Genomic DNA, 72,089 nt, shown 5'->3' on the forward strand with positions numbered 1-72,089 from the left:
AGCCAAATAAGGCAAGAGCATTATAAGCCATAAATTCAGCCGTTAAAAGGGACAACATTAAGACGCTGGAGCGTGAGCATAGAAGATCTCCCATGATTTAAGCGTGAAGTTAATGTAATAATTAGTGAATTTATTTTTGTATTCGTTGGGGAAAAAGCCAAGGAAAAAAGAAGGCATATAAAAGGGAGAGAGAGGTCATTGACATGTTTTTTACGCAATATTGTGAGAAGGACATTAGAGTGAACTAAGCATTCTTGTAAACGACGGTCAGTCACGAAGAAAGATAGTGAACTATATTAGTTTGGTGGATCTCCAACCACCCGCGGTTTTTTCCCATTTCATTGGGGTTTTCCGCGTCACCACTTTTGTGTGTTCATCCCCTTTGATCCCCTTTGCATTCTTTTGTCGCATCGTCTTTAACATCATCTGGTTGACACGTCCCACAAACTTTAATTTCATCATAAGTGATAAATTTTAGCATAAACAATTTGGCGCCCACCGTGGGGCATAACCAGACCATCTACTATTCAAAATCCTTCAAATGGGAGAAACACCTAACCTCGAGGAAATGCGAAGGCAGTATGAACAAATGAGAGCAGAAATGCTCGAAATAAAAGCTAACGAGCGTCTAACTACCGACTTTACGACATCGCAGGAGAGGATCCAGAAATTGCAAGAGGAGTTAGCATCGTCCAAGGCTTCGAAAGTCCGGCGTCGAGAAAATCTGAATGACATCCCTTTGATGGGGAATCTTTCTGAGTCAGATAATGAAGAGCCCGAAGACGACGAAGAGCCCGAGGATGAAGAGCCCTTGAACAATGAAGAGAACGACCAAGGCGAAGGAGAAGCGAATCTTATGACAAAGTGCATGGCTCAAATCGAAAAGCAAAACAAGCGCTTGATGAAGCTCATGTCCCAGCTCCCTGGAGCCCCAACACCAGGCATCGTGGAGCATCCCGACGGCTATGCAGAATCACCTTCGTCGATAGGATCTCAAGGGCCGTGCTCCCCAAGAAGCTCAACCTGCCTACCCTAGCTGCTAGTTACGATGGTTCAACCGATCCAGGCGAGCACGTCGCGCAATACAAGCAACGGATGTGGCAAGCGTCAATCCCTTGTCATTTGGTAGAGGCCTGCATGTGCAAGTCTTTTGGAGCCACGCTCACCGGTCCCGCTCTCAAGCCAGGAACCATTGGCAATTTCTCCACCCTAGTCAATAAGTTCTATGAGAAGTTCGAAGGCAGTCGCAGCCTGGAAAAGCAGACGAGCGACCTATATGGCGTCGTGCAAGGACCCAAAGAATCCGTTCGCAATTATTAAATCGCTTTAACAAAGAAATGATTAGCAATAAAGATCTTGATACGAAGATTGTTATTGAGTGTTTCAGGAAAGGATTAATCTCGCGATCGATGGTATACAACCGTTTGACGAAGTACCCGTGCCAGACGTTTGAGGAAGTTAAGTCGCGAGCGTTAGCACAGATGAGGTTGGAGGAAGACGATGCCATCCTCAACACCATATCCAACCCGACGCGCACCAGATACTCCTGCTGATCGGAAGGCTTTCATCCCTAAGAAGAACAACTGGCGAAGCCACCCTTATAGCCGTTCAAACAAGGTAAATAATGTTACTGACGTTGTCGAAAGTGCAGGTAACAACGCGAGGACGGAGCCGCCAACCTTCCCTGCTCTAGACTCCTAGGGATTTTTCGTCGATGTCGGAGGTGTCGTGAATGCTTTATCCATAATTGGAGCGCCAGTTCGTTGGCCAAAAAAGAGCGACCGACCGGAAGCGCAAAAAGATCATACAAAGTGGTGTTAGTTCCATCATGACCATGGCCATAAGCCGGAGGAGTGCATTGCGTTGCTACGAGAGGTCGCGTTCATGCTCAATAAGGGGCATCTTAAGGACCTCTTGAGCAACAAAGGTAAAGCGTCCTTCGGTAGAAATACCGCGCAGTCTGACCCTCCTGCGTCGCCCACACAAGTAAAGGTAATCAACGTCATTTCTGGTGGATCTGATGTATGTGGACTAACGTATTCCGCAGGCAAAAGGCTAAGAAGAGAGGGTACCCCCTCGTTCGCCGTTTATAAATCTTGCAGGTCAGCTGAGGAACGCAAGCTCGAAGCAATGGCGATAACCTTTGACGACGACGACGTCTGCGACGAGGAGCATCACGATGGATTAGTCATATCCCTGATTGTCAGCAACTGCTTGTTAAAGCGAGTGTTAGTCGATGGGGGCAGCTCAGCCAACATCATATTCAAAAGCGCCCTCGAAGGTATGGGTCTGTGCGATAAAGATATTACTAAAAAATCTACTGTTTTGGTAGGTTTCAGTGGAGAGGCTCAACATACTATCGGAGAGATCACACTGCCAACGCTAGCCAAAGGCGTCAACCTGCCAACCAGATTCAATGTTGTGGACTGCCCGTCAGCATACAATATCATTCTCGGCACCCCATGGATACATAAGATGAAGGTCGTCCCTTCAACCTATCATCAATCGCTGAAGATTCCTACCAAATGGGGCGTCCAAGAAATAAAGGGCGAGCAGAAGTCTGCAAGGGCATGCTATAGTTCGTCGCTCAAACCCCCAAAAGCGACTATCTAGCAATTAAAGGATGGGTCAGCGCCCGACGCGCCCAGCGAGCAGGACGTGGATGAAGTGATGCTCGATCCATCCATCCCCGATCGTGTTGTCCGAATCAGAGCAACATTGTCGCAAGAAATACGAGGTCAGTTAGTCGATTTTTTGAAAACTAACCAAGATTGTTTTGCTTGGTCCCATGAAGATATGACAGGAATCAGTCCTGACGTCATTACGCATAAGCTCAACGTCGACCCCACTCATAAGCCTGTAAAGCAGAATAGACGCAAGTTCTCTCCTGAAAGATCCGCGAGGTAAAGTATCCAGATTGGCTCGCCAACGTCGTGGTGGTTAGCAAAAAGAACCAGGAAGTGGAGAGTCTGCATCGACTTCACAGATTTAAACAAAGCATGTCCCAAGGATTCGTTCCCCCTCCCTCATATAGATACAATGGTCGACGCGACGGCAGGTCACGAGTTTTTAACGTTCATGGACGCGTATTCCGGGTACAACCAAATATTGATGCATCCGGACGACCAAGAAAAGACCGCGTTTGTTACTGATGAAGGTATATATTGTTACAAAGTTATGCCTTTTGGTTTGAAAAATGCAGGTGCCACATATCAGCGACTGGTTAATCAAATGTTTAAAGATCAACTGGGTGACACTATGGAATTGAACATAGACGATATGCTCGTCAAATCCAAGCGAGCAGACGATCACATTCAGCATCTGTCGGAGGCTTTCGACGTATTACGAAGGTATGGCATGAAATCAAATCCTACTAAGTGCACCTTCAGAGTGTCCGCAAGACTCTGGAGGGTACGTCATGATGCAACGAGGAATTGAAGCCAGCCAAGATCAAATAAAAGCCATCATCAACATTCAGTCCCCACGAACCGTCAAGGAAGTGCAAAAGTTGACTGGTCGCGTAGCTGCGTTAAATCGTTTCATATCCCGGTCATCTGAGAAATGTCACCTATTTTATGACGTCCTGAGAAAGACAAGGGCTTCGATTGACGCAACAACACGAAAGCGCTGCAAAAACTTAAAAGCTACTTAGCGTCGCCGCCATTATTGTCAAAACCAAATATCGGGGAAACATTGCAGCTCTATCTGCGGTAAGTAACTGTCCGTCAGCGTGTCCTGACGCGGGAAGCGGAGAGCCAGCAGCTACCAATCATATGTCAGTAAGTCTCGCTAGACGCGGAGACCAGGTATTCTTCATTAGAAAAGCTCATTTTAGCCATAGTCGTAGCTGTTAAAAACTTAGGCACTTTTCGAAACACATATGTTGTCGTTATGACTAATTATCCTATCAAGTCTGTCTTGCGACACCCGGAATTGACAGGTCGCATGAGCAAGTGGGCAATAGCACTCAGCGCGTACGATATCCAGTTTCATCCAAGAACCGCTGTCAAGTCACAAGCTTTGGCAGATTTTGTGGCAGACTTTAGCCCAAAGCTAGAAAATCGCAGACGACGAAGTCGCAAGGATTAATCAAGTGAACGACGACTCCTGGATATTGTTTGTTGATGGATCTTCTAATTTTCGTGGTGCGGGTCTAGGCATTGTGCTAAAGTCACATAAGGGAGCAAGATAGTACGAGCCATAAGCTGTGAATTTAGAGCGACGAATAACGAAGCCGAGTACGAGGCGCTCATAGCTGGAATGACATTAGCAGAGGACATGGGAGCAAAAGCATTGAAAGTCTTCAGCGATTCACTGTTGATAGTCAGCCAAGTCAAAGGCGAATTCGTAGGAAAAGACTCTAAGATGGCCATGTATTTAGAAATAGCTCAGAGTAAAAGTAAAGTGTTTAATTCATTTGACATTTTGCAGATACCTAGGGACCAAAAAACGCAAGCAGATGCATTGGCCAATCTCGGATCTTCTTTAAGGGACGTTTCGTTTACGTCCATCCCTATTGTTCATTTGACAAGCCCTGCTATCGCTAGGAGCATCGGGGACGCTGTCACAACGACGATCGATCAGCTTCGAGACAATCATGGGGTCGTCAGTAATGTCAATAATCTCGCACCTGAAAGCGACCCTGATGCCGAGGAAGTAAGTGTCAGTTGGACAAAACCATTTTATGATTTCCTTGCTAACGATGTACTCCCAACAGATAAGGCGGAAGCACGCAGAATTCGATTCAAGGCGTCGCGATACGTACTCATTCAAGGAGTACTGTTCAAAAAATCTGCCGCGGGCCCCTACCTACGCTGTTTGGAGAAGGAGCAGTGCGTGGGGGCAAGTCCTGAAGGACATGCATGACGGCACTTGTGGAAATCATTCAGGAGGACGCAGCTTGTCCAACAGAGTATTGCGCATGGGCTATTATTGGCCAACAATGAGGAAGGATGCAATAAGGTATGTCGCCAAATGCGATAGTTGTCAACGACATGCAGGTATGACGCACAAACCCTGTGAACTTTTGCATCCTACTCTAACACCTTGGCCTTTCATGAAGTGGGGCATGGACATAGTTGGTAAATTACCTCCAACACCAGGTCAGAAGGTCATTATGTTGGCACTAACTGACTACTTTTCTAAGTGGATTGAAGCAGGTTCTTTTCAACAGGTACGCAATAAGGAAGTGATTTCCTTTATATACACTAACATCATTTGCAGATTTGGCGTCCCGTCCGAGATAGTATGCGACAACGGGTCGCAGTTCATCAGCAACGAGATAAGACGCTTTTGCGATGAATGGGGCATAGCGTTGCTAACGTCAACACCAAGGTACCCGCAAGCCATTGGACAGGCTTAGTCTAGTAACAAGACGATCATTGACTCTTTGAAGAAGCGACTCGCAGCCAAGAAAGGTAAATTAATGGGGTGAGGCGTTGCCTTCCATCTTATGGGCTAACCGCATGACATCGCGCACCGCGACTGGACAAACTCCGTTCTCATTAGTCTATGGTTGTGAAGTTGTCCTGCCTTCGGAGGTGAGCGTCCCAACTGCGAGATGCAGCCTAGCGACGGAACGACAGATGAGCGATGAATTGATAAGCGACCTAGATACCATTGTGGAGTTGCGCGACGCAGCGTTGGTACGCATGGCGGCCCAGCAACAAATAGTAGCGAGGAGCTTTAACAAAAACGTCCAAGCCAAATCCTTCGTCGAAGGAGATTGGGTCCTAAGGAAAGTATTCCAGAACACACAAGAGGCTAACGCTGGTAAGCTAGGTCATAAGTGGGAAGGACCATATCAAATTAGTAAAGTGGTAGGCCATGGAGCCTACCAATTGGTCCGACGTGACGGAAGCTCCGTGCCATGTAGCTGGAATGCCATACACCTCAAACGATACTACTTTTAAAGCTAAGTGATAAGCTTTGTTTTCCCAGTTTTTTCTTTTTTTTTTAAAAAAAAAAAAAAAAAAAAAAAAAAAAAGCGGAAAATACGCATATATACACATAGAGATATAGAATAGATGGTAATGATATTATATCTGTGTCGCTAGTTGTTAGCGACCATAGTGTTCTCTCACTGGGTATTTGTTAAGTTGCAGGCAAATTGTTCCCGTCCAACTTATTAACGTCCCAACGATTTTCACAAGGCATCAGGTAGACTTGCATCTTGCCACCATGTAAAGTGTTTTGGTCCACTATTGTCTCAGCCGACGTTACGACAGGGGCATAGTCATTTTAAAGTCATAACTACTGACGACATTTCAGCCATCTCCCTGACGAACACATGTAAGTTTTATGTATTTCCTATGTGTATTCTAAAAGTCGTTTAGTCCAAACGATACGTCTGAACGACCAATGATGACTTTTATTAAGTCCAAACAATACGTCTGAACGACCAAAGATGGCTTACTGAACGCTTGACCATCCTTTAGGAACGTCAGAATAACGACCAAAACACATACATGCGATGTAAAACAAAGACATAAGGACAATTTTGCCAAAGATCAAAGCATCAACGTAATGGTCACCCCCGTAGGTGACCCAAAAAAGTTTAAACGATAAATAGTTATGGCCACCCCCATGGGTGACCCAAAAGTACAGTACAAACGGTCACTCTTTGAAGTGACCTTTACCAAAAGATTGATTAATGTTTAGATAAGAGGGGGATGGTATAAAGGGCCTAAAAATTAAACGGCAGGGACCTCTTCAACTTCCTTCTCCTCAAACGCTTCAGCTGGTAGGACAGTAGTTGGAGCCTCCTTCTCGGTTTCGGGGTCGGGGGCACATCAGACGCTATGAACCCAGCGCAAGACGGGGCGTTTTCATCAACTTTTGATGAAGAATCCGCCGTCGCAGCCAAATCCTCTTCGTCCATCAGATCCTTCATGGATCCCATAAACTGGAGGTATAGGTCAATGTCCTTTTGTGGCGTCCACGACGCCGTCTTCTTCATTAAAAACTGGTACATCGGCTTAGCCCTGACCCTAGTTGTCACCTCAGTCTGGAGCGTCGTGATTTCATGACGAGAAGACTCCTCCAACTTAGTCGCCCTCTGCCTTATCTCTTCTAGCTCCTCCCCAATCTTCTGTAAAGTCTTTTTCATGTCCTCCATGGCCTTCTTGCAAGACTCCACCTCATCGCTTTTGGACTTCGCGTCCAATTCAGCCTTCTCCATTCTCTGCTTCATGGTCAGATGACCCTTCAGCAGAGAGGAGATCTCCCTCTTAGCCATCAGGAGATGTTGAGAAGACTGCACAAAAAGATATGATACGCGTCACTTAGAGAGTCACAAGTTATTGTCATAATAGGCATAATGTCTGAAAAAGGAAACCGGAAGTCTATGCCTGAAATAGGAGTTCCAGCCCATCTGACATCATGCGAGGAAGAGTATGTTCCTTGATCCTCTCCATTGCGCTAGGAAAAAGGAACCTGTCTGCTTCAGGCCATATGGACCGTTCCAACGACATGAAGTCATTTGGGACGGTCACAGAATAGGAAGGACCGCTTTTGTCTGGGGGAGCTAGGAAGTCAGTCTTGCGCGTCTTAGACGCGACGTCCAGCTCGTCGTCCAAGTGAACGGTAACAGCTTTATCCTTCTTAGACGACGCTGACGCAGCGTCAGTAGAGGACTTCCTCTTGCGCTTGCGCAGCATCTCAGCCAGCGCCTGCCCGTCCAGACTCCCCCTAGGACGCGATTGAGATGAACCTGTCTGGAAGTGATTAAGTCGCTTGTGTAAAACCTTCCCTGGTAGAGTCCTACCCAAAGAATAAAAAGAAGAAGCGGAATTTAAATTAGATAGACTAAACAGAAGCCATAGATGAACAACTGTCTTGAGAAGCAAAAAGAACCCTTCTAAACTGCATGTCCTCCTCTGACACCTTCAGAAACTTGTCACAGAGACTCTGAGACTCGTCACGATGCGACGGCAGTTTTGGGTTAAGACCTGCAGTAGAAACGATGTAAGAGTGGCGTTAACGACACATCACGAATTTAGAAAGACTGAAAATAAACACACCTTCGGTATTCCAGCCGCCAACAAGAGACGCCCCGGCTTCCCCTAGCGACGATCTCTTCACAAACACAAACCTGTTTTTCCAACCTCTGTCATTTGACTGTATCCCCCCGATCAGAGGCTCTAACCTCGCCTTTGCATGCAAGGCTATCCTTTTTTTCGCTTTAACCCTAATTTCATAATGTAACAACAAGTCGTGAAGGGTGAAGGCTTCGTCCCACGACGCCGTCACCCTGTCGATGACGCTCAGGATCCTCCAGACTTGGGGCATAATCTGCCATGGGCTGATTTTGGTAAATCTGCATCAAATCCCTTGCCAGGGGGGTGAAGGGAAGTCTAAGACCTATTTTGAAAGGGTATTCATAGAGCACTACCCATTTTTCGAGACACGACTCTGGGGGTTCGTCAGGATCAGCATTTCTAATGATAGTACTCTCAGGCAAATTTCCTAAGTCTAAAAACCTTAAAAGATCCTCTTCTGACATCGTTGACAGTTCATCCTCATTTTCTACCCTTAGTTCTACAGCTTTCTCTTTACCTTTCGATTTCTCTTGGTTTTTTACAAAAGTCCTAATGTTGCGTCTACTAGGCGCCATGAGAACAGTAGAGGAAGAGAAAGTAGAGCGAATCAAAGGAAAAAAACGAGCGAAAAAGTGCGAAATTACCTGGTGTCAGCGATCGGTTTTCCGATGAAGAGAGTAAGGGATGTTATGGAAGTTGCCTTACTTAAAAAGAGAGAAAGATTTGATAAAGTTAGAGTAAAAGTGGTGATTCCTTAACCGCTTAAGTTATTTATGCCAACAATGAGTAATCATGACAATCGTGCCAACGGTTATAATTAAAACGGCTATTTAAAAACAAAACTACCTTTTGTATTTTGAGACTCTTGGACTACCAAAAATAACCGCTCAAAGCAGATCTCCTTTCCTTCCATGCGTCTCTTTGGAAATCTTCTTTTTTTCCATAAATTGACAAGGGCGAGATTTCTTGCGATTTGTGATATCTTAATGACTTGAGTAGAATTTCATTTGATTCACTGATTTATTAACAATTGTCTCATGGGCTTTGTGCAACCCCAACTCAACAATTGGGGGCAAACTGTTATGGCTGAATTTTTTGACAGGATGACATTGACGCGATGACGCGATGACGTGATACCATCTGACACGATGACAAAGTAGATGCAACCCAAAGACACAGCGAAGGATGCAAGATTAAGAGCCGCGCATTGAATGGTAACGGTCCAGCCAAATAAGGCAAGAGCATTATAAGCCATAAATTCAGCCGTTAAAAGCGACAACATTAAGACGCTGGAGTATGAGCATAGAAGATCTCCCATGATTTAAGCGTGAAGTTAATGTAATAATTAGTGAATTTATTTTTGTATTCGTTGGGGAAAAAGCCAAGTAAAAAAGAAGGTATGTAAAAGGGAGAGAAAGGTCATTGACATGTTTTTTACGCAATATTGTGAGAAGGACATTAGACTGAACTAAGCATTCTTGTAAACGACGGTCAGTCACGAAGAAAGATAGTGAACTATATTAGTTTGGTGGATCTCCAACCACCCGCGGTTTTTTACCCATCTTCATTGGGGTTTTCCGCGTCACCACTTTTGTGTGTTCATCCCCTTTGATCCCCCTTTGCATTCTTTTGTCGCATTGTCTTTAACATCATCTGGTTGACACGTCCCACAAACTTTAATTTCATCATAAGTGATAAATTTTAGCATAAACATTTATTAGCTAGTCTCGACACTATTTGTCTTGAAAATATTTCCTTTATCGTCTACTACTTAATAAATCTTTCTATTTTGTTTATTAATTCTTGTAATTGGACGGAGTGTTACAGTTGGTATCAAAGCAAAACACTCCTAAACTCTAGAAAAGAGTTACTAATGATTCTTTATAATTATTAGTTAGTCATAGGAGATAAAATTTATTTAGAATTAAGTTTAGTAGTTTCACTATAACGAGAGTGTGATGGGAATGTGGTGTGCTCTTATGCTTACGAAGCATATGTTATATGTATAATTACTCGTATTATTGGTGAAATTAGTCTACCAAGTTTGCTAATCTTATTTGTAGGGCCTCTTACATGTAATTTATATTCTTTTTTATCAGAGTGCGTAGCGAAAGAGTAGTAATTTAGAGCCTTCCCGATTTAATTATGTGTTTTGCAATTTAAAATAAACTTTAATTTTATTTTAATATAGTCATGTGTGTTGTGTTGCATTATTTTATTTGTTGTTTGCTTAATAGTACATGTTATTGTGTAAGATGGTATATATTTTTTGTTCTTTTTCAATTAAGTGTTGTTTTTATGTGAGTATACTACCTATCTGTTTCATTATTTACAAAACTTTCTGCTTTGAGTTTAAATTCCAAATTACATTTTAGATCAAAGGTCAATAAATGCACATCCAGGGCCAACAATTGTCCTCAATAACTCCCACAAGTTCTTCCGGCGCATTTTGTCCTCACTCATGCATTTCCCGAGAAACATCCCAGGAGGTCACCATCCCTGGACTACTCCTACCCAAGCAGGCTTAATTGTGGAGTAACTAAGGAAATAAGCTCCCTAAAAGAAAGATGCATCTTGTTGGAATATGTAGTCGGCTAACTCCCTTAAAAGCAATCATGAGAGGTATTACATGCACCCCCACTTGAGAACAATAACACCCTCGTTGCGCCTCATGACTCCACCTATTCGGCATACGAAATGTGGGTCACCCCAGCCTGGAAACTAATCACATATTCGATATGCAGCTGGTGATATAATCCCAGAATCCTCCCCTACTAGGCGACCAACCTTGAATTAATTATCCACACGATCAGCACGCGGTCGTAGGATTGCTATGACAGCATTTGTAACACCCGACCCATTCAGAGTCGAGTCTATCATCATCAATGTGTATCTAGGGCCAACAATTATCCTCAATAACTAGAGGTGATCATTTGCGGCCTTGGACGGGTTGTGGGATGGGCCTAACCTTAAATTTTTATCCAACGGGCCTAATATGCCTAGTCAAAGCTATTTTATGCGGGCTTAACTACTTGTTCATGACCCACCCTAATAAACGGGCGGGCTTGCTCGCGGGCCTATTAATACCTTTATTGTTTTCCAAAATAAGTGTAGCTAATTTTCCTCAATATATATAGATTAAAACATAATTATTTGTTAAAATAGAAAAAAATTAATAATCACAATGTAAGATAAAGGTGAAAATAAAGATAAGGAAAAATTATTTTAAATAAGTCAATCTTTGCGCGATCTTCCCATTTTAAGTCTACATTATGATTATCCCTGATTGAGTTAGGCTTATATGTATGTTTTTTTCTATTGAGTTTTAACATGTTTGTGACTTGTCTAGTAGGTTACTTATGATATGTGTTACAATGTCCCTTCTTCTAAAACAGGCGAGGGTGGGGGTGGGACATTCAATAGTAGAATAATTGTTTATTGTTGTGGTGATATTACTGCAGTTTTACCCATACGCATCAATATATCATGCAAAAAGAGAAAGAAAAATATAAAATAACCATATTGCTGCCGTTTCCGCCGAAAATCGCAGCAATATGGTTTCAGATGAGTTTTTTTACCATTTGACCAAACATATTGCTGCGGTTTCTGGAAAAAACTGCAACAATATATTAAAAAATATTATTTGGACCTATTGTTGCAGTTCCTACCAAAAACTGCAGCAATAGGCTTTTAAATTAATATAAAAAGGGTCCAGCTAGGGTTCCCTCTCATCAGTTCAATGCTCATTTCACTCCTCTCCCTCTCATCTCTTTCACGCCACTCTCCATTTCCCTCTCCCTCTCATCAATTTCACACCACTCATCTGTCGGTCTTCCTCTCCCTCTAAACCCTCTCAATCATCCTCTCCCCTCATCAGCCGTTCGTCTTCCTCTAAAAAAACGGTGTTCCTCTCAATCATCTTCGTCTTCCTCTAAGAACTCGTTGTTCGACAAAATCCTCTCTTCCTCTCACTTGCCGACAACATAGAAACTCTTGGTTGGTTGCCGGCGACAATGATAATTTTGTGCAGATCTAGACGCGCGACGATGTTGTTCGTTGCGACGAACTAACTCTCGGTTGGTTGCCGGCGACAACGTTGATTTTGTGCAGATCTGGACACGCGACGATTTTGTTCGGTGCGACGGTGCCGGCAACAACGACGAGGACGCACGACGATTTTGTTCGCTGCGACGGTGCCAACGACAACGACGACGCGCGACGATTTTGTTCGCCGTGACGGCGTCGACGACAACGACGACGACGCACGACGATTTATTTTGTTTTCTTTATTTTTTGCTTTTTTAGTTAAATTTTATAGTTAGATTTTGTTTTTTTGTTTTCTTCATTCGACGACAAACTCTCGATGGTTGATATTTTAGTTTTTTTTATTTTTTTATTTTTATTGGTTAAGAATTAATATATTGTTAGATTTTCTGATTTTTTGTTATTTTTTAATTTGTGTATTTTATTTTCAGCTTACATTTCAGTTCCTTAATTTTTTGGTTTTAATTTGTTTCTTAGTCTTTTAATTTCAGTTTTTTTATTTTTTAGTATGTTTTTCTCAGATATGTAATAGTGGATTGTTGTCACCATGTTTATATTATAAATGTATTATAACTATAAAAAATATAGGATGAGAATTTTTTGTTATTTTTTAATTAGTGTATTTTATTTTTAGCTTACATTTCAGTTTCTTAATTTTTTGATTTTAATTTGTTTCTTAGTCTTTTCATTTCATTTTTTTAATGTTGTACTATGTTTTTCTCAGATTTGTAATAGTGGATTGTTTTCACTATGTTTATATTGTAATTGTATTATAACTATAAAAAATATAGGTTGAGAGAAATCAATTTTTTTTTTACCTACCCTGCATCTATTATTGCGGTTTTGGGAAGAAACCGCAGCAATAAATCTATATTTTTAATATTAAAAAAATACCTATTGCTGCGGTTTTGGGTAGAAACCGCATCAATAGGTTAATTAGATATTGTTATGCCCTTAATTACTGCATGGCTAAAACCGCTGCAATAGTCCACTTATTGACTGCAACAATAAGCACTTATTCTACTAGTGATTGTAACACATAACATAAGTAACCTATTAAACAAGTCACAAATAGGTTAACACTCAATAGAAGAAAATGGATATACAAACCTAATCAATCAGGGATAATCAAAAGCTAGACTTAAAATGGGAAGATTGCGCAAAAATTGACTTACATAAAACAATTTTTTGGATAGATAATTATGTGTCACAAAAGGATATTAGTGCAAATAAACTATATATTCTAAAAGATAAATCAACACTAAATTAGTAAGATTAAAAAATAAAATTACATAGAAAATAGATATTTTCATAAATAGGTCGGGCGGGCTAGCCCGCAATATATTTGAGGTTGTCCATATTCGCCCATTAATATTAGCGGGTCGGGCTTGACCCGTCCATTTAGAAACTCTTTCAAAATTGTTGTCCAGGCTCGCAACTTTAACGGGCCGATCTGGGCGGGCTTAGAGAGTTGTCCCGTCCATGAACAGTTTTATCAATAATCAATACAAGTTCTTTTGCCGCATTTTTTTCTCACTTATGTGCATCCCGAGAAACTTCCCAGGAGGTCACCATCCCTGGACTACTCCCAGCCAAGCATGCGTAACTATTGAGTATATACGGAAATAATCTCCCTAAAAAAAGATGCATCTTGTTGGAATAAGTAGCATGCTAACTCCCTTCAAAGCAATAATCATAAGGGTTATTACAGGTGAGAAACCTAGAATGACTATGATTCTACGTGAATGCAGATGGACCAAACATGGGATCGACCACCAAGATGACTAAATCGACGAAAACGATGTGAAGCACAGAGTGCGTGCCACCGTAACATTGTTGCGTGCAGCGCACAGTTGTGCGTCTGGCGCGGGAGCTGTGCAACAAGCATAACTAAATGTGCTGGGCGTACTTCTCCCTCGACATATCTTGATTGAAGCGAAGTTTTGGCTAATTGACTATCTTTAATATGTTAGTTTTTAGACGCGATTTTAAGTATGACGCATAACAATGACAATTTGACAAGTTAATGATAGGAAAAATTGCAATCACAAGCAAATGTCATGTAACATCGATGCAAAAGTTCCAACCTAAAGTCCAGTTCTATGATTGAGACTATGGTCAGGTTTAAGTTAAGTCTAATAGGCCACGTGTAAGACGCACTCCAGTTCTCAAGTTAGGAACAAGAGAATAGTGCCATGATTGGCTAGGTTTGCTTATGACTAAGATCCAACATTATCGCTCTGGAAGCTTTCGGAAGGACAAAGCGTGAACCCCCCCTGGGGTGACCTCACGTATAGAACATTTTTTAATGAGGCATGGAAAAGTTTCCTTGTGGTAGCTTAAATAATAATTATGCATATGCAAAACTGTAATGGTATTCTAAGGCATAAAAAGAGTATGTATCGTATTTTTTGAGTAGGCGTGTTTTTATTTCACCTACGTGGGATGAGCGCGTATTTGACTACCTCATTGTAAAGGTTTTATTGAAAATGTTTTTGAGTCGCCAACAAGTCTTTAAAGGAAGACACATAAACCTAATTGAATATTGAAAAATCGTATGGACAAATTAGGGACTTATCCAATGTAGATTTTCCCGTCTGACTCCGTAGACGGTCATGAACCATAGATTGAGTTCGGGGTGAGAGTACGAACACAATCAGGAATCAGGTCGTCCAATGCTAGGCTCTACATAATATCGATTCGTGTCGATTTTTATGCAAAAGAATATCTAGAAAATATTTTCATGCACCCTAAACATAATTTAGCCTATGTTGGTTCAGGTTACACATAAAATGACTGTTTTTTAGTAACATGTTATTAAGCAATCAAATTACACGGAACCTAGCAGGTTATTCAAATTATCTAATTAATATTAGAACAGTTCTTTTGGTATTACACATAATATCGATTCGTGAGGCGATGAAAGCATTAAATCATACAACATGCGTATGAATAATAAATAAAAAGAAAGAAAAATATTAGAATTTACAAAAGAATAATTTTTATATTTAAGATCTACATCATAAATTAGATAGTTATATTAGTAACTTCAATATAAAAATAATAAATCTATTCAAGGACCCTTAGGATTATACTGTGGCTTGGTTTTTGAGAGATTGACAACCTTCGGGACGAGCAATCGTGAAACCTCAAGATATGAACGCGTGTATGAATGAATGTGTGTATTTGTGTTTTTGCCAGAAAAATATATGATTTACAGAGAGGTTTTATAGATATTTGTAAAGTGTATAAAAGTCGAAGTATTAAGTGTATGGAAAATCGCGTGGAAAAACCGCATGAAAAATCCATCTTTAATTCGGGAAATTAAGACATATTTATAGGAAAACAAAATATGCGCGTCACACAGAGAGTGCGCTAGGCACATGTCTCTGTGTGACGCACAATTACACGTGCCACGCACTCTGGGTATCTGACACATCATAACCAATGAGCTGCGCAGACGTGGCACACGCTTTTAAAAAAGATAGAAAAGAACATTGCGCATCACGTAGAGAAGTGCGCCAGGCGCACGCCTCTGTGTAACGCTCAATACAATGTATCAGCCGCAATTTGGTGCACGTGACACAATTGGACATATGCGCTTGACTCACATTGTTGTGCCAGGCGCACCGCCATGCTTTTGACACTCTTTGACAGCTCTTTGTAAAACGCGTTTTAATGATTTTCTTTTATCTTTTAAGTTCGAAAATCCAATTTTAATTATAAAAAATTATTTATATACAATTACTTATCATGAATAATTACTTCGTTTATGGGATCAAATCGCAATTACTTATCATAAGTAATTAATTGGGCTTTGAAATATGATTTTAACACTTTTAAAATTGTTTTGGGTTGGATTTTCAGACTGTTCTCCCCTTGGGTCGAACCAATTTAGATCGCGGTATGTTACATCATTGAACCCTTAAATTGGGAGACACGATTATGTGTCCACAATATCCCGTTCCATGGGTACACTTAGCTGAATACTACCCCTGGATTTGACCGATGTCGATATCCTTTGAATTAATGACCTTAGAACTAGCACTGGATTTGTCGTTGTCGATCTTCTTCGCAAATAACGCTGGATTTGCCGATGTCGGTATCCTTGAACTAACGTTGGATTTGTTGCTGTCGATATCCTTAAACTAAAGTTGGATTTACTGCTATCGATATCTTTGAACTAACGTTGGATTTGTCAATGTCGATGTTCTTTGGAAATAATGTTGGATTTGTCGTTGTTTATGTCCTCGAGATGCGAAAATGATCTCTCTGACGATCTTCTCACATAAGGTCTACATGCCTCGGTGGATTATAACTCGTATAGAGTTGTTCAACGCTGGATACCTGTAAATGCAAAGAACACAAAAATTTGCATATAAACAATAAGGGGACATACATACGGCCCCTGATGTGGGTGCTAGTGCATGGATAGGAAATGACTTGACCTATAAAGAGTGACCTATAATACCCTAGACATAAAGGTGTACGTGTGTGTGCGTGTTCGACTCCATGACTAATGCTATAATCCTATGACGAAGGACAAAGGATTCAATGCTTGATGCAATGTTTGTGTGATGCATGATGCAAATATGTAATGCAAATGCCAAGATATGATAGTAATGCAAAGGTAGAGATATGATAGGATGCCTTGTTGTTCCTCTAGAAGTTCAATTTTTAGTTTAGAAAATTGATTTTGAATAAGGAGAAATGAGAAGCCCCCAAGGATGATCAAGTAGGTTATATTGATTTGAGATGTGCTAGCGAACGACTCTTTGTATAAGTTGTGAGTTGTGTGTGTTATGAGCCGAAATAAGCCAGTAAATGCATTGATCTTCTATGAACTCATAATGAAGTATGCCTGGAGCCTATGATTTTATGTATGGACTCATAATGAAGTCTTTAGCAAGATATCCTTGGAGCCTATGACTTTTGATGCGAACGTGTGATGAAGCCCTCAACAAGATGGAGTTGATGAATTATTTGACTTAAATGCTCAATGCCAAAGATATCTCGTCACGCTTAGTGGAAGTTGTGACCAAATATTAAATATAGGGTTCCAAAGGTGAAAAAAACAAGAAAGGACAAATAAAAGAACACTCAAAATATAAAGTGCGGTCGTAGCGCTGAGTGTTAAAAGGTTATGCTAAAGTTGGCTTTGAGGGATAAAGTACTTGAGAAAACGGAAGGAAATTAGAATAAGTAAAAGGTTGAGCTATAATGAATTGGCTCGTGCAATAATCTAGGCTAATGATGTAAGGTTATGTTCATTGCCTTTATTTAGAAAAGTCAATATAAATTTATTTCCTTTTAAGGCGACAATCATGATTTCTATTGATTCTCATTAATGCAATGTTAGATAATAAATCAATAATCATTTATTGGTTGAAAATTATGAGTACATGCTGAAAAAAGGCATATGACTTGGTTCTTCAAGCTGAAAAATAGAAGCAAATCCCATGGGAGATGAACCTGGGAAGTGAAATGAGTGCACTCGATGTGAGCAGGCAACCAAAACACCTAGGTCCCTTAGTGTAGTTTCAAAAGAAAGATTACAAGAAGATGAGAATGGAGAAACTTGCAAAGAAATGTGAAGATTGTGGAATGAGGGGTGACATCAATGAACGATGCATGTTACAACTTAATTGGGTATCTGGATAGAAGTAAGTAACCAAACTGGAGGAACAATACAAGGAAAGCTGAAAGGTGTTCAAGGAGGCCGGGTGAAGAGATGGTTGCAGAAACACCTTCTGATTGAAGCACTTCTCAAGGTGAATCCAGTGACAAAAAAGGATGAGAGCAAGCTAATATCTGCAGTAGTTTAGGAGGTCATAAAGGCTATTGGAAACAACGCAACTGCATACATCAACTTTACAGGTAATGTCATATGTTGAAATGCTGCTTGTCATAAAAAAGTTGACACCGTAACTCTTGGATCATTGACTCTGGTGCAAGTGATCACGTCTCAGGAATTAGAAAGCTTTTAGCAATATAAAACACTTGAAAGGTCTGGTGAAAGTAGGACTGCCTGATGGAACAATCAAAGAAGTGAAGGAGTTTTGGGATATAAAACTATCTTATGAAATTCTTTTGAGAAATGTATTGTTTGTAAGTCATTTCAAGCACAGCCTATTATCTGTTAGTAAACTTCTACAAGATAATAAGGTGATGAAGTTTATTTTTCATAAGAATGGATGTCATATACAGGATCTTTTCACTAAGCAGACAATAGCTCTTGGAAATAATGAATATGATCTATAAGGCTTGTTGTGAGAGAATAAAATCCAGGAAAGCATGATGAGACATAAGGGAATAAAAGAGTGATGGCTGCTGAAACAAGGAAGAGCAAAGAGAAGAATGAAGGCAGGAGAAAAGATCTAAATCTAATTCATGCTAGATTAGGTCATGTTTCTCTGTCAAAAATGAAACATATTAATTTTTGTGATTGTAAAGGATTGAAAGATTATTTTTGTGATACTTCTTATATAGCTAAATATCACAGGCTTCCTTTTATGACAAGTACCTCAATTGTAGAATGTGTTTTTGATCTGGTCCACATGGATTTGTGGGGACCTTATGATGTTAAAGCTATTTTAGGTGCAAGTTACTTTTTAACCATTGTGGATGACCACTCTATAGTAACTTAGACGCATTTATTATCCAAGAAAGAGCAGGTGAAAGGAGTATTGATAGGATTTCTTGCTCATATTGAGAATCATTTTAAATTCAGAGTAAAAACCCATTAGATCAGACAATGGTACTGAGATTTTCCAACAAGAGTGTGGGAAAATTATGGCAGAGAGGCAGTATCATGCATCAAAGAAGTGTAGCAGAGAGGCCCCAACAGAATGGCAGGGTCGAAAGAAAGCACAATTTTTTTTTCAGAAACTACTAGAGCCCTCAACATTCATGCAAACATTCCTGATAACTTGTGGGGAGACTTCATTCTCAGTGCAACTCACTTGATAAACCTATTAACAAGTGCAGTTGGTGAGTGGGAAACACCCGATAAAAGAGTAATGGATAAGAAACTAGAATATGAACACTTGAAAGTGATAGGAAGCTTATGGTACGCTAGTGGCCCTAGAAAGCCAACTGATAAGCTTGATGAAAGAGGGATAAGATGTGTTATATTTGGATATCCTTACTGTCAAAAAGGGTATAAATTATATGATCTTGAAAGGAAAAGAATCTTTTTAAGCAGAGATGTAACATTTCAAGAAAATGTATTTCCTTTTCTCACTAACCAAAAAAAGGGGCAATCTGTTGATGTTATCAGAAATAGCATGGCTTTATTGAATGACACAGGTGATGAAGAGAACAACAAAAGCACTAAAGTGACAGACAACAGCTCCACTGATCTAAGTGAACAAAGTGAATTGATAGAAGATAATGTTGTTGAACCTATAAATGAAGCATCTGATATATCAACTCAAGGTGCTGATGTAAGAAAATCAACAAGATAGAGGAATCTTCCCCAAACATTCCAAGACTATCTTGTGCAGCTCCCTGGAGAAAAAAACAAGAAAGGAGAAACTCAAAATAATTGTCTCATGGTGAAGGCTTTAGAGAATTCAGAAAATTATTCTACAGAATATGTAGCATCTCTTAACAATGTTCTGAAGATAGTAGAACCTTTCAGTTACAAGGAGATAATACTTCATGAGGATGGAAAGAAGCAATGCAAAAAGAGTTGGATGCATTAGATCAAAATAAAACATGGTATTTGACTAATCTACCAGCAGGAAAGAAAATCATAGCTTGCAAGTGGGTGTATCAGATGAAACACAAGCCAAATGGAGAAGTAGAGAGACTGAAAGCAAGACTGGTGGCCAGAGGTGACAGACAAGTTGATGGCAAAGATTATAAACACACCTTCTCTCTTGTTGCCAAGTTCACAAGTGTGAGAAGCTTAGTTGCTCTTGCATTTTCACAAAACTGGAGATTGCATCATCTAGATATCAATAATGCCTACCTGCATGGATATCTCAATCAAGAGGTTTATATGAAACCATCACCAGGGCATAAGGAAGAGCAAAGTGGGAAAGTTTGTAGGCTCAAGGGAAGTCTTTATGGGCTGAATCAAGCTTCCAGACAACGGAATATTGAGTTAACCAAGTTCCTATTGCAAGAAAACTTTCAGCATAGCAAAAGAGATTACTCTCTTTTCACAAAGCACATAGCTATAGGTGGTAAACAAGTCATTATGGCTGTAATTGTTGATGACCTTGTGGTGATGATGAGATGGAAGTAGAAGTCTTGAAAGCAAAACCTGATAAAGCTTTCACATGCAAAGAACTAGGAGATATAAGATATTTCTTTGGAATAGTAGTTTCTAGCACTGATAGAGGTACAATGTTGAAATAAAGGAGATTTATCCTTGACATCATAGATGGTATTGGAATGCGAGGTTACAAACCTTGTAAATTTCCCTTCCTAAAGGTGTAAGGTTATCTAGTGATGATAGTGAGGTTCTCATTGAACCCGAGACATATAGAAGCATCATTGGAAGACTTCTATACCTCAATCTCACAAGACCTGATATCTCCTATTTTGTTCAACAACTAAGTCAATTCATGGCTTGTCCCATACAACCTCATCTACAAGCAGCTCAAGATGTCATCAAATACCTAGCTATAACTATTGATTGGGGACTATTCTACCAGGCACAATTCGATGTAACATTCTTAGCCTATTGTGATGCTAATTGGGGTACATGTGCTTCCACTGCTGGGACATCTCTCATAGGATATTGTGTTTTTCTTGGCAACAACTTAGTTTCATGGAAAACTAAGAAGCCAAAAATAGTTTCCAAATCCTCAGCGGAGTGAATATAGATATATGTTCCAAACTTGCAACGAGATTGTTTGGATTGATGGGGTGCGTGTTAGAGAATTTGATGTTCAAGAAACGTAAACCAATCAATCTTTTTGTGACAATAAGGCAACTATTTATATCTCTCATAATACAATCTTTCATGAGAGAACAAAGTTCCTTAAGTTTGATTGTCACTATGTGAGAGATCAAGTTCTGGAAGGTTTTATTAACACTTTACATGTGAGGTATGCTGTCCAACTTACAGATTTGATGGCCAAATACTTACCTGAACAACAACACAACCATTTATCTCTTAAGCTGGGCCTCATCTCTTTAGCTCCACCTTGAAAGGGGTGTAAAGAATTGCATAGTGGTTGGTGACTGGATGACGGATGCCACATCATAGGTTTATACGGCTATACATACTTCTTTCTTTGATCCAAGACTGATTACTAGTCTTATTTGTTTCCTTGTATAGCACACTTTTATGATAAATATGATACTCTTATACACTTTCTCTGTTTCACAATAAGTGAAGCATAGAGAAAGTACACACATATCAAGGAATATAGAGAGAGAAAGTTGGGACCACAATAAAGTAGAGTGATGAAATAAATAAGTTGTGGTCTCCTCTTACTTTTCGGTGGCAAATTTGTAATAAAAGTGATTTTTTTTTTACCATTTAGAGTCTGGTTTAACTTATTGTGAATATGCCAAATAAGGAAAGTGTTTTACTTATGTTGAAAGGGAGGAAGTATATAGGAGTAAGCTTTAAAGATAGCCGTTGTGATGTACACAAAAGAGCGAGAGTAAGAACTCCACAGAAAGTTGTGAATACAAAACCAAATTCTGTGAGAATTTCCACAGAAAAATCAGAACTTTCTTGCTTGAAACTTTCTTCAGACCTCTTTGCAAACCACAAATTCAATAAATTGAGGTTCAAACATGAATTTTCGCGAATCCTAACTTGTGGCAATTGATTCTCAGTGTGAATTTTGCTCGTTTTTATTTGTTTCTACTGAATTTTGATGGAGTTTAGCTCGTTGTTCCTCGAGAGTGAGAGAGGAGAAGAGATAGAAATTGTCAATCAGTTGCGTTGAATGTGTTTTTTTTTGGAAAATGGCATGGATTTTGTTTTTGGTATTGGATTGGGAGGTTATTGAGCCTATTGTGCTACGCCTAATTTTAAGGATATATTCGAAGACGGACTGCCAAATATAAGAAGAAGAAAGGAAAAGAAAAAAAAAAGCTAGTAAGGCACTGTTTTAACAATTCTAAAATCACAAGAATCGTCTATGTCAGTCAATAATCATCCATTCTGATGCTAATAAAACATACAATTTCAATCTGTGTTCACAGAGGCTACAATTTTCCATCTTTAAAGAAGTTAATATTGTGTTACACAACTCTATCAAACAGACATCTTAGTGGAGAAGAATTCTCCTCCAAAAAGCAGAACTATGATCAATCAGTCGCTTATAACAATTCCCAGATCACAAAATTCGGGAGATGTGGTTCTATCAATGAAGCAGAGATTGTATTCAGTCGAATGCCACGCAAAAATACCATTAGTTGGACTGCTTTGCTCACAGCATATGTACAAAATGGGAAGCTTACAAAAGCACGGAAGGTGTTCGATGAAATGCCTCAACGAAACATTGCATCTTGGAATGCTATTATCACAGGGTATGTGAAGAATGGTCTCAGAATCAGTGAGGCTTATGAGTTGTTTAAAAGGATGACAGAACGGAATGCTGTATCTTATGCAACGATGATCACGGGTTTCGTCCATGCTTTGATGTTTGAGGAGGCGGAGAGATTGTACAATGATATGCCAAGAAGTTGGCGTGACCCTGTTTGTTCTAATGCTTTGATATGTGGGTATTTGAAGGCTGGTGAGTTGGATGAAGCGTTTCGGATTTTTATGGGGATGGTCGAAAAGGATGTTGTTTCTTGGACCTCAATGGTTGATGGGTATTGTAGAAGTGGGGATATTGAGAATGCTAAGAAGTTGTTCGATATGATGCCTAGTAAGAATGTTGTTACTTGGACAGCAATGATCAGTGGTTATATGAGGGATGGGAATTTTGAAGACGGGTTTCTTATGTTTTTGTCTATGAGAAGGGAAGATATTGTAAGAGTTAATCCTATGACTTTAACCACAATTATTGATTCCTGTGCTAAAAATGACAGGTATGAAGAAGCTTGTCAATCCCATGGATTAGTTTTGCACATGGGATTTGAGTATGATGTTATATTATGCAATTCTCTGATCAATATGTATGGTAAATTTGGTTGGCTAGATGCTGCCATGAAGCTGTTCAATCTTATGACCAAGAAAGATATAATCTCTTGGAATTCCATAATTTTATCCTACGTTCACGCTTATGAAATTGAAAAAGCTTATGATCTTTTTCAAGTTATGCCAAGAAGAGATATTGTTTCTTGGACAACTATGATTGGAGGGTTTTGTGGAAAAGGTGATGTGGGAAAAGCTATCCATTTGTTTAATTTGATCCCCCATAAGGATGATGTTGCTTGGACTGCTGTTATTTCTGGATTAGTCAACAGTGAAAGGCCTACTGGAGCTATTCATTGGTACATTAGGATGACGCAAGGATCCTTCAGACCAAATGTTCTAACTTTGAGCAGTACGATCAGTGCTGCTGCTGATTTAGCTAATTTAATCATTGGCTTGCAACTTCACACTCATGTTGTGAAGATGATTATGAAGTCTTATTTGTCAGTTCAAAACTCATTGGTGACTATGTACTCGAAATGTGGAAATATTTCTGATGCACATTGTGTCTTCATGAATATTGCTTCACCAAATGTCATTTCTTTTAACTCGATGATCACAGGCTATGCCTATCATGGTCTTGGACAAGAATCACTCCGCTTATTTACGCAAATGGAGACTGAGGGGATTCAATGTAATGACATCACCTTCCTTGGTATTCTATCTGCCTGTACACACATGGGTTTAGTTGATCAAGGACAAGAGTATTTTAAATTGATGAAATCCGCCTACCATATAGAGCCAGGACCTGATCACTATTCATGCATGATTAATCTTCTCGGGGGAGCAGGACTGCTTGACCAGGCAGTAGATATGATCCATTCAATGCCATTTGAACCACATGCTGGGGTTTGGGGAGCCCTTTTAGGTGCAGCACAGTCCCACTTGCGACTTGATATTGCAAAGCTTGCAGCTGAAGAACTTTTGAAACTGGAACCTGATAATGCAACCCCACATGTTGTCTTGTCGAAAATATACTCTACTCTAGGAGAAAAAGAAACAGAAGCGTTTAGACAGACACAAAAATCAATGGGCAATTTAAAATCTCAGGGCTCTAGCTGGGTTTTGGTGACAGAATACAGTCATTAGGCTTCCTTGGAGATCAGTGTTGCATGATGATGGTTTGAGAAGTAGACATATTATGACATATATGACCCTATCAGTATTATCTCGGTTGACCATCAAAGATATATTCTGGGAAGACCCAAGACGCACTTGAGGAGTCAATCCAGTTGCCTTGCTGTCCAAGTCTGGAGGTATAGCAGAATTTTTTTATTTCATGGTAGATATATATACTAGATGATATTGAATATTAAAATTGATTTAGAGGTTAATATGCTTACTTCTTCTAGTTTGTGTGACACATCTTACGTGGATTGGTATATATCATCACAATTTTCGGGAGGAGTGGTAGCTTGGCTGTTTCAGTTGTCGGGTTGTCTATGTGAATCAAGTCCCTGATTTACTCCTGTTACCACTTTCTGAAGTTCAAAATCCATTGGAGATATTACCTTTCATTATCATGGTGAAATAAGAAGCCTTGCTCTTACAGTGTTATGTAACTATGACAAGTTCAGATTTTGCACTATTTCTACAATAGGATTATTGTTTGTGAACATGCTTTTTGTGTTGCAGTGCCATTGACATAAGTTGCAGAGATTAAGTATGACGTATTGCAATCATGGTTGTATGGTGCTGATTAATATGTGACTTTCAATTGCAAGCAAAGGTGCTCCTGTTGAAGCTTAACTGTAAGATTTATCTCTTCTCATCGGATTTTACTTACTTTTATATTTCACTGTTTGTTTGGTTGCTTAAACCTATGTTTGAATTGAACTCAGAGCCACCTAATCAAAAATATATCTGTCATGGTAGCCTGGATTGTTAGCCTTGTAAATGTAGGCTATACATTGGGCCTCTTCAACATCTCAACATATTGCAAAAGCTGGAGTGCTTGTTTTATACTAGTACATTTCACAAGTGACTGTAAAAATAAGAACATTTTCAAATAAAGCAATCAGTTTGTGCTCACAATGTTAAAGTGTAACTTAGGTCTTGGCCAAGACCTAATTAAGTAGCATTATTTTTGAAGTAAGATGATCTTGAGTAAATAATTATTCTATGAATTGGCTTTGAATTTCAGCAACCATGTCAAGGGCTTCCCTCTCTCTGTTTTCCTGGGCTTAGCTTTTGGCCATTTGGGTGGTGAGGATTTAAGAACTCTTTGCTTTCTGCCTTCTCGTTCTTCTTGAGAGTGGTCCAGACTGTTAAATATATTTGTTCTAACTTCTATGGATTTTGGATTTGACTTGTGGCTCACACTTCATGCTGTGCTATTGCATTGCAGGTTTAAAATTTTTGATTTCTTAGTAAAAAGATATTGCTAATTCTTATGTAGAGGAAAACAATAATATTGGAACACTGGAACAGGTCGACTCTCTGAAGAAATTTTGTGATTGATAAGGGTGTAAGCGGCTGCGAAAAGTCCGGAGTCTAATCCTGTCCGGTCCAAACTTGTCGGACTGGATTGGACTCAATTTTTTTTTTTGGATTCGACTCGTATTAAAATTTTCGAGTCCAAATATTTTCGGACTGGATTTGGACTCACCCATTTGGAGTCCAATAAGTCCAGTCCAATCCAATCCAGAACATGAATCATATACAATTAATGTTGAGGGAAAAAAGCTGATTTTAGGAGAGAAAATGGTAAATAATGGGTGAATAAGCATTAAATCTCTATTGTATAAGGGAAGAGGAGGGAGACACCAAAAATGGTAATTCCTTTTATACCCTTTAAGTAATACAAATTCACCGTGTTTTATCATTATATCCTCAATTAATAAAATATTTATATCATCATTGATTTATTGGCTTTCAAAAAACAAAGCAAAAATATACAATAAACTTCATGAATAATTTTTTGTATATATTATTACGCAATTCACCTTTTGTTTGTTTTCGCTCGCATTGCGTACATGTAGGACTAGTATATGACTAATTCAACCCCTAGGTTCAATAAACAATAAAAAAAAACTTTTTCCATGGAGCAAACAAATGATGGTTACATGGTCTTTTAGGCAAATCAAAAGGAATTGTGATATTAGAAATTAGAAACAAGAACAATATTTTGGAACGCCCAAAATGGAATGCAAGCACTATATTATGGGACAGATGGAGTAAAATATATATTTAATATTTATATATATAATGTAGATATATAATGTAAAATGTGTATGTGACTTATTTTATGGAATGGATATAATGAGCCTAATTTTTCAAATTTAATTATGAGAAAACATTGTGAACAATAAAATCTATATCGGGGAAGAAAATAATATAATAATCGGATTGGATTGGACTCGATTCGGACTCAAGAAAAAATTATCGAACTGGACTGTAGTCAAAAAATATTTGGATCGAAGTTGGACTCAATTTCTCGAGTCCAAAAAACTTTGGATTGGATTTGGATTTGACAATGTTCAATCCAATCCAATTCACTTACACCCCTAGTGATTTAGAACCTGATTGTCTACATTTAAGATGTATTGTTAAAGAAACTACGAAAATAACAAAGGTCACAAGATGAACAATTTTCTAACTGTGAAGTGCTTTCCCAAAAGTAATATTCTGACCTTATTCATAAAGCATGAATTACATGGAATTCACCTTCGAGATACAAATAAGATCAATGGTGGTCATGCTTACTATGAAAACTATTAATTGGAAATGAGTTTGTGAGATTTTGTAGTTATGAAGAATTTCTGATTTTTTGTTGAGAACTTTTATGTGCAAATGATAGAAATAGTTTTTCCAACCAACCTTCATCATATGATAGATTTCATATTTATAATAATGCTATACTATTTCAGAAAACCCGACACAATACCTTGATTAACCATCAAAACATGCGAAATAACGTGAAGAATTGCGAGATCAGGAACCACGTGCTGGGCAAACCCACCAGGTCATGAGGTGCGACCCTAGTCGTGACCCGCGACCACTTCCTCCTTATGAGTACCAGCCTGTTGCTGGCTAGTGTAACGTGTCGCGAGAGGCAACCATGCTCGCTGGGTGCGAGTACCATTACCCACTGGCCACTGCTGGCTAACGTAAAGCGTTGCGAGATGCAAGCATCACTACCCACAAGAGTATTCAGTCATGCAATCCAACATGCCTCGCAAAACCACGACTAACATATAGCATATTATATTACATATATCATTCGATTAACGACATCTTAACCAAGCAACTCTATCAATATATTATGAATTAAACTAACTTTATACTCTAAATCTCCAACATGTATATATTGATTGTTGAGAGAAACTTTCAATATTGGACGGACTTGATCCAGTATTGTATATGTTGTGCATGTCTGAGATTTAAATATAATTGCTTCTGAAAGTTTCTATTAACTTTTGTGTGGAGCACTTGCGGGCTGTGCTCTAGAAAAGATCTTAGCATTTATCTATTTTCCAGTTTAATTATGTAGAGAGGGATGGCAGGGATGGGTCTAGGACTCTAGGTTTAGCGGGGATGGGGATTAAAATTCTACCCGCAATGGGTGGTGAAACATGTATGAATTTTATACTATCCCCATCCCATCCCCGCCCGCCCCGCCTCACTCCTGCCCGCCCTGCCCCACATATATATGATTAAAATTCTATTTATATACTTATATTATTAATAATTTTATCTTGCAAAATATAAATATGTGGGTATGATGCGGGTGAGAAGCGGGTGCGGATAACCATGCAGGTAGTGGGGGTGGGAATGAAGTGGGTACGACGCGGGTGTGTGTACCCACGCGGGTGGTGGGACGGGAATGGGTATAAATACGTACCTGGTGGGGCGGGGATGAATATAAATACGTACCTGGTGGGGCGGGGATGGGTCTGTAATTTTCCTCCGCAATGGGTGGGGGGCAGGAATGGGGATTGGAATTTTATGTGGGTGCGGGTGCGGAAGTATCATCCTCCGCACCCTCCTCGCCCAATTGTCATCCTTATAGATGGTTTCGTCCGAATCATAGCTAATAGCCAAATATGTCAAATTTGTAAATTCTTAGATATGTTCAATTACCTGTGTTCTTATTGATGTCCAGATTTAATAACTTGGCCAAAATTTCTGATTTCAAAAAAGCTGTTTATTTTTTTTTTTTTTTGGTTTCTTAAGGAATGGGGGTCGATGGGTGCAAATTTTGCTACTCTGAATCTATCTGGGAACATATAATAACACAATAGTAAAGAGGGCAGGATCAGCTGCTTCATGGAATATGTTGAGGGATGGTCGTCACCTGTAATATTGGGGAATTTTGTCATACACCTAGGTGTGGTACATTCAAGGTTATTTTTTTGCTAATTGGTCATTTGAACCTCCAAATGAGTATAATTACATAATAAGTAAGCTCCAAATAAGCAAATAAGTACACCCGGGTGTATGATGAATGCATTTATAACATTGTATCAGCATCACCCATCTGTAAAACCGGAAGCGTAACATATTATGAACTATTATAACTTATAACAAAGGATTTTGGAAAGAAACTTGGGAGAAAATAGAATGTTTTGAGGAGCGTAAGAAATATATAGTGTTTTTGTGGTTATAATAGTGAGAAATTTTGACTTTTACCAAAAATTGGTGTATCCGTTGGTTTGTGGTGTTTGAAAAGAAGTGTGCTTGTGATTTTATCAGTCTTTCTTCGGATACTAGGTAAATTGTAGGAAAACTGGAATTTTGAGCAACACCTACCTAATTTTGGTGAATCATAGTTACAGTAAGGATTTTGATGATTATTATTATCTTGTGTTAGGACTTATGCGGAAGAGTAAAATTAGCATTTGATAAGATCTAACTAGACTTAAAAAACTAATTATCTATCTTCCTAATATAATTATCAATCTATTAGGAAATAAATAATCTCTAAAACATCCTTACAAAAACAAGGCTAAGAAAAAAGTCAGCAAAGAGGAAAAGCCCGCACTGGATGATTCCACCCCCGCTCGCGGTATCTACTTTGGAGGCACGGGCTTTACACTGCGGGCAAACAAAAACTTTCCAATTCGTCTATAATTTTTCCTCGAACACTCTTGAAACCCAAAACGTTTACGGTTTATGGGATCTACTACTTGTGTTGGACTATTGAATTTGCATAACTAACTTCTCTATGCAAGATGAAGACTGTCCCTCCCCTCGAAGAATAAAAGAAAAAGGAAGAAGACTTTCTCTATTTTCAAGCAATGGGTAGGAGCATCATTAAGAGTTTGACGGCTGTTTCTGCCTAGAAACTAGTCAAAAGAGTAATATGTTTAAGGTGAGAGTCAAATCCCGAATTAGGTTAGAATCCCGAGTCTCGTAGTCTCCAATCCTGCAAAACAAGGAAAAACTGGCCCGGGGGTGTTCCCGGGAAAGCCCCTCCGACGCTCAAGTCAGTTGGGATTGAGGTAGAGAGAGAAAGTAATCCAAGTCTAGAGAGAGAAGCTCTGGTTTTGTTAGGTGAGAATTGAATACCTGCTCATTGATGGGATTGTTGGTATTTATAGTTGTTGGGGATTTCCCAGACAGGAAACCCTTTTTGGGGGTCTCCCAAGACCTAGGGGAGCCACCACCCTTTTAAGGTAATCAGCTTTTTGCTCCCTAAAAGCTGGTGGATCTTCCTTGAGATAAGAGAACTAGGCTTGGGGTGAAATGCCTTTTAATATTTTATTGGGCCAGACCAGGGGCCCAAACAATTAGCCCCGCGCCAAATAATCGTAAATGAACTCTGGTTTCAGAATGCGGTTGATTGGCGAATTTTTCCTGAGCTGGCTCTCGGTCCGGGAGCCCGTCCCGAGTTCTTCCACTGATGAGGGGATTTTTGAGGGGAGTTACTAGACCCCGAGGGGAGTTTTGGCTGAGGGTCCAACAATGACCCCGACCCGAGGACTTCGCGGCCTCCCACCACGTCAATTGCTGAAATCCCGAGTGGGATTTCTGGGTTATAGCGTTGAACGGAAGTGTGAGCGCCGTCCCGAGAGCGCCCTGATGCCCCGAGTGCGGTATGATGAATTCTCGAGTGGAGGGAAGCGATCAACCATAAGCACGCAATCCCGACTCGGACATGCCGCGGCATCTCAAATCCCGAGTGGGGGAGGTGTTTGTTCGCCTATTGTCGGCCTCGGGATGGAGGGGGACCCAAGAGCCTCCTGTTACCCCGAGTTGGTCTGAGACAGACTTGGGCAAGGAGCGACCAAGCAGGAGTATCCCACTCGGGGCCTATGGACTTCTCTATGGGGTCCCGAGTTGGTCGTGACGGAGCTTAGCCATTATTTGGGCTGACCCTACTTGAGTCCCTTGGCCATCCCATGTAATCCCGAGTTGGTGATGATGGAGCTTAGCTCATTATTTGGCTAAGTACTGAGCCCCTTGGATTGACCAAGTAGGGGTACCCAACTCGGGGGCCAATAGGCCATCCCATGTATTCCCGAGTTGGTGATGGTGGAACTTAGCTCGTCATTTGGCTAAGTATTGAGCCCCTTGGATTGACCAAGTAGGGGTACCCAACTCGGGGGCCAATAGGCCATCCCATGTAATCCCGAGTTGGTGACGATGGAACTTAGCTCGTTATTTGGCTAAGTATTGAGCCCCTTGGATTGACCAAGTAGGGGTACCCAACTCGGGGGCCAATAGGCCATCCCATGTAATCCCGAGTTGGTGATGATGGAACTTAGCTCATTATTCGACTAAGTACTGAGCCCCTTGGATTGACCAAGTAGGGGTACCCAACTCGGGGGCCAATAGGCCATCCCATGTAATCCCGAGTTGGTGATGATGGAGCTTAGCTCATTATTTGGCTAAGTATTGAGCCCCTTGGATTGACCAAGTAGGGGTACCCAACTCGGGGGCCAATAGGCCATCCCATGTAATCCCGAGTTGGTGATGATGGAGCTTAGCTCATTATTTGGCTAAGTACTGAGCCCCTTGGATTGACCAAGTAGGGGTACCCAACTCGGGGGCCAATAGGCCATCCCATGTATTCCCGAGTTGGTGATGGTGGAACTTAGCTCGTCATTTGGCTAAGTATTGAGCCCCTTGGATTGACCAAGTAGGGGTACCCAACTCGGGGGCCAATAGGCCATCCCATGTAATCCCGAGTTGGTGACGATGGAACTTAGCTCGTCATTTGGCTAAGTATGAGCCCCTTGGATGACCAAGTAGGGGTACCCAACTCGGGGGCCAATAGGCCATCCCATGTAATCCCGAGTTGGTGAGATGGAACTTAGCTCTTATTTGGCTAAGTATGAGCCCCTTGGATTGACCAAGTAGGGGTACCCAACTCGGGGGCCAATAGGCCCCATGTAATCCCGAGTTGGTGATGATGGAACTTAGCTCATTATTTGGCTAAGTATTGAGCCCCTTGGATTGACCAAGTAGGGGCGCCCAACTCGGGGGCGATTGGAGGGAGTCCTGGCTTGAGAATAGGGTTGACCGTTGACCTGACTTTTGGCCATTTGGACTTTTGGGGTCCTGAACTTGACTTGGACTTTTTCCATTTTGGCCCAATCTTTTGGGGCCCATTGAGGGTCCAGAGGTTGTCGCGACGCGGAGGGGAGATTTGAGGTTATATTAGAGATGGAGAGAGAATTTGTCCACATCCCAAATCATTTGCAATCTCTCTCTCTCTCTCTCTAGAATCTCTCTCTAGAATTCCTCTCTAGATTCTCTCTAGAATTTCTAGAGTTTCGTCCGATCCCGAGTCCTCCTAGCGCGCGTCTCGGTTTCCGCTCCCGACTGTTGTTTGAGAAGGTACGCCCCCTTGTGTCCCTTTTCTTTTCTTATTTTTGTTATTAGGTGTTTAGGATGGATCCCGAGTCGGATCCTAGTGAGTCTTCTTCTTCTATCATTAGACTTTCTGAGGAGATACGGGGGGTAGATGGATTCTTGGTTAGTACTCGGGTTCCCTGTGAGGACCCTTCCACCGTTCCCGAGGCCATTCCTCTTACCACTCCATCGGATTCCCTGAGCGAGGAAGACGAAGGGGTTGTCCCGGGACCTTTTGATGTTTCCTTGGCCCATAAACCCTGTAGTTCGAGTTATCTGGATAGGTTATTGTCGGACAAGGTGGTGACGGTTTCTGAAGAACCCGAAGATGAAGCCCCGACCACCTCCGGACAAGAGGTTCCTTCCTTAGATCCCGAGGGAGGCCCTCATACATTCTTTCCCGAGGCCAGCTTCATGACTTATATGGAGAGAAATGCGAAGTATATTGGGACCAAGTTCTGGATCCAAGACCCTTACTTTGTGGTGAGGGCCAAGAGTGCGGAGTCGGTATTGACTCCTCCCCTGGGTGTGTTTCAGTGTACCATCTAGCATGCAGATGGGCCTTAGGTTTCCCTTGCACCCATTCATCAAGGACCTACTGAATGGTTACCAGCTTACTCTGACCAACTTACTTCCAAACAGCTGGTTAACAATAAATGGATTCATTGCTGTTTGTGATCTTCTCGGGGTGGCCCCGAGCTTGCGCCTGTGGCGTAATGTTTTTACTTTGATGCTTGGCCCGGCTGAGCGCCATGGTCCGGGGTGGTTCGTTTTCAGTGTCGCCCAGGTTACAAAGTGGTTCGTGATCCTCCTTCTAACCAAAAAGGATTCAGAAGAACCTTCTACCATGTTTATACCAGTGGTGATTGGGGGATACCCATACTACCCCCCGAGGAAGGTCCCAGATTTAGATTGAATCAGACGGTTCCTGAAATGTCTCGGGAGGAGGCGGTTGCTGGGATATACCTTTCTACGACCCCGAGAATACATTCGGGGGATTTGGCTTATGTGCCTTCGAATTGGTTGCCCACTCGCCATGATATCCGGAACGAGATGTTCTTGGCGGCTGTAGGCTTGAGCTGTATCTGTGATAAGGGTAAATTCCTTGTCCAAATGTGCAATTTATCTTGTTTATGCTAAATTTTGACATTTTGTTTGTTTCAGTTCTAGCCCGACACCGACTCGATCCCGTGATGGCTGAGCGATTCATCAGTAGCCACGACTTGGCAGCTAAGCTCTTGGCGGAACTGGACGCAGAGACTATGTCTGTACCCCCGGCTCCAAAAGTGAGTCTTAATTCCCACTTAATCCCGACAGTGTATTTTTCTGTTTTGCTAACTGTCTTTTCATTCAGGATACCGAGTCTAAGAGGGCTAAGAAGCCTCACGTCCGCTCCCGTAAGGTGAAGTCGGATGTGGAGAAGGCTCAGGCTGCTGCAAAAGCCGAGGCGGAGTTGGCGGCTAAGGCGCCTTCGCTTTTAGCCTCGAAGGTTTCTGACAAGGCCTCGTCTGGGGTTTCATCGGGAAGCAAGCGGAAGGCTCCGAGCTTTCCCGAGGATGCTTTGATGGGCTCTGAGGAGCCTATACAGAAGCGTACCCGAGTCGAGAAGTTTGGGATTGATACTCCCTTTACTTCTATTTCTTCGGCGCAGAAGATGGCTAGGGTGAGGTCTGCTCTTCATACCCTCTATACCGATGCCGATGATAAGGCACTCTTGGACTTGGGCATGGGCGAGATCAATGCATTGTACGAGTCCTGGCTTGAGGTGAGTACCTGTCCCGACTTCTTTTATTTCTCTTTCGGGTTTTCCTTATGTTTTGCTTTATCTTGCAGACCTCCATTCGTATGACTTCTGTGATAAATCGTCGCTCCCAATTTGAGGAGGGCGTTATTGAGCTGAAAGGGGAGATTGACACCCTTAAGAAGCAGATTCAGGAGAAGGACGCTGAAGTTACTCGGCTTACTACCGAGTTAAATTCTCAGAAGGAGACCTTCGAAAAAGCCTCCACTGCTGTCAAGGAGCATAAAGCACTGAAGGATAATCAGAAGGTGCTGACTGACGACCTTAACGCTGTTACCCTCGAGAGGAACACCCTTCAGAAGGAGCTGGACGAGCTACGCGTCAAGCTGTCGTCCGCAGAGAAGAAAGCCAAGCGCTCCGCGCACAAGTTGAAGAAGGCCTCCCAAGAGGCACAGGCTGGGCACTCTGAATTTTTGGAGGGATGGAAGAGGTCCCCTGAGGGTATGGATTTCTTGGGACAGATGGCTTCTCGTTCCTACCGGATGGCGGTCAGGGAAACGAAGGAGCGGTTAAAGGGAATCCTGGTCGGTCCCGACTCCTCTTTGGACTGGTCGAGGGTCGAGGCTGAGTTTGACGCTCGCATAGCCGAGGAGCAGCGAGTGAATGCCGAAAAGGCTGCAATGAAAGATCCTCCTCAATCATCTGCTTCCAAAGCGCCTCAGCCTTCGGTTTCGAAGGTTTCTGAGGACCCGACTGATCTTCCTTCCACACCTCCCGAGGCTCCAACTCCAAACCCCGATGCGGACGTTGAACCAGAGGACCTTCTATCGGAGGGTTCCAATGATGAGGATGGTACTGGCAGTACCGACAGCTCCCCTGCCAAGACTGCTGCTGTTTAGATATGTAGTTTTAAACTTTGATGTACTAAATCCCGAGTGTTTGTTCTTGGGTTAGATTTTTCTTATGGTTCCTGAGAGTTTGTTCTCGGGACCTTTATGTTGTACTTTCCTTTGATGAAATGAAGTATTTCCTTACAAAATTCATTTGTCTATTTGCCGAAATTTCTGTTATTGATGCTTATCATTCGTTGCAAATATGAGATAGTGTCAACTTTCATTACTATTGCAATAATACCGAGCTCTAATAAGGTATTGCTAGTGGCCCCGAGTTGTAACGAATGATAAAACCGACGGCTCAAGTGTGGCCAAGGCGGCTTTAGTCAATGTTAAAGCTCAAAAAGGGGACTGGCGAGTACCCCGAGCTGGCTTGCAATTTGATTACAAAATGGCTCAAGTGTGGCCATGTTACACTTTGATTACAGGAATGGCTCAAGTGTGGCCATGTTACAAGGTTACTTAGATAAAATACTTCTTCAAATTGTCTGCGTTCCAGGGTCGGGCAAGGGGGTGCCTTCTGGTGACTCAAGTCGGTATGTCCCGGGTTTGACCTCGGCGACAACCTTGTAAGGTCCATCCCACTTTGGCCCGAGCTTGCCTTTGAGATGGGTGAGGCCTGTAGCTTCCACCTTCCTCACTACCCAATCCCCGACTAGGATAGGGCGAGCCCTGACCCTTTGATTGAACTGTCTTGCTACTCGTAGTTTGTTGTGAATGGATCTCAGCAGAGCATTGCCTCTTGTCTCGGGAAGTAAGTCGAGATTGACTGGTTTTTTCTTCTTCGTTCTGTTCGTAGTCGTAGAATGTCATTCTCGGGGATGGTATCCCGACTTCTACAGGAAGGACAGCGTCGCTTCCATAAACCAGGTTGAAAGGCGAATGGCCAGTTGCCTCTTTCACTGTTGTCCTTGCTGACCATAATACCCCGGGAGATCGTCAAGCCAGCTTCCCTTAGCTCCTTCCAGAGACTTTTTTATCCCATTCAGCACAACTTTGTTTGCAGCCTCTGCTTGACCATTTGTCTGGGGTCGGGATACTGCTGAGAACCTTGTTCTAATGCCGAATCTGGAGCAGTACTCCCGGGTTGGCCCACTGTTAAATTGCCTTCCATTATCCGAGATGAGAGTCTTGGGAACCCCGAAACGGGTGATGATGTTTCTCCATATGAAGTTCTGCACCTGCTTATCCGTTATGGAGGCCAGTGGTTCCGCCTCGACCCATTTTGTGAAATAGTCGATGGCTACCAAGAGAAACCTCCTTTGCCCCGAAGCGGCGGGAAAGGGACCTATGAGGTCCATTCCCCACTTGTCAAATGGAAGGACAGCTTGGATAGTGGTGAGCTGATTGGTCGGGGCCCGAGGTATATCTCCATGAAGTTGACAATTAGGGCACTTCCTGACCAGGTCCTCTGCATCACGTTTTAGGGTGGGCCAGTAGTATCCCGCCCTTAGGGCTTTCCCGGCTATTGTCCTGGCTCCCTGATGGCTGCTGCAAGCCCCTTCATGGATCTCCCTTAGAATATAGTTCCCTTCAAATGGAGTGACGCATTTTAGCAAGGGGTGCGTGTAAGATTTTTTGTACAAGTTGCCCTCATGCCAGAGAAACCATCCCGCCTTCTTCTTAAGGGCCTCAGCCTCCTTCTCGTCAATGGGTAAGAATCCGTCCCGAAGATACCCTATGATTTCAGCCATCCAGGTGTCAGTGCGGTTCAAAGAGTTCACTTCCAAAGAGTTGATGCTTGGCTGTTCAAGGACCTCCCAAATTATGCTGCGAGGTGCTAACCCCTCAGCTGAGCTAGCCATACGGGCCAGGGCATCAGCCTGTTGGTTCTCGACCGGGGGAAATGTTGGATTTTGAAGGAAGTTAGCTTCTGAATTAGTTGTCGGGTCTTGTTGAGTACATTCATATTATCCTCCTTAGCTTCGTATTCCCCCGAGACCTGCCCGACTATCAGTTGGGAGTCGGACTTTGCCAAGATGTTCTGGGCTCCCGCTGTGATACAAATTTGTAAGCCTAGGATCAGTGCTTCATACTCGGCCTCGTTGTTGGAGGCGAGGAAATCGAATTTCACCGCGTACTCCATTTTGTCCCCGACAGAGGGAAGGATGACCAGTCCAGCCCCACTTCCCGACTTGGTTGCGGAACCATCTACTTGTAATTCCCACGACTCCCTTACTTCGATGTCCTTCGGTCGGGAGCAACATTCACTGATGAAGTCCGCCAAGGCCTGTGCTTTGATCGCCCGACGAGGTTCATATTCCAACCCGTAATCGGCTAGCTGGTCGGCCCACTCAGTCATTCTAGTTGAATGATTCCTGTTTTCAATTAACTTCCTGATAGGTTGTCCGGTTAGGACAATGATCTGATGCGCTTGGAAATATGGCTTCAACTTCCGGCTTGCCATTACCAAGGCGAACACCATTTTCTCAGCCTCACTGTACCTCGACTCTGCCCCTCGGTAAGCATGGCTAATGAAATAGACGGGGTGTTGAGATGTTTCCCTTTCTGCCACCAACACCGCACTGAGTGCATGCTCTGATACCGAGAGGTATATGTAGAGAGTCTCTCCCGGCAAGGGAGATATGAGTTTAGGCAGCGTTGCCAGGTGTTGTTTCAATTGCTGGAATGCCTCTTCAGCCTCTGTGTCCCAGTCGAACTCCTTTCTTTTCAAGGCCCTGAAAAACAACAGGCTTTTATCGGCTGATCTGGACAGGAAGCGCCCCAAAGCGGCGAGGCACCCCGTCAGCCTTTGCACTTCCCGAACGTTTCTTGGGGAAGACATGTTCAGTACTGCATTGATCTTGTCGGGGTTCGCTTCTATCCCCCTCTCGTCTACCAGAAACCCCAGACACTTGCCGCCAGTTACCCCGAACACACACTTCTTGGGGTTTAACTTCATACCATGGCGCCTAAGTGTTGCTAAGGTCTCCCTCAGATCTCCTACATGGTCTTTTTCTTTTGCTCTTACACAATCATGTCATCCACATAAACTTCTATGTTCCTCCCGAGTTGCTCTGCAAAGACCTTGTTTATGGTTCTTTGATATGTGGCCCCTGCGTTCTTTAGCCCAAAGGGCATCATTTTGTAGCAGTATACGCCTTGGGCCGTGACAAAGGCAGTATGGACTCGGTCCTTTTCAGCCATGGGGATCTGATGGTATCCCGCATTGGCGTCCATGAAGCTAAGCAACTCGTGACCTGCAGTAGAGTCGACTAACCTGTCAATTTTCGGGAGGGGATGGTTGTCTTTAGGACATGCTTTGTTCAGGTCTGTGAAGTCGACGCACATACGCCAAGCTCCGCTGGCCTTCTTCACCAAGACCACATTAGCCAACCACTCCGTGTATTGGCATTCTTCGATGATTCCCGCCTCTAGTAGTTTCTTTACTTCTTCAGCAGCTGCGGCATTCCTCTCGGGACCCTGATGCCTGAGTTTTTGTTTGATAGGGCGGAACCCCTCCTTGATGTTTAGCTCGTGGGAAGCAAAGTCGGGGTTCAGCCCTTGCATGTCAGCAGCTGAATAAGCGAATACGTCCTTGAATTCTTTCAAGGTATGAACCAACTGACCCCTGATCTCGGGATTGAGGTTTGCGCCAATCCTCAATGTATGCCCGACTTCTGGATCTATCACGACTTCTTCAACCTCCTCCACAGGTCGGGGGCGCTCATAGTGCTTGGGGTTCTCGGATATATAAATCCCGAGTCCCGCGGGGGTTTCTGTTGGCTCCTCTCTCTTTCTCTTCTTTTCCTTCTTCTCCTCGGGTGCCTTAGCTCGAAAGCTGTTGACGTAACATTCCCGGGCTGTTTGCTGGTCACCATAAATCTTCCCGACTTGCCCATCATCGGTTTCATACTGGAGCAGCAACTGATATACCGAGATGGCGGCTTTTATTTTGTTCATGGTGGGCCTACCCATAATGACGTTGTAAGGCAGCGGGGTGTCTACGACGAGGAAGTCTACTGGTAGACTCCTCCCTTTTCCCCTCTCCCCGAGCCTTACAGCCAGTTTAACATGGCCAAGAGGATAGACCGACCCGCCTCCAAAACCGATTAACGGCTGGTTGGTAGGGATCACATCCTTCTCGGTATACTTGAGTTTGAGTAGGCAATCCAGCGTGATGATGTCGGCTGAGGATCCACTGTCAACGAGGATCCTCTTCACCCGGGAGTTTGCTATCTTCATTTCAATGACCAGTGGGTCATCGTGGGGGGTGTGTAAGTGCCGGTCAGGCTCCCCGAATGTCATTACCGGGCACCTCGCCTTTATGGGCTCTATTTCCAACACCCGATGTGTCATTGCTTGGAGATGGGCTTTGCGAGCGCGGCCAGATGATCCTCCCGAGGCATGACCCCCTGCTATGACACCCACATACCCATCGGTGTTGTCGCTATCGTTTCTTGCTTCTTTCTCCTTCCCCTTCTCTCGGGGGTGCTTGATGTATCTATTCAACTTTCCTTGATCAGCCAAGTGATCCAAGGCCTTTTTTAACTCCCGACAGTCTTTCGTAGTGTGACCACACTCCCGATGGTATTCACACCATAATCTCTGATCTCGCCTATCTTTGGAAGTTCTGATAGGTGGAGGAATGGGTAATACCGACTTGTGCTTAAGATCCAAATAAATTTCCCGCCTATTTCTGTTGAAGCGTGGATCATTCCCGTTGTCTACTGCTCTCGGGAGCAACTGTTGGTGATTCCTCATGCTTTTGTTTGGTTCCCGGTAAGGGAGTTCTTCCTTCTTCTTCTTAGCCTTTTCCCCGACAGGCTTACAGATATCCGAGGCCTGGATGAATTTCTGAGCCCGACTCATAGCCTCGGTGAAAGTGGTGACCTCATTCTCAGCGAGGGACCATCTGAATTTTCCCGGCCAAAGCCCGGACATTAGGGCGGTAAACGCAACCCCGTCCTGAAGATCTGAAATCTTCAGCGACTCCTCGTTGAATCGCTTAATATAATCCGCAAGGCTCTCGTGCTCTTGCTGCTTGATGGACATTAAATGGATGCTGGTTTTCTTGTGCCTGCGCCCAGCAATGAAGTGTTGGTGAAATAATGCCTCCAGAACCGAAAAGATGGTTATAATACCCGGGGACAAGCCCGAAAACCAACTGAGCGCCAACCCTTTGAGGGTTGTCGGGAAATAGCGGCACCAAGTGGCTTCACATCCCGTCTGCACACTCATCTGAGCCTTGTAGGCGGCCATATGATCCTCGGGGTCGCTACTGCCCGAGTATTGCTCGATGGTGGGGACCTTAACCTTTCCCGGGTTGGGTACCTCCATGATCTCCCGACTGAAGGGGGTCATAAAGTTGAGGACCCCCCTATTGATCAAGGTGTTGGTCTTGTTCCGAGGAGGCCCTGAGTCCGCTTCGTCCTCCTGCCTCATCCTCTTGGACCCGACAGGAGACTTCTCCCGCTCCCTCCTCGGGGTTTGAGAGTGAGCCTGCTCCTCACGGTGCGTCCTTTCCCTTTCTTCTCTCTTCTTGTTTAAAAGGAGGCGAGCGTCCTGCTCTGCTCTGCGCTTCCTATTCTCTTCAATGATGCGCCTGGCATCCGAGTTCTGGGTCCTCTGAGAGTGAGCCTGTCGGGATCTTTCTCCTACCACTCGTTGCTCGCTCCGGTTAGGAGCGTGAGTTTGAGGGTTATCCCGGCCACGGGTCTCTGCCCTGGTCAGCTCTCGGGGCTCCCCTTGATTGAGCTGGGGGATCCCGGCTATGAGCTCCTGCAGACTCCTCTGCATGTTTTCGTTCAACTGTCGGGCAATCCGCTCAATGTCCGCCATCGTGACCGGCATAGGGTCATCTCGGGGAGCAGAATGCTCATCGTTACGGGGGGTGACCCCTGTCGTCTATGGCCAGGGATTCGACCAAGACATTGGGTTGGTGAGACTGGAGAGGTGTGGGTTGACGAGACAGTGAGCCTCGGGTGGTTTTCCTTCGGGGTGCCATGTTGCTCTCGGTACGTGACTTTGAGATGTAGTATCCCCACAGACGGCGCCAAACTGTTTCTGCCTAGAAACTAGTCAAAAGAGTAATATGTTTAAGGTGAGAGTCAAATCCCGAATTAGGTTAGAATCCCGAGTCTCGTAGTCTCCAATCCTGCAAAACAAGGAAAAACTGGCCCGGGGGTGTTCCCGGGAAAGCCCCTCCGACGCTCAAGTCAGTTGGGATTGAGGTAGAGAGAGAAAGTAATCCAAGTCTAGAGAGAGAAGCTCTGGTTTTGTTAGGTGAGAATTGAATACCTGCTCATTGATGGGATTGTTGGTATTTATAGTTGTTGGGGATTTCCCAGACAGGAAACCCTTTTTGGGGGTCTCCCAAGACCTAGGGGAGCCACCACCCTTTTAAGGTAATCAGCTTTTTGCTCCCTAAAAGCTGGTGGATCTTCCTTGAGATAAGAGAACTAGGCTTGGGGTGAAATGCCTTTTAATATTTTATTGGGCCAGACCAGGGGCCCAAACAACGGCCATAAACAATTGATTACAAATTTACAATTAACGGAATACGCGAAAAAATTGCTTTATTGCTTTCAAATGACTGTTGATAACTTTCTTGACAAATCAACTTATCAATCACACTTCCATCATCCAGATATCCTAAATCTTTTATACATTTCTAACATTGTACATAATATATACATATGTGTACAAAAGAAAACCTCAATGTTAATCAATCTAACAGTCCTATTTGTCAAACAACACTAAATAACGGTAATGACAATACACATAATATATATAATTTGCAAGCAAATCCCAAACTCATTAACATGATAATGGTCTTATCCTGCAACATGTGATTTGTCTTAAATAAGTTTTCATTCCCTTGAATATAGTAGTAACATATAATGATGATTTATGAGTAAGGATTATGTCTCATTACCATGAACGTGAGAAGTGATCTTCATAACGACCACTATATTCAGCTCGTTTGCTGTTGCGGTAAATAGAAATGCCTTGGCTTACACGAGCAAAGCGAGGACTAGCATTATGATCAACAGTAGCTATTATCCTTTCAATATTTTTGATCTTCTTTTTCTTTTTCTCATCTTTCTCTTTCTTGCCATAGATGCAGTCGTTACAAAGAGCCATTAGTGCAACGATTGCAGCCCCACACCCAATAAGATTTATAAGACAATTCATATCTTTTTGAAAAAGAAAAAAAAAAAGAGCAAAATTTAAGAGGTGATTATATGAATTTTCTATGGCAGAAAGAGATGGGATTTAGGTATAGCTTAGAATTTAGATAATGTAATTTTTGTTATGGAATTTTATGAAGTAATATAATGATTGAAGGGGGCGGTTTGATTTGGTTTAAGCTTACTCATGAAAGGTATAACTATTAGTAATTTGACTAATTAATGCATCTGACTGTGCTAATCAAGATAACTATGAACTAAATAGAAAAGGTCTAATCTCTTCTCAAAAGGCGTTTTGACTTTGCATGCATTTTTTTAGATTTTTTTTTTTTTTTTTTTTTGGGTATGCACGAGAATTTTTAGGTAGGAATGACAAAAGGTGATCCAACTTGATATTTCGATTTAAACTTAAGCAGAAATTTCCAAATTTACGTTAAGATTTTTGACCTAAAATAAAAATACATCGATCCAACTCGACCTGAAATCTTAAGGGGTTAGGTTCATGTAGACCTAGCAATCGGATCAATTAGATCAGATTCGGACCGGATCAATTTAGATCGCACCGTTTTCAGATAAATTTATAGTCGGACCGGACCATTTCGGATCGGACAGAATTTCGGATTATGTTTCAGATCATCATCGGATTGGGATGCTTTTCGGATCGGACAGTTGTGGATCGGATGATGGATTGTCTCACCTTTATTATGTATGGAGTTGTTACTCCTTTGATCTCATGGTTTCTTTGACTATGAGATTTTGTTATGTATATATGGAACTGCCCTCTTCGTGCTTTTTATAGGTATACATAACTAATTTGCATAGTGAGAACTTGTGCCAAAGAGTAATTGTTATAATCGTTTTTTTTAAACGGGTCAATTTCGGGTATTTCGAATCAAAGCCTAATGGAAGCCAATAATTTCTTATTGCTTTGAGATCGGGTTACATTTGGATCGGATTGAGATCATATCGGGTCATTCATATTTCGGATGAGTTTCGGGTCAAGATTATTTCCGACCATATTCGCACCGGACTGGATCATTTCGGATTCGGACCAAGGTTCGGACCATCTGGATCGGATATTTCAGACCGGATTTTGGGATCAGGATCAACTTTGCCAGGTCTAGGTTCATGTTGACTTTTTGAACTTGGAAATAACTGAACAACATGATTAAGAATTTCGGATAGGTTCGGGTTGAGCTAATATGAAATGGACCGAATTTATAAGCTATGTCACCTAGTTTCTAATTATAAACTTGTATTGGGTTAAGACCACTTCTAAATTTGAAGTCGGTGGCTAGTTTATAGCTTTAAGTTTTAATCTTTGAGTTTATTGACAATTAAATTAACATTTGCAATGCTTTAATTTTATAATGTATAATTATTGCAATTATAAATATAGATAAGGTGATATTCATTGGTTTTGGATCAACCTCAAACTTGATAGGACGGGTACATGCCATGATTTTTTACTACAAAATAAAATAAGGTCGTGTTTGGTTTAAAGGTAATCGACCTGAAATATAAATTTGGTCAATCTAAACCCGACTCAACTTGACCTAATTGCCACCTCTAGTGCTGAGTGTAAGTGCAACCCCCTTTTCTTATTACTCCCTTTGTCACTATAAGTATGCTCTACTCATATATTGTTCTCTCCAATAAATTAAATCTGACTACTAATATCTTATTAATATGTACTTCCAATAGATCTGGTTGACTACTAATACTTCCTCCGTTCTATAATAAGTGAAATATAGGGATCGGGCTCAAGATTTAATAAACCACACAAGTTTGTGATGGGTATTCTTGTCATTTTATTACTTTCTTTTTTCCATTTAAGGTATGTTTCACTTATTTTGAAACGTTCTAAAATATTAAGTGTTTCACTTATTATGGAACGGAGGAAGTATGTTTTAATATGTAATTCCTTCGTTTTCTATTGTTGTTCCTATGTTATTCATTGAGAAATTTCAATATATTATTCGTATCGAATCTTTCCACATTCTATGACTTAAATAATTGTCATTGGTTTTAAGCTGCAACAAATATGTATACGATATCTAATAATAATTAGTTTTACTCTTTCACCGCTTAAAGTTTTGTCCTATTGGTTGTCTAACATAGATGCACTCAAATGGACAAAATCTTTATATTTAATTAATTTTATTTAAAATAGTGGAATATTGCCCATTTTTTAAGTTGTATTGGTCTCTGCGTCAATTTCAAATAGGAACAACAAAAGAGAAGACATGGAGTACGTAATAGTAAAAAAAAATGATAAGCGGATATTTCGAACATGTTTTATGATAAATCTAATAAAACTTCACAAGATATATTTTTCCTATGTGTTACTAAAGTTTTATCATCAGAGTTTATGAACAATAACCTCAAAAAGGAAATAAAGCAATAAATTAGGGACAGAGTGATCAGTGTTAAAAAGTCCTTCACTTGATCACCTCTAATTCTTTGATTAGATTTCTTAGTTTGGGAGGAAATTAAAAATTGAAATAAATAAGTTATAGACAAATTTAGGTGTTTAATGTGTGAGTTTGAGTTTTCTTATAAAGATGTACTCTTTTATTTTAAGTTTAAGTTATGTACTATCGCCATTTATTTTTAATATATACACTTTTTTAGGGCGTTTATTTTCAACCTACAATGTAATACTCAGATAATTCTCTAATTTCTAAAATACATTTTTAATATAAAACTCGGAGAATTATCAAAGTATTATCTCCCGTATAATAACATAGCGGCTTATTCAGAATTTTGCAGCGGAAAACATAATAAATAAACTTTAGGAATAAAACTTAGTCAACCAAAAAGTCAACTCTAAAAGTCAAACCAACAAAATAAAAGTCAAACTCAAAATTCAAATTAGTCGAAGTCAACTATGAAAAGAGTAAAGTCAAATATACTAAATAATAGGCAACACAAGCTCTCTAATCTCAAACTCTTGATGCATCATCTTCAAACCTGTGAATGATGATGAACTATTGATCCTTAGAGACTACTCACCAAATGAGTCATCACTAGATCAATAAGGCATAGACATAATCAACATACACACACATCACACAATCAACAAAATTGTGTAATACATAATAAATTAATAAACAATCGTAACATGATACTAATAAAGAATAAGCAATGATAAATAATAATAACATTAACATCGCAGACTACGTTTATTGAACTAAACTTCACAACTAACAGATTAATTACTTTAGATGGAATAGTCAATGGAATGAGTTGTGTTCTAACCAAATCCAGTCTTCCCTTTAGAAGACGAAATACGGGGGCGATTCTGTATTCATTCTGACCTACGATATCGAGGAACCTTTAAAATATAAATAGGACACGGTGATCAATCTGATCCCAAGAAAAGTCATGTGCTGCTAACATGTACTCCAACTCATACTTGTCCAACAGTTCAAACATGCACAAGTCTAAAGTTGTTGCTATCCACATTTTACTTTACATGATTAATAATTCATTCACTTGTTATGACTGTACTCACAAATAGGACATATATTCTAATCAGTAAACAATCATAAGCTTCCATTTTTATGACTCATGTGCTGCTACCATGTACTCCAACTCATACTTGTCCAACAGTTCAAACATGCACAAGTCTAAAGTTGTTGTTATCCACGTTTTACTTTATATGATTAATAATTTATTCACTTATTATGACTCACAAGTAGGACCTATATTATAATCGATAAACAATCATAAGCTTCCATTTTTATCTTAGGATTAGATAAAGTGATCAACAACCCAAAATTAATTCCAACTTTAATCCATAACTTTCCTTTATTCGTTGACCCAAGTTAACAACCAACCAACCTTTCATAGATATAGTAATTCACTTACCAAATAAGGCCCTCAGTCCTCATAAAGTAATTAAATAATTCAAAGGGAACAACATAATTTAATCATGATCCAAACCAACATTTATATTAATCCCTCATATGAATTAATATAATAAAGTTCTCAAATCCCATATGCTTGCATCAGTCTTCCATACAAACATAATATAAATACCATAACCAACATGCTTCACACAACGATACATGTAACTTAATAAAAATCACATATGAACTAATGATAGTTCCGTATACATGATACTACATAAATTTCGTCCTTAGGACATGATACTAATCCATTAAACACATTGGTATGTAAGCACCTTGTGTAGACAAATTGAGAGACCACTTTCACAACCTTAAAAGTCACTTAAAGAGAATTCTCCACTTAAAACAATCAGAATAAATCCACAATAAATCCTTTATAAATTTACAGCAATAATAAAATACTTTAATCCATTCTTAAAAGTGTTTAAAACCCTTTTCCATCATTAAAACTTAATTATCACAACCTTCTAGTATAGTATTACTACACTAGTTGTCAAAAACCCTTAAAACTCATGTTTAAATCATAGAAGCTCCAACACCAACAATCTTTTTAAATTTCCAGCAACATATTATATACTAAAACTCTTTTTAAACATGCTTAAACATACTTCAAATCATAAAAATACTCAATTTCATAAACTATAATATACTACTATGATTTTCCAACTCATAAGACCCTAAAAATCAATGCTTTGATAATTAAAATCTCAATTGAAACATAATAAGTAAATCTGAATTTTTATTACTTCATTACATAAATTATATAATTTTAGATTCACATTTAAATCATCAAACTATAACTTTCAAACATAATCATATTAAAACAAACCCTTAAAAATACAAACTTTTCATTAAAATAACTTAAGGAGGAAAGCAAAGGAGAGGAGGGAGGATAGACACCATCGGGTAGGAGCAGCGACGACAGCGGCACGACTGTCGGCTGGCAGTGGTCTTTCGGCGGTTGTGAACCACGAAGAGGAGGAGCGAAGGTTGAAGAAGAGAAAAGAGAGGAAAAGGAGGCGTGCCGAAAAAATGATGGAGAAGGAGGAGAGAGAAAATAGTGTGTGGGAATTTGGCGTTTTTGGGGATTTATATAGGTCCCCCTTGTACTTTTAGGAAGATGTGATTGAGCTAAAGGTATTATTTAATGATTGATGAATTGAGTGGTTGGGTTCCTCATACCCAATTTAGAATCGTTTAATTTCACCCAATTAAGCTTTTCAAACATATTTCAAAGTATGACTAGACAAAATGCTGGACTTTCTTAAATCATTAAAATAATTCATTTGATTTTCAAATAGTCAACCTTGGAAGAAATAATTCGTTTAAATACTAAAATATACTTAATTATATGTAAATACACAATTAAAATATATTTAAAAAATTAATAAATTTACAATAGATTACATGCACATTTTTACTTTATCTAAAAAAGTTAACTTTTCCGATATCTTTTCCCAGCTTTATTTTCAACCCATCTCTACGCTTACATAGTCTTTGTCCTCTGATAATTTATTTTAGTTTGTACATCTCAATAGTAGCTTTCACCATTTTTACTTCTCTCTCTTATTTTGGGGAATTATCTTGGTTATTTTCCCAAAGAAAAACGTGAATTTTTTCGGGATTGGAGGTAATATAAAATTTCTCGATTTCCATATACTTACTAAATAGAGAACGTGGGGAGTTTTCAAAAAAGGTAGAAAAACAGTGGGGACCACCACTTTTTGAATAAAAACATTTGTTTAGAAAAAAGTATGGGTGTTTCAAAGGAAAAGGTGGGGTACCACCAACTTTTAAGCGTATTTTAAAAAGTTTATGGGTGAAAAGAAATCCATTTATGGCTTATAGCCACTATTGTAACAATCCAGCTTAGAGAAGTATAAAAATTATTTTGAAAATAGAGTAAGTATATCTTGAAGGATTTTGTCCTTGATCAAGTGTAATAAACTAAATAATATTAGGATAAAGTTATGGAGATAATATATATTCAATAATGTTAGATGATCATAACGTTTTGCTAGAAGCTAATTGTGATTTGTTGGACTAATATGATTGGGCCAACTACTAGTATTATTGGGTCCTATGAGGTCACACAAGTAATAACACTTGGATAATATCCAAACCCATTTGTGAAATGGGTTGGACGGTTTTATGGTGGATGGAAAAGATGTGTAACTTATGAGTTTATTAGACTCATAATGTATCACATTATGAGGCCAATAAAACCTCATGAAGTCTCACTTGTAACCACTCATATATACTAGTATTAGGAGTTACATAGTTGAGCATCTTTTTGTGTGTCATCTTCTTAAGAGAAAAATCTGATTTTTCTCTCTAGTTTTCCTCCCCATATTTCGGCCCTCATACACCACCAAAAGCAAGTGAGTTTGCCTCTCTTCCGTACTAGCATACGTGGTGATCCAAGTGTTGTTCGTGGACCAACGTTAGAGGAACGATGCTTGACTATCTAAGGTGATCTCCACTAGAAGTTTGGTGGACAAGAGGAACATACGCATCAAAGGTATAATTCTATACTATTATTTGATTCATACTAATTTATGCAATGATCTTTGGATAGATGTACAAGTATATGATACTTGGTTTTCCGCATTATGCATCTAAGTTCCTACAGTGGTATCAAAGCCTATTGCATAAATTACTATGATCATGTTGATGCATGTTTTATTTCATTTTTTAATTCAATTAAGGGAGGGCTTTATATATGAGTTTATTTGCATGATTAATATTGTGATATTAATTGATTGGAAACATAAAAATTTGATTTTTATGAATATATAAATATATATATATTATACTCACAATTGAAATCTCACATCACAAAATATCATATTTTGTGTGTTAGTTTATGTTTTTTTTTTTTTTTTAAAAACAAAAATAATATGAACCCTAATTTTTTTCCCAGATCACTTTGTTGTAACTTTCATTCAATTATGCACAAGGGTTGTTGATAATTGAAACGGATGGGGGGAAGGACCGCCAGAATTCGACCGACCGCCGGAAGTCGCCCGGCGTGGTGGCAGAGGCGCCGTCGGACTGTGGCCGGCGTGGTGGTGGTGCGCGGGTTGCTTCTTGCGACTGCGCGCTGCCGCTGCCCGCGCAGTGCCATGGCCGCCAGCACCACCGGTGACCGAATTTGTTGCGCGCGGTCGTTGCTGGTGGTCGCGGTGGTGGGCTGGCGCTGGGGTGGCAGTGCATACTGCTGCCTTGGCAGCCTCTGTTTTTTTTTTTTTTTTGTGTATATATTCCAATATTGCAAATTTATTGATTAATGGTGATTAATTTCATATTTAAGTCATAATTGAATTAAAATAATGAGCTTTAATTTTATTAGTTAATTATATGTGATAATTGACTAGTTAATTTTAAAGGGGGTTACTAAGGAGTTAGTGATACTATTATTATTATTATTTTTATGATGTTAATTACATGTTAGGTTGTTAGTATTAATAGTTGATTAATTCTTCCATGCCTATTTATGTGGTTAGTTATCATGTTAAGTTTTTTTTTTAATATGATTAAAATATATGTGGTGCCTACAATTGTTTTAATTTTTTCTTTAAGTTTAAGATGATTAAATTTGTTAGATTAATATTTTAAAGCCTTTGTGAGACGAAATTCTAATATGATTAAATTTTCTCTTAAAGTACCAACCATAGGATTTAATGTGTGATTAAATCTTCATGGTATTATTATGTTTTAAAGTTGTTAAAATATGATAATTTATTTTTAATAGTTGATTAAATGCATGTTTATATTATGATATTATGAATGCATGCGGTGACTAGTATGGCCCAAAACTTGGATAGAAAATACGATTTGCGTATCGTTGATGTATTTTTGTAATCTAAATACGATCTATGCATCGTTGGTATTTTTATAATATTTTAGTTTATAATTTCAAAAAATATTTATTCAAGTATAATAAGAAGAATGTGATTCAATCTTATCCTATGAAGCACAAGGATGGAGATCCATGGTGATTCAACAAGGGAGCCTAAAGAGTAGTCTTTAGGTTTAGGGGCCATACTAGGATCACATATTATTTCATGCATTTAAATATTGCTTTTAAATTTTCTAAGTTTATTATGCTTGTGATTTAATTATTTAAATGTTCACTAGTAATTAAATCAACATAATAATTTACTTAGGTCCCTTAAATAAAATATTGGGTTTTTGCTATTCCAAATAAACACCTACTAAAACTTGATCGTTAGTAATAGGTTCTGCCAAAGCAGAGTGTTACTTTCAATCTTGGGCTAAGTAGAGTAAATTTCCGAAATTTGCAAGTTTAGTTTGGTTTGGCCCAACAAAATCATCAAAAGGTTTTGGATTTTGTAGCAAAGTTTATGGTTTTGTGTTTGGGTGACATGCTCTGTCTAGGATTAGGAAGGCTCTCCCCAACGTTGTGGGTAACTTCCTTACCTGGGAGTAATCACCTTAGCAAACACCCATTAACTAAGATTACAAATGTTGTAATTAGTAAAGGAGTTTACTTACCTTTTAAACTTGGTTTTAAGTTGAGGCCAAAGTTCACTTATAAATCATGTTTGATAGTTACTTAAAACTACTTGATTCAAAAAGGGGACACATTAAATTTGGTCAAGTGCATAGCTTTTATTTTAAAGTGTTTAAAATTTGTTAAAAGCTATTATGATAAACATACTTATACTTTTGCATCTTCTATGTAGATATCATGTCTGGTAACAACAATAATTCACCTTTTAACTTACGTTCAATCCTTGAGAAGGATAAATTGAACGGGAACAACTTCCTTGATTGGAAAGGAATCTAAGAATTGTTCTTAGGTCCGAAGGTCGAGAGGATGTTCTTGAAACCCCGATCCCAGTTTTAACTACTACTCTACTGATGCTGATAAAGAGGCCCATAAGGCCGTTGCAGAAAGGTCAGTAATTGTTACTTGCCTTATGCTAGCAGCTATGGAACCAAGCCTACAAAAGATTTGCAAGCTTGGATGCCTATAGCATTATCCGACAGTTGAAAACCATGTTTCAACAACAAGCTCGGATAGAGAGGTATGAAACTCACAAGGCTATTCTTGAGTGTTCGTTAGTTGAAGGCAAGCCGGTCGCCACTCATGTCTTCGAAATGATTGGTTATTTCGAAGCCATGGAGAGGTTGGGCTTTCCTTATAGCCAAGAGTTGGCTACTGACATCATTCGGACTCACTTCATAGGGTTCAATACGTTTCGATTGAATTCAATATGAATGGGGTGTCGAAAACCCTTGCTGAGTTACATGGGATGCTCATGACTGCCGAGCAAAACATCACTTTGACCTAAGAAGGAAGTTCTTATGGTTCAAAAGGAAAGGGTTTTAAGAAGGAATGGGCTGGCAAGAAAAAGCAAGATAAGGGCAAGCAAGTTGCCACTAAGACTGCTGTTAAGCCACAGGCAAAGGCAAAGCCAAAGGTGGCCGCAAATGCCAAGTGCTTCTATTGTGATCAAATAGGTCATTGGAAGCGTAACTGCCCAAAGTACTTGAAGGATAAGAAGTCTGGGGTTATTCTTCAGGTATCTATGTCATTGACATTAATTTAGCAACCTCTACTTCTTGGGTATTTGATACCGGTTGTGTTTCTCACATTACTTCGAATGTGCAGGGACTAAGAAGGAGTAGAACCTTGGCTAAAGGAGAGGTGGAACTGCGAGTTGGAAATGGTGCAAGAGTTGCGCCGTTGCAGTTGGGACTTATAGTCTACCTTTGCCTTCTGGATTAATATTAGAGCTTAATAATTGTTATTATGTTCCTGCTATTACCAAAAACATTATTTCTATTCCTGTTTTGGATAATGAAGGGTTTTCATTTACAATTGAGAAAGGTTGTTTCTCGTTTATTTGAATTCAATGTTTTATGCCACTGCTAAAGGTCTAATGGTCTATATTCCTAGACTTAGACAAAGATGTCCTTAACATAGACAGCAAAAAACATAGATCAAGCGATACTAATCCTACTTACTTATGGCATTGTCGTTTAGGACACATAAACGCGAAACGCATTCAGAAGTTACATAAAGATGGACTTTAACATCATTTGACTTTGAGCCATTTGATGTGTGTGAATCATGTTTAATGGGTAAAATGACAAAGTCACCTTTTACTAGAAAGGGTGAAAGGGCCAGTGATCTATTAGGCCTAATACATACTGATGTGAGTGGATCAATGAGCACAAAAGCTAGGGGAGGGTTTGGGTATTTCATTACTTTTACGGACGATTTAAGTAGATATGGATATGTCTATTTAATGAAGCATAAGTCGGAATCATTTAAAAAGTTCAAAGAATTCAAAAATGAAGTCCAAAACCAGCTTGGCAAAACAATCAAAGCACTATGACCCGATCGTGGTGGTGAATATTTGAGCCAAGAGTTTAGTGATCACTTGAAGAGTTGTGGAATTCTTTCACAACTCACTCCGCCTGGCACACCTCAGTTGAATGGTGTTTGAAAGGAGGAACCGAACTCTACTTGATATGGTTCGGTCTATGATGAGTTTTGCTGATCTTCCAATATCCTTCTGGGGATATGCTCTCGAAACTGCTACTTTCACACTTAATAGAACTCCATCAAAGGCAGTAGAAAAGACACCATATGAGATATGGAGTGGAAAAGTTCCAACTTGTCTTTTCTACGTATTTGGGGATGTGAGGTTTATGTAAAGCGTTTACTTTCAGAAAACTCGCCCCTAAATCAGATAAGTGTTTCTTTGTGGGTTATCCCAAGGAAACCAAGGGCTATTACTTCTACAATCGACACGAGGGCAAAGTGTTTGTTGTCGTCGTGGTGTCTTTTTGGAAAAAGATTTTATTTCCAAAAAGGCAAGTGGGAGTAATGTATTTCTCGAAGAAGTTCGAGAAGAGCAACAAATGGACATAGTTCATCCTATGTTAGAGACAACGACACAAGAGCCAGATGTTGGGCTTGAAGTAGTTCCTCCTTTGGAGGAATCTTCTCCCATAACTGACCAAGTGTTGGAGGACGTGCATCCCGTACACGAACCTCCTATTGTCCCACTCGAATCTAATTCGTCGAAAATTCTCAAATTGTTGAGTAGAAAATTTCTCCTGTTGCAGCCCCTCGTAAGTCTAGACCAAGACGTTTGTTGATTTCTTGTTAACCGAAAATTCTGAGATAATGATTTTAGAATTTGAGGAACCTACTACTTACAAGCAAGCTTTGATGAGTGAAGACTCCGAAAAATGGCTCGAAGCCATGAGGTCCGAAATGGCATCCATGTCTGAAAATCAAGTATGGGACTTGGTAGATTTCCCGATGGGATTACACCTATTGGTTGCAAATGGGTTTTCAAAGTGAAAACAGACAAGGATGGTAATATTCAGGTTTACAAAGCAAGGTTGGTTGCAAAAGGGTTCAAGCAAGTTCATGGTATAGACTATGACGAAACCTTTTCACCGGTAGCCATGCTTAAATCCGTTCGGATACTCCTAGCGATCGCCGCCTTTTAGATTACGAGATTTGGCAAATGGATGTCAAAACCGCTTTCTTGAATGGGTTCTTGAAAGAGGATGTGTATATGACACAGCCGGAGGGTTTTGTGGATCCAGAAAATCCTAGGAGCGTATGTAAGCTTCAAAAATCCATTTATGGATTGAAGCAAGCATCTCGGAATTGGAATCTTCGTTTTGATGAGACAATCAAAGAGTTTGGTTTTCTCAAAAACGGAGAAGAGTCTTGTTTTTACAAGAAGGAAAGTGGGAGTAAATAGTCTTCTTGGTCTTGTATGTAGATGACATACTTCTCATAGGAAAGACATTCCCATGCTTGAGTCAGTCAAGGAATGGTTAAAAAGTTGTTTTTCTATGAAAGACCTTGGAAACGCTGAGTACATTTTGGGGATCAAGATCTATAGGGATAGGTCTAAGAGGATGATCGGACTTAGCCAACGAACTTATATAGATAAGATCGTCACTAAGTTCAACATGGAAAACTCTAGAGAGGCTTCCTACCCATGCAACATGGAGTGTCGCTTAGCAAGACTCAGTGTCCTTCTGGGCCTGATGAGATTAAGCGAATGAGTAATGTTCCTTATGCGTCAGCTATAGGGTCCATTATGTACTCCATGATTTGTACTCGCCCAGATGTTTCATATGCCTTGAGCATGTGTAGCAGATTCCAATCAAATCCAGGTGACGCACACTGGAGTGCAGCTAAGAATATCCTATAATACTTAAGAAGGACTAAGGATAATTTCTTAGTGTATGGAGGTGAAAGTAAGTTAATTGTTGAGGGTTACACAGATGCAAGTTTCCAAACTGACAAAGATGATTTCCGATCCCAATCTGGTTTCATCTTTTGTCTAAATGGAGGGGCAGTGAGCTGGAAAATTCAAAGCAAAGCACTGTGCTGATTCTACAACAGAAGCTGAGTAATTGCTGCGCAGATGCGCAAAGGAAGCCGTTTGGATGAAGAAGTTCATTCTGGAGCTAGGAGTAGTGCCTAGTGTTGGAGATGGTGTTGTTTTACATTGTGATAACAATGGTGCCATAGCTCAGTCTAAGGAACCAAGATCACATCAAAGATGTAAACATTTCTTAGAAAGTTTCATCTCATTCGAGAAATCGTTGAGAGAAAGGATGTAATAGTTTGCAAGGTTCATACGGATAGCAAGTCGCTGATCCTTTGACTAAACCTTTGCCACGCCCAAGCATGAGAGTCATACTAGGGCTATAAGGGCTTAAGCATATAGGAGAGTGGTTTAATTGTGTACTATTTACTTTTAATTAGTCACAGTTATAATTACTCGCTTTGATATGTTATGTTTATGTTTATCAATAAAAGTTTTGTTCTTATTTAATCTTGGTTTAGTATTAAATAAAACGTTCAAAGTATTTTATAACGTTTGATAGATTGTCAAATACGTGATTTGACAAATGGAACTCTATCAGTGAACAGGAGTTATAATATACCTTAGTCCCTAGTTCGAATCATTAAGTTGAACGTAAATGATTCAGTTTCATGGACTAGATTGCAAGTTGATTGATAGCGCAGTTTCATGGGCTATAGGGACATGGAGATGTCTAGTCATTTGCATAGGCTTGTATAGTTGATACACGCTGGGCAGACCTAGTGGGAGTTCTCTAAAAGGTTTATGAGACTCTTATTAATATGTTTAGTGGATTCCTTTGACATGAGTATGACACTGTTCTTACTTAAGGATTAGTATGTTCTTGACGCTGCAAAACGCCGTGCCGTAAAAGGAGGTTATAAAAGCAGCGATCGGAACTGCTATGAATTGAGTGGGAGCTTTGGTCATACAAGATGGGATAAAGTCCTCCTAAGAGTTAGGATTGGTGTCTTGGCCTCTTGAAGAGTGAGAACTGAAAATGCATGGCCGTGCTCAAATGGATTAAGAAGTTAATCATTTGTTTCGACAGTTCGAACTCAGATTTCAAGGAACGACTTGAATATTGGTATGATGAACATATGATGTTATCATATCATCAAGTTAGAACTTAAGGAGTTTGAAGGTTACACACTTGTTCTTAGACAAGTAAGAGATTGAAGGATTTTGTCCTAGATCAAATGTAATAAACTAAATAATATTAGGATAAAGTTATGGAGATAATATATTTAATAATGTTAGATGGTCACAACGTTTTGCTAGAAGCTAATTGTGATTTGTTGGACTAATATGATTGAGCCAACTACTAGTATTATTGGGTCCTATGAGGTCACACAAGTAATAACACTTGGATAATATCCAAACGCATTTGTGAAATGGGTTGGATGGTTTTATGGTGGATGGAAAAGATGTGTAACTTATGAGTTTATTAGGCTCATAATGTATCACATTATGAGGCCAATAAAACCTCATGAAGTCTCACTTGTAACCACTCCTATATACTAGTATTAGGAGATTGAGCATCTTTTTGTGTGTCATCTTGTTAAAAAAAAATTTGATTTTTCTCTCTAGTTTTCCTCCCCATATTTCGGCCCTCATACACCACCAAAAGCAAGTGAGTTTGCCTCTCTTCCGTACTAGCATACGTAGTGATCCAAGTGTTGTTCGTGGACCAACATTAGAGGAACGGCGCTTGACGTTCTAAGGTGATCTCCACTTGAAGTTTGGTGGACAAGAGGAACATACGCATCAAAGGTATAATTCTATACTATTATTTGATTCATACTAATTTATGCAATGATCTTGGGATAGATGTATAAGTATATGATACTTGGTTTTCCGCATTATGCATCTAAGTTCCTACATATCTTAGAGTATGTACAATGATGTTGTTGGAAGAGCTCTGTAACTAGCTGTTCAAGGGGACATAAGAAGGAGAACTACTTTTTACCAAACAATGGGCTAGTATATCTCCATTGAGACACTTTGAAAAGTGTCTCTTGGAGGAGATAATACCATTTAGGAGAAATTTGAAATAGCTCTCCATTGCCATTAATCAATTGTTGACACATGACACAAAGAAATGAGTTTCATTAACTGATATGAGGACCGTAACATAGTGAAATATACAATGGAGAGTTAGTTGTTTAAAAAGTTTATGTTTGTTGGGTATTTTTTAGATATATTTTTTGAAAGTAACTTGAATGGAGAGCATAGTGAAGAGGTCATTGAACAGTCATTATCATTGTACATGCTCTTAATATATTTGGTAAAAGCTTTTAAGCTCGAGCAAAGCACAAGTTATAATTAACGAATATATGGCACGCACGTGAAAATTTGTTCTTTTTTTTTAATCTACTGACCCTGTTTTTTGTTTTGTTTTATGAGATACTAATTGATGTATCTTCGTAACTTAAGGTGCGTACAAGAAATTATGAAAAACGAGTTTTTTTTATGGAGTACCCTATGTTTTTTAAAATTCTAAATAGTACCCTTCAATTTTTAATGTTTTCTCTATGGTACCCATATTATTTTTTATTCATCACGGACATTAATGTGAATACGTAATGGCCCACTACTTTGTTATTATTTGAAATCCCATTAACTTCTCTCCTGTAACTACAAAAATCTGCTTCGAGATCCTTTCATCTTCTAATGGAATTTCGAAGATTTTAGATTTAAAGAAGTAGTAATGCACCTACAGGTCGAATTTTGTTGGGATCTTTTTCTCTCCAAATGTGGAAAACAAAGAAACCAAAAAATAACTTAACGTTGATTTGACAACGAGTAACATAGAAAAAAATTAGAGAAAAAAAAACATAAGAGTTACAACTTAGAATATTAAAAAACACATGAATATGGAATACCCCACAGAAAAACCGAAAAAAAAGGGTGCGGATGAGAAAGAGTGTAGCATGTGATATTTATGTATAAGAAAAAGGTGGATATAGTGTTGCACTATACGGTTTCATAAATAAAAAGGGAGATAGAGTGCTTGTAGCATGTAGGAATTGAGTAAGAATAGCTGGAGATCATATTTTGTATTGCATGTGGATTATGGGTAAAGTGGGAACAGGTGGTTCAATTATTTGTTAATTATGCAAGCTAGAGTTCAGCTTAATTAGTAGGTTTTGAAGACACGTAGGTTTTAAGAGTGTTCAAGGAAAAAAATTGTAGACATATCAAATTTATGTTGGTCTGGCATGCAGGGTTGGATCAACCCTTCAAGGTAAATACCGCATCCACAAGGTAGAACTCGTGTCAGCAGAGTGAAACTCTCACTTGCAAGAGTTTCTGATTTCTTTTCTCTTTCGTCTTATTTTTTCTACGTCTTGTTATGTTAGGATTCTTTATATTAGTTATTTACTAAGATTCATAATTTTATGAGAAAGATAAATAATTAGTTTTCTAAGTCTAGTTAGAATAAATCTTGTTAGATGTTAATTCTACTAGTGATATGATTTCCTCCTTTATATAAAGGGGGCTTGATATAATTATTTTATATGCTTATCGAATACGGGGAGAGATTACAAAGACTCTTAGATTTCCAGTTAGAGTTTTTGAGAAAGATTGTAATTCTCGGATTTTGTGATTTTGGAGTTATGCTAATATTCGTTGAAGTACTACTGAAACTGTCGTTGGTGGTTTTCCTCTATTAAGGGAGAGGCTTCCACATTCATTTTCGTTTGTTATTGCTTTAATTTTTTTCTAATTAGATTTGTTCATATTGTTATTTGCAACTACGCGTCTGCATATGCCATAACATAATTTTCATATTATTTCTTCCATCTCAAAATAATATGAACACTTTTCTTTTTAGGAAATTTTACGTGATGGCCATTAGTTTTGGAAAATTGTACATGCCGAATTCTTGAAATATGGATTACACAACGTGATCCTATGGCATTGTTTTACAAAGAAAAGTGATACTAATGAATTTTTCCATCCAATTTCGTAATTAATCAATTTTTAAAATACTTAAATCTAATTAATAAATACTTAATTAACTTTTTTTAAAAATAATTTACACCACACCACACCCCATCCCTAACACCCTCCCCTGCTGCCACCATAGCCCCACCTCACTTCCTCCCTTGGTAGCTACTCCAACTAGGGGTGTTTAAAAAACCCAATCCGCAAAACCCGACCCGCCGACCTATTGACCCGCATTAAAAAACGGGTAATAAAACCGTTTTTTCCAATTTTAGTGGGTCGGGTACCCGATCCGGAAAATATGGCTTACACTGGGTCATGTCACGGGCCGAAACTTTTGGTAAACGGGTACCCGAAAACCCATTTATGTTTTTTCTTTTAATTTATTTTTAAAGTTTGTGTCTTATGTTATGATAAACAAAGTGGTTGGAACTATAAGTTTTTATGATCCCTAATTTGTTCTGGATATTGGCTTTTTTAATTGTCAAGTTTTCCACATTTTCTTAGATTCTAGCTTTCCCTTAATTGTTTGCTCTTGTAGAATTTAGGCACTAACACATTGTATCATTGTATCCAACTCTCCTCTCCAGTATCCACTAAGAGGATCTGACATAATTTTGTGTTCAGTAACTTTAATTATTTGAATCAACCTTGTTTTTTTTTTCCAAATATTTGCTAGTTTTCCTTCTAAATTGAAGTCTACGTATCTGTACTTGGTATTTTAATGTGAGTATGAACGTTCATCTCAAATCACATTTTGTGTGCACTAATTATTTTTCGATAATTTGTGAAGCTTTTATTAATAGGACTTCTAATGAAAGTCCAAAAAAAATAGACATTACAAGCAAAGCCTATAGGTTTGAGAATGGCCAACATTACTTAGTCTTCAATTACCAGATCGCTTTATTTCGGGTACCCGACAACCCGACCCGAGAAAACCGAGTACCCGTTTTGCGGGTACCCAGTTTTCTCGGGTCGGGTCATGGGCCACACTTTTAACTACCTGCAAAAGCGGGTACCCGTGTTTTGAAGTACCCGAAAAATCGGGCACCCGGTAATGAACACCCCTAACTCCAACCACCCCCGTCCCCTGCTCCAACACTTCCCCTGCCTCCCCGACCCCCGAAACCAACAAAGTAGCCCCTGCCACCCCTTTTCGCTCCCCTCCCCGCCCCTGAAACCATCTCCCATCCATTAGCACCCCCTTTCTTCCCCTCCCGAACCCCCAAAACAAATCCTCAGCCATTGCCACCCCTCCCATCTCTTTCCCCACCCCTTAAACTTCACTATTGCTTTTTAATTTTGAGAGAGGAAGAGATAAGGGGAAGGGGGAACAGTTTCGACTGTGGGGGTGGTTTCGGGGGTGGGGGAGGAAAGCGAATGGGGTGTTTCCAGCTGGGTGGGTAGTTTCGAGGGCGGGAGAGGAAAGGGGTTGGGGTGGAACAAGGAAGGGGGTGAGGCTTGGGTGGGAGCGAGGGAAGGGGGTGGGGCTGGGGGTTGGGTAGTTTAGTTTTTTTTTTGTAAGTTTTAATTTGAACCAACTGTCTTAAAAATTAATTTACATTATGGATGGAAAAAAGTTATTAAGATGGGTGGAAAAAGTCATTAATGTCACTTTTCTTTGTAAAATAATACCATAGGATCATGTTGTGCAATTCAGATTTCAAAAATTTACTATGTAGAAATTTCCAAAACTAAGGGCCACCACGTATAATTTTCCTTTCTTTTATATTTGTCCCAAATTAGTTTGAAGACTTCTATTTTTGACATGGTTCCACTATTATTATATTGATTTTCTTACACCCTTATGGCTTACATTCCATCTCTATCAATAAAAAAACACCCAACTTTATCTTTCTTTCAAAAAAAATATTCTAACAACTCCTATCACATCTAATTTACGTCTACTTTTCTATAAAATAATATTTAATAACCATTATACAACTCAATTTATTTATGTAAATGCATGGGACGTGAAGCGCAACAATTTATTGGTTTCACGTTTAAGATTCTAACAATGAGATGATCAATCATTCGGCCAAGCGGAAAGTGGCTAGGAAACAAAGCTAAGATCTAAGATCGGGGTTACTAAACACAACCTCACTTTACTAACGCAGCCTAAAATACCCTTATTACAATATTCTTTCTAAAAAACCTTTCTCTCTCTCAAAATATTCTCTCCTCCTCCTTTCTAACTGTAACAGAAAAAAAATTCATAGATGACCTAATTCACAAATTTTAATCTTACACTCAATGGATGATAATTTTGACCCAAACGAATTTCAATCTGATGTAAGTTGTTCATTTTTTTTTGTAATTATGCAATGTCAGACGATTTGTATGCATCGATTTGCCTTATTTCGCGCACTTTACATAAAAATCATATGAAAAAGAAGAGGTTCTTGACAAGATAAGATGATGACAAAAAATGGAGCATACCTACTCTAAAAAATGGCATAAATTGGGAAGATAATGATTTAATTAGAACTTTTCTATCCTAAAAATCTGAGAGAGAGATACATATACAATGCCTATTGTGTTTGTAAGTTTCATGCCAAATCCATAAGATAAGCACAACTATCTAAGCCCAATTATATAAGCCCAACTATATGAAACAGTAACAACCTCTTCATCCCAATTACATGAAACAGTAGCAATTACTTCTCCCAATTATATGAAAAATAGGCAACTATTTTGTTCAATAAAGATGAAGTCCATTAAAATCTATATGGAATTTTAACAAACACTATCAAAGAATATTACAAAAAATAAGACAATTATGTTACAAATAAACCATGGTTATCTCAATCTTATGGAAGATGAAATTGCCAGTCTATTATGTTGGCACCCAAACACACACTAATTTATATAACTTACTAATATAACATTAATGGCCGATATTGAAAGATTATTTCTTGGCCCACCATAGCCAACATTCATCCCTTACACGGGAGATAAATACTAAACTTCTCATAGGAAAGTTTATCATCACCATGCCATATAGTGTACGATATTAAAGTTCTAGATCAGCAATTTAAAACATGTATAAATAGTTTATGCAATCCAAAATTATCATAAAATTATCTCAACAAGGAAAATAAAATAAGGAAAACAACATCTCCCAACGTCTCCTCACACGACACATCCTGAATTTCACAAGGTTACTCCCATCTTAGTCCAGATCCAAAGGGTCAGTGTCATAGCCAGTGTTGCTAGTGCTAATGTTTGGTTCCTCAGGTACATAATCAGGATCCCAAACATGAGTGTTGTTGTGCATATACATGTTATGTTTTGATGATGAAAATTAATATAATATGTTATAGTATGAAAGTATGTAACAGTTGCAACAGATGCATGAAGAAAGGAATTAATAAATGAAGACTTTGAAGAAAAGAAGAATCAAGATTGAAGTCAAGTTTATATGTTCCTTAGAATAGTTACTTTGGATTCAAATGTAATATGCTCGAACTTGGTGATATGCTATGTGTCAAAATATAGATAATATAAAATTAGTATAATTATTATTTTCTTAAAGTTAACAAATAAATAATTATATTAATATTAATATCTATATAAAAAGGAAATCAGTTTTCGAAATAAAGAAAAAGATTTACAAAATCGTGTTTCCATAAAAACGTGTTTTTAAAAGAGTTTTAGAAAAAGATTTTACAAAAACGTGTTTCCATTAAAAACGTGTTTTTAAAAAGATTTTTATAAAACCGAGATTTCTAAAACGAGTTTTATAAAATCAGATTTTATTTGGAAAATAATTTTTGAAAAAAAAAAACAGAATTTGAGTTGAAAAGAAATCTAATATGAAAATAATATCTTTTTGAGACTAAAGATAAAGATGGAAAAAGATAAAGTTTGATTTTCTAAAAGAGAATTAAATGCCTTAAATTAAGGAATTAAAAGATATCTTTTGAAGGATGGTCGTCCAAACCATGTCCTATAAAAGGGTTTTATAATTCACTTTTAGATCTCACGTTTTCAGAGAGAAAATCAGAAATATTAAGAGTTTTTCTACGGCACTGAGCATAGCACTGAGCGAGTCAGATTCAAGTTAATTTATCGATTGTAATTGTCCTCTAATTGCTTGACTAAGAAGCACATATTGAGGATCGTTTCTTTTGTAATTTCACTATTATAGAGAGTTACAATCTTAGAGTTAAGGGTTGGTTGCACTACTAGGGTTAGTAGTGGGGGAATCTTATTGTATCAAGAGTTTGATATTTTAGGTTCAAAGAAATAAAGAGTTTTGTTTCTGTGGACTAGATCTCAGAGGTGAGATTGAACCACGTTATATCCTGTGTTTGCGTATCAAATCTCATATCTTTTGTTTTTCGCAAAAACTAAATCAGCGATTTACGAGTGTTGGCAGTGCCAGGCATTGAGCCATAAAGAGATTTTGCGAAAATCGATTAGATTTCACCACTCAATTCAACCCCCCCTTCTTGAGTGTCACCTTGTGTTCCAACAAGTGGTATCAGAGCAGGCTATTCTCGTAAGACTAATATCTAGAGAATAGAAATCATGAACACGCAAGATGACTATCGTGACAGGCACTCCAAGTGTCCTACTTTCAACGGAAAGGATTACGGATGGTGGAAGACTAGGATGAGGATCTACATTCAAGGTTCTGATTTCGAATGCTGGAGAATCATAAAGACTGGACCTCTTCCTATTCAAGTCAAAGATACTGAAGGAAAACTGATCGACAAGGATGATTACAACTCTGTTGACTATGGAAAAGCCGAAAAGAATTACAAAGCTATGAGTATTCTCCAATCTGGAATTGGACCTGATGAATATTCGAGAATCTCGGCATGTACTACTGCTAAGGAAATTTGGGACATACTGGAGTTGGCCCATGAAGGTACAAATGAGGTAAAACAGTCTAGGATAGATTTACTAGTCCAACAATATGAATTGTTCACTATGAATAAGGACGAATCTATTAAAGATATGTTTACCAGATTCACACTAATAACTAATGAACTAAGATCTCTTAGGAAAAATCTATTCTTCTGAAGATTTAGTTAGAAAAGTGTTAAGAAGTTTGACTAATAAATGGCTTCCAAAATCACTGCTATTCAAGAGGCTAAAGACTAACAAAACTCTCACTAGAAAACTATTGGTTCTTTAATGACTCATGAACTTGTTTTAGATTCTAAATCAAATGAACCAAAAATAAAGGGTTGGCCTTAAAAACTGAAGTAGAAACGATGATAGTGAAAGTGATGAAGAAGTAGCGTTTCTAACTAGAAAGTTTCAAAATTTCTTAAAAAGAACAGGAGCAACAACTTCAGGAGAAGTGGAAACTTCAAAGGTAAAGGCACTACTTCTAACCCTAAGAAAAGTGCTACTAACTCTGGTTGTTTCAAGTGTGGTGAGTTTGATCACAGGATTAAAGAATGCCCTCTGTGGGATGAAGAAAAGCCTAAAGAAAAACGAGAGCAGTCAAAGAAAAAGTACAAGAAAGCTATAATTGCGGGAGTCTGGGGAGACTCGGATTCTGACGAGGATCAGTGCCAGGCACAGTGCCACGAGGCAAATTATGTCTGAATGTGTACAGACAACTCTGAAGACGGCACTGTGCCTGACGACTCACATCTATGCTTGATGGCTAAAAGTTCGAACCTCTGAAGAGGTAGAAGACAGTGAGGTAAGCCTAACTTCTTAAAACCTTCAATTCATCTTCTTTCAAAAAGTCAACTTGTCACTTTTCTTGGAAACGTAATTGATGACTGTCAAAACATGAATGATAATTTTGATATCATGAAAAAGGAAATAAAAAACTTGACCAGGCTAAAAATTGGATTAGAAACTGAATATAAGGATTTATTGAAAGAAAATAAAACTCTGATGAAAAGGATTGATGAGAAAGACATAGAGACAAACAGACTAAAACACGAAAAGACTCTAGTTGATGACCTCGTAAACGGCTCAGTGCCAGTCACTGAGTTCGAAGCTGAAAAATCTAGTCTTGAGAAACAAATTGAAACATTAAATCACGAGTTGGTGAACTTAAGAACTCAAGACAAAATCTAGGAATTGTTCCACTAATGCTGCCTAGTGATGCAAAAATAAGAGAAGACTTGATAAAGTTAAAGAGACTTAGAGATTTCCAGAAAAGAAGTAGTGATTTAAATACATCAGTTGAATTTTGGAATCACAATTTCTATTGCTCGAAAGATGCACGAAAAATGGACTAATGGAATGAATGCTCTAAATTACTTAACTGCACCACAAACAACATGAACAAAACTGGATTAGGATATACTGACCAGACCAGTGCCAGGCTCAGTGCCAGAACCTTCGAAAGAGACTTTTGAAAGAGAAAATACGTGGCCTTCCTGAATATCTAATTTGCAATTTTTGTGAAAATAATGGTCATCTAATTGACGACTGCAACAAAAAGAAGGTTCTGAAAGACATACTAGACGCTCAAAGTAAGAAAAAGGGACCCAAGCAAATATGGGTTCCTAAAGTTAACAAGTCATTCTTGTGCAAGTAAACATGAGAGGAAGCAACCTATGGTATCTCGACAGTGGTTGCTCAAGCACATGACTGGTGACAAATCTCAATTCCTCTCACTAGTAGCCCACAATGAAGGGTGTGTTACATTTGGCGACAACAAAAAGGGAGAGATCATTGGAATAGGAAACGTCGGCAAATCTCTAACACACTCCATCGAGAATGTAATGTTGGTAAATAGACTGAAACACAACTTGTTAAGCATATCACAATTGTGTGATAGAGGTAATGTTGTTGAATTTCATGCAAATATGTGCCAAATCTTGAACGAGGAAACTAGGGAATTAATATGGGAAGGTAAGAGGTTAAATAATGTTTACATAATCTGCCTAGATACCTTACCTAACGAGAAAATTTCATGCATGAGTGCTCAACAAGATAATCCTCTACTTTGGCATAAAAGACTTGGACATGTTAGTGCTAGACTGCTTAACAAATTAAGAAAAATGGATTAGTAGATGGCCTACCATCCATAAACTTTGATTGGAAAGCAATTTGTAATGCATGTGCTAGATGCAAACATGTTCGATCGTCTTTTAAGTCAAAAACATTTGTTAGCACCTCTAAACCCTTGGAATTAATTCACATGGATCTTTGTGGTCCAATGCGTGTAAGGAGTAGAGGTGGTAGCAAATATGTATTAGTGCTCGTTGATGATTTTTCTAGATTTGTTTGGACTTTATTCATTGGTGGGAAAGATGAAACATTTAATCTATTTCTGGTTCACATTCGAAAAGTTCAAAATCAAACAAATTGTAAATTGCTGTCTGTCCGTACTGATCATGACCTGAGTTTGAAAATACAGATTTCGAGAAATTTTGCAATGACAATGGAATTGATCATAATTTCTCTGCACTAAGAACACCACAACAGAATGGAGTTGTAGAAAGGATGAATCGTACTTTAGAAGACATCTCTCGAACCATGCTTTTACATAGTGGCTTACCTAGAAGCTTCTGGGCTGAGGCAGTAAGTACTGCATGCTATATATATAACAGAACTAAAGTACGATCCATCTTGAATAAAACTCCATATGAACTCATCAAATGTAGGAAACCAAATATTTCTCACTTAATATGTTTTGGATGTACTTGTTATGTTCACAACAATGGTAAGGATAATTTGGGTAAGTTTGATCCAAGGAGTGATGAAGCAGTGTTCATTGGATACTCTCCTCATAGCAAAGCATATAAAGTATACAATAAAAGAACAATGCGTATGGAGGAAAGTGTTCATGTCATATTTGATGAATCTGATAAAAGTTTACAAGATGTGCAAGTAGGTGATGACGAAGGCTTCTCTATTGGACTGTTTAGAGAGACACGAGACAACCACCACATTGAGAAACAAACTGAGACAATTTCTGAGGCTTAGAGGATGGGACAGTCTGAAGAACAAAACAACAACTGCGATGAGCGTGAAAAAGATGCAGAAAAGGTAATTGAAACTGCTGAAGAACAAGTGTTGGAAGAACCAACAGAAGCTGAAGGAAGCGAAAACAATAATGTTAGCTCAGAACATGGCACTGAGCCACAGAACACAATTTTCACTCCGAAGAAGTGGAAACATCAAGGATCACACCCTACTGACCTAATACTAACGGATATATCAAAGGGAGTTCAAACTCGCTCATCTCTTCATAATTTTTGTGCTTTCAATGCTTTTATATCTGAAATAGAACCGACTACTTATAAAATTGCATTGACTGACCCTGATTGGATTTTGGTTATGCAGGATGAGCTGAATCAATTCAAGAGAAACGAAGTTTGGCATTTAGAACCTCGTCCCATACATCAATCAGTTATTAGAACAAAATGGGTTTTTAGAAACAAACTGGATGATAGTGGGATGATTGTTCGAAATAAAGCCAGACTAGTGTGCCAACGTTTCAACCAACAAGAGGGAATTGATTATGATGAGACATTTGCCCCCGTGGCCCGTTTAGAAGCTATTCAAATCTTGATATCCTTTGCAGCTTTTAAAAATATTAAACTTTTTCAAATGGATGTCAAAACTGCTTTCTTAAACGGGTACTTAAAGGAAACAGTGTATGTCGAACAACCTCCTGGCTTTATTGATCAAAATTTTCCTAATCATGTTTACAAACTGGATAAAGCTCTTTATGGTTTAAAGCAAGCTCCTAGAGCTTGGTATGAACGCTTATCTATCTTTCTAATGGAAAATGGTTTTAAACGAGGTTCAGTAGATAGAACATTGTTTCTGAAAAGTAAGGGGGAAGAATTGTTAGTTGTCCAAATTTATGTTGATGATATTATTTTTGGGGCAACTACAGAATTTTTATGTCATTATTTTGCTGAACTAATGAAAAAGTGAATTTGAAATGTCTATGATGGGAGAATTAAGTTTCTTCCTAGGTTTACAAATCAAGCAACTGGAAAATGGCATCATGATACATCAACAGAAATATGTGAAGGAGATATTGAAGAAGTATGGCATGGAAGACTCAAAGACTTATCCTACACCTGTACCAACTGCACTTAAGTTAGATCTGGACGAAAATGGTAAGAAAGTAGATGAAATAATCTCCCGAGGTATGATAGGCTCTCTTCTTTCGGCCAAACACAAGTTGCTTTGTAACCTAATTACTAAATCCATTTTACCCAGGGTTGTAAACAGGGGTGAGTGCTTAATTATGGATCAGGTGCTGTTGTGGCTTTTACTTCAAGGAAACCCCATTAGCCTTCCTCATCTTATGTTCCATCATATGAGAAGTATGTCCCTCACCTCGCTCTATTTTCCATATGGGATGTGGCTTACCAAAATCTTTCTAGCTTTTGATGTTTTAACGCCCACCTCTAAGGGAGTCCCATGTAGTGATGTTATGAGTGATGGTGTACTAAGTCGTATGGATTTGTGTGTGATGAAGGGTGAGTTACTCAAGAAAGATTTTCTGGGGTTCACACCGAGGGAGGCGTGTGTGGGATGCTTGAAACTGGGGGAAGAAGTGCGTGACATGAAGAAACAACTGCAGCAGATTCTGGCTCGTCAACGTGCCAGTGATACCCTTGCGGCCCAACGACATCACCAACTTATGTCTAAACCATAAACACTTTTCCTTTTATCCTAGTCATACTATGTACTTTTGTCTATGCCTTGTAGTTTTTGGAAAAACATGTAGGTTTTTGTTAAACTGTTTTGATGCTTTTTGGATGTTCTTTTGGATTATCTTGGAGATTGTGAATTGGTGTTTGTTGTAGCACCAGCATCACTAGCTTAAATAGTTGAGCTATTGGGTTATTTTAAACTCTTCTGATTGTGTGAATGATTTTTTGTCTTTTTGCACTTTTTGAGAATGACAAAAGGGGGAAAAGAAAGTATATAATATTGACTTTGTGTCATGATGATATCCTAGGTTATACTAAGTAAATCGAATATAAAATGAGCATGTGGAAACAAGTGGAAATTGACTGCTATTAATCTAATGTATGAATAGGGTTTCAAAAGGGTAAGTGAATCACAATAACATATGCATCATACTTTGAGGGGGAATAAAAGAGAATAACATATGCATACTTTGAGGGGGAATAATTGATTTTCTAACAATATTATATTTATGGTTTGTCATCATCAAAAAGGGGAAATTTGTTGTGCATATACATGTTATGTTTTGATGATGAAAATTAATATAATATGTTATAGTATGAAAGTATGTAACAGTTGCAACAGATGCATTAAGAATGGAATTAATAAATGAAGACTTTGAAGAAAAGAAGAATCAAGATTGAAGTCAAGTTTATATGTTCCTTAGAATAGTTACTTTGGATTCAAATGTAATATGCTCGAACTTGGTGATATGCTATGTGTCGAAATATAGATAATATAAAATTAGTATAATTATTATTTTCTTAGAGTTAACGAAATAAATAATTATATTAATATTATATATCTATATAAAAAGGAAATCAGTTTTCGAAATAAAGAAAAAGATTCTACAAAATCGTGTTTCCATAAAACGTGTTTTTAAAAGAGTTTTAGAAAAAGATTTTACAAAAACGTGTTTCCATTAAAACGTGTTTTTAAAAGATTTTTATAAAACCGAGATTTACTAAAACGAGTTTTATAAAATCAGATTTTACTTTGGAAAATAATTTTTGAAAAAAAAAACAGAATTTGAGTTGAAAAGAAATCTAATATGAAAATAAATAATTTTTGAGACTAAAGATAAAGATGGAAAAAGATAAAGTTTGATTTTCTAAAAGAGAATTAAATGCCTTAAATTAAGAAATTAAAAGATATCTTTTGAAGGATGGTCGTCCAAACCATGTCCTATAAAAGGGTTTTATAATAATTCACTTTTAGATCTCACGTTTTCAGAGAGAAAAATAAGAAATATTAAGAGTTGAAAACTATTTCCTACGACACTGAGCATAGCACTGAGCGAGTCAGATTCAAGTTACTATTTTACGATTGTAATTGTCCTCTAATTGTTTGACTAAGAAGCACATAATTGAGGATCGTTTTCTTTATGTAATTTCACTATTATAGAGAGTTACAACACTTAAAGTTGATGGTTGGTTGGCACTACTAGGGTTAGTAGTGGGGGAATCTTATTGTATCAAGAGTTTTATATTTTAGGGTTCAAAGAAATAAAGAGTTTTGTTTCGTGTGGACGTAGATCTCATAGGTGAGATTGAACCACGTTATATCCTGTGTTTGTGTATCAAATCTCATACTTTTAGTTTAACTATTCGCAAAAACTCAAATCAGCGATTTACGAGTGTTTCGCACAGTGCCAGGCACTGAGCTATAAAATAGATTTTGCGAAAATCAATTAGATTTCACCACTCAATTCAACCCCCCCTTCTTGAGTGTCACCTTGTGCTCCAACAAGTGTTACTCACGGACCTCGCACTGCTGCAATTTAGTGAGACACTCGCACTAGGTAGGGTTCTCCTAGAAATACATGTGGTAGACTGCCTCCTAGGTTCTTCTCTAAATACCCTTGCCTCTTTAACTTCCTCACGAGCTCCTAAGTGCTCATAAAATCTCTACCAATAGCTACCTACAATCTCAATCATCCCCTTCTCTCAAACTCTTAGGTCTATGTTCCTCATATCCCTAAGTACCTCATCCAATGTTACTTTCCATATAATAGCCTCCTTGTCAACATTTTCGGGGCTTGTCCCACCCTTTAATATTCATACATTAGCCATATACAAATAGAAAAGTCTCCAACATGCTGTCCTAAGGGATGCCCAAGGTTCACAATCTGGTAGGGTTTGGATTAAGACATAAGCTTGAATGTCCAATCGCGAGTATTAGTTGTGGTCCCCTCTCCCATACACAGCATTCCACTCCGCGATCTTCCCAAGCCCGCGGTTTGCCTTAGTCATAGCATCGTCCCACGAAGCGTTCCTCGGCTTATAGGTATCTGGCTTCGGCATGAACGACCCACGTGCACCATGTCCTCTTTGGTTCCTTGAACTCATTTACATCATGTTTCAACAAACATAATATCCGTTATTTCACAACAATCCATTAATCCTTAATTTTATGTTGAGTACATTTATGCACTCCCCATTCTTAAGGATATTTAAAATATACCAATTAAATGTTTCCCTTTCTTATTACAAGTTGATATCTGCACTGTGCACCTATATACTTATACGATCGCATAAAGAAACAATTTATGTACTCATACACGTAACCACATATATTATACTTGAAATATGATGTAATAAAACCTCCCTATTTAGAAAATTGAAATAATAATAGTTATACGTAAAATAATGTAGGATTTTAAACCTATGCTCTGGTACCAAGTGTAACAACCCATATTTTTAAGCACCATAATGGCCATAGGGCGCGTTGCCGAAACATATATTAATCATCCATACTTGTTATGTAGCACAACTTAGTAGTAATGAATATATTTAAAGTCAAAATAGTTAAGAATGTCTTTATTACAACACCAAAAACTAGGATGTAAGGAAAACATAGTCTTTAAAGAGTTCCATACACTTATTACACACGATAAGTTACTTTGCATAAGCATATAGTTTAACTATGGAGTATATACATCAAAAAACTTTTGAAAGAAATGATATCCAAAACACGACCATAATAACACAAAAGCCGATCACCCAAACAACTTGATTTTTTTCTACAATCAACTAAAACTGTGCCCCATAACGACAAGTTCAAGAACAAATATAAACAATAGTTGAGCATATAAATTCACCCCCAAAACTCATTTTTTGTGGCTGAAAACATTTTACATGCAATTTATGTTAAAACTCTTTTGTTTCACATATAAGGTGTTTGCTAAATATATAAGGATTGCTACCCTTGTTCAAAACACTTGAAAGCAAGAATTTATGTGATGAAAGGATACCACTTAAAACTTTCAAAATACTTTAGGTTTGGTTTGTATATTTATATGGGGTAAAGTGAACACGAGCAGAGAGTGGCTCCATATATAAGTAGTTGACTTTCTCTAAACTAATGGAGGTCATCACCCCACTGTAATTATTATGCTTGCAAGTCTTAACCATGACATGTCCATTATTCATTGTCTGTTGGACATCACCCACCCAACGAGGGTTCGAAAGGAGATCACCCATCCTCCAAGTGTTATTATTGTTGTTCATACCGTACTCTATTTGGTAGCGAGTGTTACCCGTTATATTACTTGGTCATAAAAATTTACACAAACCATCAAAATATGCAAATATCATTTTTATTTTGAAGAATATATTTATCCATGTAGGGGGAGAGAAAGTCACAATTATAATGTTACTCTACAGTTTTAGGACTTACTTCTTCGATATCTTCTCAAATAACTTCTTGTAAGAGTTGAATATCAAGATAGGGTGAAATAAACAATTGTTGATGCTTGTAGGTGTCACCCATACACTTGGTGTGCTCATTTAAAATTCATTAAGAGAATAAAGTTAATTTGAACATTTGAAACCTTCGTCAAAATAATTTCAACAAAAATAGTGTACATAAAAAGGGAACAACTCCTGCATGGTACTCCATATTAGGAAATTTCATATCCTAACCTCAAGAAATATTCAATACAAATATTTTCATGTGATACAGGAAAGAGCTAAAAACCACATTTTGAGGGCCGAAAGTACGATTTAAAATCACATGTAAAGTTAAATCCGAAAATGAATTTGAACTTAATATGACACATTTTAGGGAGACTTTCTCTATAAGAATTTCCTCATAAAAGTTACAGTGGAAAACAGAGATTTTCTTAAACATATCACTAACTTCATTATTTTATAATTATGTATTTTTGAACCATAATTTAAACATATTGAACACTTGGGTTTTTCCTATACTAGTGGGAATTTAATTTCTTCCCTCCTTTGGATGGGTGTTTACAATCAATATTTGTAACTAAAAACCCTCACATGCAATTATAGATATGGTACAACATCTCACCGCATGTACTAATCTTAACAATAATTCAGTCTATAAACACAAATTTAGATATAATCCAACAATAGTTTACAGAAAATAAGAATGTAGGTAGGAAATGGGGTGCTCTTAAACACCTTATTCCTAGTTTT

The 72,089-nt window shown here is 39.1% G+C and overlaps 3 protein-coding genes across 7 annotated transcripts; 2 read left to right on the forward strand and 1 right to left on the reverse strand.

The window, feature by feature from the left end:
- Positions 1-21,647: 21,647 nt before the first annotated feature.
- LOC104907341 (pentatricopeptide repeat-containing protein At1g53600, mitochondrial) lies at positions 21,648-27,393 on the forward strand. 5 transcript variants are annotated; one of them, XM_048642909.2, is made up of 5 exons: positions 21,648-24,455; positions 24,552-24,724; positions 24,835-24,950; positions 27,069-27,270; positions 27,324-27,393. In XM_048642909.2, exon 1 carries the CDS (start codon positions 22,222-22,224, stop codon positions 24,286-24,288), a length of 2,067 nt encoding a protein of 688 aa, XP_048498866.1. In that variant the 5' UTR covers positions 21,648-22,221; the 3' UTR covers positions 24,289-24,455; positions 24,552-24,724; positions 24,835-24,950; positions 27,069-27,270; positions 27,324-27,393. The 5 variants fall into 5 exon arrangements, with proteins under 5 accessions (XP_048498866.1, XP_048498867.1, XP_048498865.1 ...); XM_048642910.2 differs by lacking the exons at positions 27,069-27,270; positions 27,324-27,393 and adding an exon at positions 25,343-25,745; XM_048642908.2 differs by lacking the exons at positions 27,069-27,270; positions 27,324-27,393 and adding an exon at positions 25,041-25,246.
- Positions 27,394-31,715: 4,322 nt separating this feature from the next.
- Positions 31,716-34,638, forward strand: LOC130591080 (uncharacterized). The gene is made up of 4 exons (XM_057393989.1): positions 31,716-31,983; positions 33,163-33,284; positions 33,353-33,763; positions 33,832-34,638. The coding sequence occupies exons 2-4, from the start codon at positions 33,192-33,194 to the stop codon at positions 34,636-34,638; spliced, it is 1,311 nt and encodes a 436-aa protein (XP_057249972.1). The 5' UTR covers positions 31,716-31,983; positions 33,163-33,191.
- Positions 34,639-37,588: 2,950 nt separating this feature from the next.
- Positions 37,589-42,091, reverse strand: LOC125496898 (uncharacterized). The gene has a single exon (XM_048642906.2). It carries the CDS (start codon positions 40,423-40,425, stop codon positions 37,600-37,602), a length of 2,826 nt encoding a protein of 941 aa, XP_048498863.2. The 5' UTR covers positions 40,426-42,091; the 3' UTR covers positions 37,589-37,599.
- Positions 42,092-72,089: the final 29,998 nt, after the last annotated feature.

Source organism: Beta vulgaris, chromosome 4 (assembly GCF_026745355.1).
Source record: "Beta vulgaris subsp. vulgaris cultivar EL10 chromosome 4, EL10.2, whole genome shotgun sequence".
In the NCBI taxonomy this organism is placed as follows: Eukaryota; Viridiplantae; Streptophyta; class Magnoliopsida; order Caryophyllales; family Amaranthaceae; genus Beta; species Beta vulgaris.

Excerpts from the sequence above, each read along its gene's own strand:
- LOC104907341 (XM_048642909.2), top strand. The coding sequence starts at position 22,222 with ATGCTAATAAAACATACAATTTCAATCTGTGTTCACAGAGGCTACAAT.
- LOC125496898 (XM_048642906.2), bottom strand. The coding sequence starts at position 40,425 with ATGCCGGTCACGATGGCGGACATTGAGCGGATTGCCCGACAGTTGAAC.
- LOC130591080 (XM_057393989.1), top strand. The coding sequence starts at position 33,192 with ATGGCTGAGCGATTCATCAGTAGCCACGACTTGGCAGCTAAGCTCTTG. Across the intron at positions 33,285-33,352 it reads CTGTACCCCCGGCTCCAAAA|GATACCGAGTCTAAGAGGGC; the intron begins GTGAGTCTTAAT and ends CTTTTCATTCAG. Across the intron at positions 33,764-33,831 it reads TGTACGAGTCCTGGCTTGAG|ACCTCCATTCGTATGACTTC; the intron begins GTGAGTACCTGT and ends TTTATCTTGCAG.